The 62,716-nt window shown below is 38.2% G+C and overlaps 1 protein-coding gene and 1 long non-coding RNA gene across 5 annotated transcripts; both read left to right on the plus strand.

Moving 5' to 3' along the window:
- The first annotated feature begins 8,646 nt into the window (after positions 1–8,646).
- LOC126778982 (GTP-binding protein 2-like) lies at positions 8,647–34,580 on the plus strand. 3 transcript variants are annotated; one of them, XM_050502730.1, is made up of 9 exons: positions 16,130–16,169; positions 16,954–17,285; positions 17,996–18,099; positions 25,331–25,450; positions 32,287–32,451; positions 32,929–33,090; positions 33,412–33,521; positions 33,868–34,168; positions 34,233–34,580. In XM_050502730.1, the coding sequence occupies exons 4-8, from the start codon at positions 25,409–25,411 to the stop codon at positions 34,025–34,027; spliced, it is 639 nt and encodes a 212-aa protein (XP_050358687.1). In that variant the 5' UTR covers positions 16,130–16,169; positions 16,954–17,285; positions 17,996–18,099; positions 25,331–25,408; the 3' UTR covers positions 34,028–34,168; positions 34,233–34,580. The 3 variants fall into 3 exon arrangements, with proteins under 3 accessions (XP_050358685.1, XP_050358687.1, XP_050358686.1); XM_050502729.1 differs by lacking the exon at positions 17,996–18,099 and adding an exon at positions 25,054–25,158; XM_050502728.1 differs by lacking the exons at positions 16,130–16,169; positions 16,954–17,285; positions 17,996–18,099; positions 25,331–25,450 and adding an exon at positions 8,647–8,758.
- A 44-nt stretch (positions 34,581–34,624) lies between these two features.
- LOC126778999 (uncharacterized) lies at positions 34,625–50,139 on the plus strand. Of its 2 annotated transcripts, none has more exons than XR_007670264.1 (4): positions 34,625–34,678; positions 35,386–35,481; positions 35,923–36,050; positions 50,080–50,139. It is a non-coding gene; the product is annotated as an uncharacterized LOC126778999 (long non-coding RNA). The 2 variants fall into 2 exon arrangements; XR_007670263.1 differs by lacking the exon at positions 50,080–50,139 and adding an exon at positions 36,568–36,722.
- The last annotated feature ends 12,577 nt before the right edge of the window (positions 50,140–62,716 follow it).

A 62,716-nucleotide genomic window follows, 5' to 3' on the forward strand; every position in this document is an offset into this window, starting at 1 on the left:
ATGTTTGACCTCATCACTGACATTCGAATTGTCTATTCGACCCCGGACTCTCAATAATCCATCTTCATCTACAAATGGGGTAAGTGAATATAGTTTACTCTTTTTAGGCATTACTTTCATTTTATTAAAATATAAAATATCTTCGGCAAATTCCTGTCGTTGACATTGTTTTATACATGTTATTAATGCAACTTTTAATTCTTCACACGTTAGCAAATAAGTAAACTGAGGTCGAGGTTCCTTAGATTTCTTGAAATGTAAGAAGCGCCTACAATACGCAATTACTCGAATCATTCTTTTTAATCGCGAAAATCTTTCACAAAGTGATCGAAACGTTTCATTTATATTAATACAATAAGCTTTAATTTTCCTTTCTTCTAAATTAGTACCGACATCTGGTTTGTCATAATGTACAATATCATTACAAAGCCAACTGGGTCCGTTCATCCATAAAATATTGTTTTGTAAGTCACTAGGAGTCATCCCACGTGACGCGATGTCTGCTGGGTTTTCACCAGACTTAACATGTGACCATTGATTACTTTCAAGTGTTGTCAATATATCTGATACTCTATTCGCTACAAAAGTTTTCCATCGACTAGAGTGGCCACGCAGCCATGCCGGCACTATTGTCGAATCGGTCCACGCATGTATATTGGATGGTTCTACGTGTAGCATTGTTGCGACTTCTTTTAATAATTTTGTAAGTAACGTTGCACCACACAGCTCTAATCGAGGTATTGATATTTGCTTTATTGGTGCTACTTTTGTTTTGGACGTGAACAAGTTTACATGAATTCGTGCGTCTTTATGGAGCACTCTTGCATAAACAACAGCAGCATAGGCTGCATTTGATGCGTCACTAAATCCATGCAATTCTAATTTTGAATTAGTTGATTGGAGTCCAATCCAACGCTTTATTTCGACTTCAGACAATTTTTTTAAACTCTTGCGATACTCTTCCCATTCCTATTTCAACGAAGATGGTAACTCCTCGTCCCACGAGATACCTGACATCCACAATTTTTGGATTAAAATTTTTGCTGGTATAATACACGGCGAAATCCATCCAAGTAGATCATAAAGCTTAGATATATCCGAAATCACACGTCGTTTAGTAACTGGAATAATTTGTTCTTCTAGATGTACTGAATATACGAATTTATCTGTTGATCTATTCCAAGTCAGCCCTAAAACCTTTGTTATATGGTCGGTTATCATTTCCATAGATTCTTTCCTTTTTTCATTTTTGCTCAAAATTTTCATAACTAATTTGCTATTACTTGACCATTTTTGTAGCTTAAAGCCGCCTCTCATCATCAAATTATTTAATTCCTTGTACAGAAATATTGCTTCATTAGACGTGTCACAAGTGGTCATAAGGTCATCGACGTAAAAATCCTCCAAAACTCTTTTAGCAGCAAAAGGAAATTGTGTACCTTCATCCAAAGCCAATTGCTGTAATGTTTTGACTGCTAGATAGGGAGCTGCGGATGTGCCAAAGGTAACGCGAAGAAGTCTGTAATCTTTTAAGTCATCCTCTGGATTTCTGTGCCAAACGAGTCTTTGATAGTCCACATCCTGTTGAGCTACTTTAACCATTCTGTACATCTTCACAATATCCGCGACAAGGCAAATTGGACCTAGGCGAAATTTCATAATTAAATGTCGTAGATCTGGTTGTAGACGTGGTCCTATCATGAGATCGTCATTAAGAGAAATGCCATTCTCACCCTTACATGATGCATCAAAGACTACTCTCACTTTTGTTGTAGCCTTATCTTCACGAATCACTGCATGATGTGGCAAGTAAACAGCTTCTGTATTTTTATTAAATTTGATTTGTTCCATATGACCTAATTGCAAGTATTCTTCAATAGTGTCATCATATTGTTTTTTCAAATCTCTATTTCTGATTAATCCTTTTTCTTGTCCATAAAACCTGCGCACAGCTATTTCTCTTAAATTTCCATATTTTGATGCTGGGGTTTCTTTTGTAAAAGGCAATCTTACTATATATCGTCCTTTACAGTCTCTTTTTGTTGTGGTCGCAAACAAATCTTCACATTTTTGTTCCTCTGGTGTTAAGCGTTGATTTATTTTATCGGTAGGTTCTGCTTCTAGTTCCCAAAACTTCTTGAGAAGTTCATCATCGCTCATTTGTGTATGTAAATTCACAAATATACTGTGAGTGGTAGGTGAAATAACTTGACCTGACAGTACCCAACCCAAATTAGTCTTCTGTGCTATGGTGGTGCCATAAGGGCTACGAAGGAGACCTTCCTCTATTATTTTTCCATAGACATCACTCCCCAATAAAATATCGATTTTACCAGGAGTGTGGTAATTTGGATCTGCAAACTTCAACTTTTTAAGTTCAGGCCAGTTATTCATGACTATTGGTTTGATTTGTAAAAACGATGTTAATCTGCTCAAAACATGAGCACCCAATTCAATTACAGTTTCAGTGTCATGGATTGATGATATAGCTATATTGACTACAGCCTTTGAGGTCAACACACTAACATTACCACCCAATCCACACACCGAACTCTTTACAAAAGTTTTCTTGACTCCAAGTAACTGTACTGCTGATTCTGTTATAAATGAGGCCTGTGACCCCTGGTCGAGCAAAGCTCTCAGCAGTTGGTAGCTTCCATTTTTAGTTTGGACCCTGACTAATGCAGTAGCTAATAATACCTGAGTATATTTATCCTTGCTAGAATAACAATTAGTAACCATATTCAATGGTTGATCAGTCTGCGGTTGATCATCACTAAAATGAATTGACTCAACAGCATGGTTAACAGGTACCGCAGACGCGATCGATCGATTTGGTTTTTGAGGATGAAGTAGTGTATGGTGTTTACGGTTACAGATCCGACATGAGGTACGTAAGAAACAAGATTTTACACTATGGTTAGACCCAAAACAATTAAAACAAAGCTTTTGCTTTTGCACAAAATCTATACGAGTCTTATAATCAGCATGATGAAATTTTTTACATTGAAACATTTTATGATTTTCCGAGCAAAACGGACATACGGTAGATGAAGCAGAAGAGACGTGATGTGCCTTAGGTTGATTATAATTATTTGATTTAAATCTACTTGTAGTAGGTTCCAAGAATTCCAATGCTCTAAAACGACTTATTAAAAATTCTTCGAATTGAGAAAAGGTAGGTAAATCATCGGTTAACTCATTTGATTTTATTTCCCATTGTTTGCGGGTATCACAATCTAACTTTTGACAAACTAAATAAATAAGTAACACATCCCATGAATCGGTACAGATACCAATATTAGACAATGCATTTAAACTATCTTTCGTTGTGTCTAAAAGGTTCTTTATACCATTGGCCGATTGCATGGTTAAATTATTTTGCGAAAATAAACGTTTAAAAATACAATTAGCTAAGAATCTTTTATTATTATATCGCTCTTGTAATTGTGACCAACACGTAATATAATTAGTATCAGTAATAGAAATATGTCGTAACAGCTGTTCGGCTTCTCCCGATAAATTAGTTTTTAAATAATGCAATTTTTGAACATTATCTAATTGCTTATTATTATGAATAACTGATACAAATAAATCCCTAAACGTCGGCCATTCCGTGTACTTACCAGAAAAAACGGGTAGTTTAATATCCGGTAATTTTATAGGAATAGGATAACTGCCATTTTTAGCTATAGTCGATGATTCCGATTTTTCTGATAAGTTAACACTTTTAACTTTTAATAAATAATCTTTAAGTTCACATTTATATGCAGTATACTCTTCTTCAATTAACTCATACATATTCATACTAAAATAATCACAATTAAACTTAGATTCCTGGGTAGCTATGTCAATTATTTGCTTATGAGTGACCTTAACCTCACTCCAAATATCATTTAATATTTCAAGTCTAGTTTCTATATAGGATTGCGTAATTCTAGACTTTGGTGACTTTTTAAAGTTTGCCAAATTTCTTTGTATTTGACCCCGATGATCTTCTTGGTACTTAATAAATTTTTCCATATTTATTGTGTATAATAATTAAATTTTCCAATTAATTATTAAATTGTACTATTCAAATAAATTATTATACTAAATAATTGTTGATTAACTTATAACTTAGTTCACTGAATGTTTTTATAAAACCGTTACGATTTTTTATAAAGTTCAAATTATCATTTATTTTCCACGTTATTTCACGTTCACTTTTATATAAATAAACTCAGTACCTCGGTTTATAAACTTTCCTCATCTGGAAATGCTCGCAGCCAGCAGTAGCTTCTTGAACTAGCAAAGCTTGGTTTTCAATGACGACTAACGGCACCCGGCACCCGAAACCCAGCACCCAGCTTCGGACACCCAGCACCTGGCATACAGCAAGCAGCACCAACGACCCGGCCTCAGCAGTCTTGACTTTGTTTCTATTTCAACTTTGTCAGGTCTTGGCTCCTGAACAACTTTTGGTTGGTCACACAGGAACTACTCACGTATTAATAGCCGTTTTGCTTATATCTGTATGTTATTTCCTTTATATTCTCTTCATTTTTTCATTATTTGATTAATTTATTTTCAACTAATTTGTTATTTATCCGGCTCGAAGGACCATGAATAAAACTCATGTGTTTCGTACAACGGTTTATTGCAGACAAAAAAAAAAACAAAAAATACATCGTCACTACGATACGGTGACCCGCGTAAAAACCCAATCCAACGGGCGTCAACACAGATAATTGTTAAGCTCCCTTTTTTCTCAGTTATAATAATTTTATCACCATACTTTAATCTTCTTTTCATTGTTTTATTATCTATAGTTGGATTTTTGCCAATGTCTTAATTCTTGCAATGAAAATTGACAATCATCATTATTTTCAATGTATTGAAATATTTCCTCCATCGCCAAGTTCACTGAATAATCTTCAGGACGACCGACTTTATATCCCGTAGTAGGCCTCAGAAAGATATTAAAACAGTTATTGTAGTACTTAGCTTCAGCAGCAACTAAGTCAAATTCATACCCAATGAGGGCAATAACAGCTTTTGCTACATCATCAGAACGAGTCCGAGCTACCGTTAAAATGGAATATTTAAATTCAAGTGTAGATACATTATATATTTTACGACGAACATTCCTGCGCTTTCTTCTTTTCAGCTTCTTTACTTGCTTTATCGCCGCAAAATAAACAATATCTTCTAAAGTTAAAATCGGTTCACTTACTCGTGCTCTAGTATGAGGTGGACTTATCATGGATGTACTACGTTGTTCGGTCTCGCACTGTCTTTTAGTTGCAATAATACTACTCTTTCGAGTGTACATTTTACGACACTGCACGTGGACTTTCACAGATTGCTCGTGTTTCAAGTATTCAAAAAACTTATCATTTCTTTCAACACTTGCATCAATCAAAGTCTTCATTCCACGATCGACAACAACAACTTTACTTTCTCTCAAAGGCTTATCACAAATGAAACAAACTTCTGACATTTTGTTAAAATTATTTAACAGCACAAATTAAAATTGAAAATATTACCAATAAGCACGTCTGATCACTGCAAAGGAATTTTCAAACTAACAGTATATACTGAGTTATTTCATTTTCTTCCTTCAAAAATAGGCAGGTATGCGACACTTGAACAATGACGTAGTTATTACATGTTACTCAAGGTTACTGACGAAAGGAATTAGGGACTGTCAGTACAGTCTTATTTTAAAATACTCATTCAATTTATACAAGTTTTATTGTGTGTGTACCAAAAACCAATAGTTTCTTATTTTCATTTATATTGAACGTCCGATGACGTGTACAGGCTGCATTTTAGTGCATATTATGTAATATATATATAATATGAATTTTCTAATAATTAAAACCCCAATATCTCACCGAATGGTGAGTCGTAAGAAAAAAAGTGACTGAACTATTTTTGTAGAGAATTGTATGATGTACAACTTTTGTCTTACTTATTTTCACGATAAAACTAACCGTTTTCAAGAAAAATCGAAAAAACCTTAATTTTGTACGTTTGACCTTGAATAAATTTTTTTTGCAGATGTAGAATTCACGAGGATTTCTGACATTTTATTTATAATGATGTATTTAACGTCTCTGCCAATTTTCAGCTCTATGCGGACTTTGGCTAAGTTATGACTTATTTTTGTCTATTTTGACTGGACTACAATGAATAAAACTCATTCACCAAACAACATGACGTCACAGCCGTATCGCAATCCTACACAGACGCAATCAGGCCACATCGTTAAACTGCCGGTACATTTCACTTGAGGGGGACTCCTGTAGCAGTACGCATAGCAACAAGAATACACACGCCACGCATGCCTCATAATATGACGTCATCTTTTAAAACAACGAATAGCTCTGAAAAGAATTGTTTATTTGAAACAAGAAGCAGCATGCAATGACGTAGTATGATGTAATGTCAAGCTCTTAAAAGAGCTGTTTTTATATTTATTATCTTTCTATAAAGCTGACTTCTCGAAACACGTCTCCACTCCACGCGCCGCTCGAACTGACTGAACGCGACGCCGCGGTAAAACGAGTATTTGTAGAATCAGCCGCTCATCGTCGATAGTGGGGAATTAATCGCGGAAGTAAGTAATGTAGACGCGCACATTTGATATTAATTTTTCATTTTTACAATTTATATTTTTCTTGTATTCTCATTGGTTAATTTTTACTTCACTTTTTGTATTACTCGTACCATTTTTTAATAAAGCATTCCACCATATTCACCGTTTCTACTGTTCTACAATAAGAAGTTTTATTTTACCGCTACAACGTCCACCTCCTAAATATTCTTGTAATGGGAAGGTTTGTCTGTTTTACTAGACGAGAAAAGGGTATTTGATATTCTTCTACCCATGACAGAATAGTTCTATCACACGTGTCATCAATCACGTCAAGTCACCAATGTCTGCGAAAGTAAGAAAGCCTACCCGCATTTTTTACCGTATCTAATGGCGGTTGCGATGCTGTGCTGGACGCGACGACTGCTTCGTTGATTTGTCGGGGCGATCCTTGTTGGCAGGCTCCTTCGTCCTCTGAATGCCTCTCAGCCTGTCGTTCTGGGGAGGAACACGCTAGTTTAAATGTTTATACTGTTTAGTTTTTACAGTATGTTGCTTAGAAGGAGATAGTTTCATGTCTGCTCCGGATCTTGAGGTAGCCTTAGTTGCTTTTAGAGTTTCAGCTAGGTTTTCGCTAAAAACAATATGTCGATTTTTGTCGCTTGCAATTAATTTTTAGGCTCCTTTCTCAAGGTATTAAGAATGAAGCTTCTTCTTATTGTTGAATCAGTGTACTGTCTATCACACATAAGCTTAATAGCGTCTATCAATGTTTGAATAACGTCAGTATTTTTTGTTTCTGATGTCATAAGGGATGTAAGAGCTTCGGCTACGTATGACACTGCGGAAAATCGCTGTTTTCGTCTGAACTCAATGCCTTTACCTCTTTTATGAACAGCTTCTGGAATGGCAGCTACCACCTCCGGGTTGAGGGTGGGTGCTTCAATTAAGATACAGTTTACTAGATGTAAATGTTTGTCTACGAGCTCCTTACGGATATCTTTTGGTAAACCTGTCGTAGCTATATGTTGTAGGCGTTTAGCAAGATCTGGCTGAATTTCACCTTCACAAAAAAATTAATCGGAGTTCATCATTAAGAGCCCTGTCTGTTCAGTAGGGGGCGGTTGAAGATTGTTTTTTTTGTATTGGTCATGGGTTCTGATGAACCTAGGGGAAAGTCAAAGGTACCTGAAGGTAGCTCAGAAGTGGAAGATAATGAGGCGGAGGCCGTGGCGCTGTTGACAATGAAGGCGGCGGTAGTGGCGCTTGTTGATAGTATTGACGCACTTGGAGTAATGAAATCCTACTTAAAATATAGGTAGTATATATAGTAATAGTCCCAAAGACTGACCGCATTCCCAAATTAATACTTTTATATTAAATAAATTTATTGGTGATGTAAGCGATGGTTAACATTTCTTACAATGCCAATGTCTATGGGCGTTGGTGACCATTTACCATCAGGTGGCCCATATGCTCGTCCGCCTTCCTATTCAACAACGGTTATTAATTGATACAAAAGAAACACTTTATTAGGAAAACATTTTCCTTGTTCGAAATATTTTATTAAATCACGAAGGTTTTAAAAATATGCTAATTTTGACTTTTAACGCTGATAAAATCAAGGTTGGTGGCGCATTGGCGATGTAATCGCTTACATCGCTTTCAACATTTCTTGCAATGCCAATGTTTCCTATTCTATAAAAAAATATATTTATAAGGCTTCGTATCCAGAAGTTTTTGATTCGATTATCATGTAGAGATCCTATACGTGTGTACTCGTAATAAGGAGATGACGCCTTATCCCAGCTGTGGGTAAAAATGCTGTTACATTTTTAAACAAGTTAAACGATACCTACTCAGTCGGGACAAAAACCGACTTTGTTAATATTATATTGTAATATCATTTATTTTATCCTCAGATAAATATTTTATGGTCAAAAAACTTAGTTGTAATTACAATGGCAGTATAAAATTTGATCTTGAAATTGTAATGACGTCATTGGTTGATGGTATGTTAGCTGTTTGTAGTGCGCAATACAATAGTTTCTCTTTTCTACAGGTGAACTCGATAACGGTAGAGGGAGCGCTCGCCTGAACATGTTCAGGCATTTGCACGAAGTGAAAAGTGGTAGGACGTCCTCGCTCAGCCACGAGATACTCGGCTTCGATGCTCAGGTGCGCTAATGATTATTTTGACGTTTATTTAAATTAAGAACAATGCCCCACCCACTTGCAAAGCCCGGGCAAACACCACTGCACTTTGATGTGCTTAATTAATGGGCACATTGTCAGGAGATCTGCTTTTATGGGATGAAGTATTGCTATGTATATCCATCAACCCGCATTGAAGCTGCAAGTTAGAGCTCCAAATCACAAGTGGAGGGGAGGCCTTAGCCCAGCAGAGGTTTTATTTTTTTTATAATAAGTAAATAGAAAAAAAAAGTAAAAGTAAGTTGTACACTAGAAGTGAGATTTGGAAGCGTGTAAAGACATTGTTTGCGCCTGAACTCTCTAATTTTCACCCTGGGATTATGTAAATGTCTGTGTCCCACTGCTGGGCTAATCCCTCTTCTCCCTTTGATGAGGAGCTTATTCCAATACGCTGTTCCAATTTAGTGGTGCTAATTTGGGTTTTTACACGCTATCATTGGTAACGATTTACACATTCTATTCACTACCATCTCGGTTCTCAATAGGATTAAGAGTGTGTGAGAATAGAGACTGTCTGTGCTTGCACGCACACACAAGTACCATTATTAGTCCCGTGCAGTTGTCTAAACCGTTCGTATCCGTAACAGCCTGTGAATGTCCCACTGCTGGGCTAAAGGCGGGTTGGTGGAATACACATGTGGCAGAATTTCAGTGAAATTAGACACATGCAGGTTTCCTCACGATGTTTTCCTTCACCGTCAAGCAGAGATGAATTATAATCACAAATTAAGCACATGAAAATTTCCGTGGTGCTTGTCCGGGTTTGAACTCACGATCATTGGTTAAGATTCAGGCGTTCTTACCACTGGGCCATCTCGGCTACAAGTTGTCTAAACATCTTTATCTAGTTTTCATACTCATTTTTCAATTATATTAATCTTTGTAAAAGCTTCCGTTATTCTATTATCCAGTTGTATGATGGCGTATGTTACACCCCGTTAACGATAGATGGCGCTCATTCGAAATGTCACATTCCTGAATCGCGCTGTCTAGATATTCGCTACGGAGTATATATAGTGTAGAAGTGATTGTTCTTGTAATCGAATAAATTGTAGTTTCATTTACCTAATCCCAGGTAACAGTGTTGCAGAACTATCGATAGTTTGACCTCGAAAACTATTATCGACAGTACTTCCGAAAGTATCGTCTTGTGTCAATATTGTCGATATTATCGATAGTTACTATAGCTCTCTGTTCACAATACTATTGATATATTAGGAGATAAATTTTGTCAGTGAACCTGTGCCCACCACCAGTGGCGTAAAAAAACGTAAAAAATGGAGTATGGAAATGAATAAGTTCATCCTACGTACCTACCTATATCTTACAAATTTAGAATCAGACACAAATTCATATCTTTCTTCATTACATATAAAATTTATAGATAAATATCCACATATGGAAGTAAGCAGACAGAGAATTGGTGACCAACGTAGAGCTATTATACAAAAGAAATTATTATCACAAGAAACCATTGATCAGATTTACGATGAAGTTAAAACAGAATTGCAAGTAATCCAAACTCAGATACAACAAAACGCCACAAATCTTAAAACATCCCTTAACACACTAACAGGACTAAACGTATGAAATGGACAAATGAATGCAATGAAGCAATTATTAGGATTTATTTCAAAATAACACAATTAGAGACTAATAAGACCGCTTATAGAAAACGTTTGTATGAAGAGTTTATAAACTTATACCCAGAGTTTACACACATTACAGAGCAAAGATTAGCGGATCAACGAAGGGCAATAATAAATAATAAATATATTAAACAAGATAGATTAACACTGATTAAACAACAAGTAGCAGATGAATTACATTATACACACACACTAACGGAAGACACAGATAATGAACATTTACAAACAACAGAACAAAGTAATATTACACACTACGATGCATTCAAATCTAATTCAGAAACAAACTCACAAGCTAGGAAAATGCAAAACACTACAGTTACATGCACTGATTCCGTTACATCAACCCCTATCGATGAACAAAACGTAGAAAGTATCACCCACGATCATGATGTGACCTTAGAAGTAAACACTGAAATAGAGAACACATTCGTTCATGCTCTAGAACATTTTTGTGATACTGAACCAACTAGCAGACCATACATTCCTAAACAAAGAACTTCTAAAAAGTTTTCATTAATAATGAAATACATAGATACAATGATACTGACAAAATTTGTAAACACTGATACTGATTTTATCACTCTACAGACAATAATTTACTGTGCAGCATGGACAGCAGCTAAATGTAATGGGGCAAGAATGACATTCTTAACACAAAACAACCATCAAAACAAATCATACAGAAAACCTAGCTGGCAAAGAAGATTAGAAAATATAATAATGAAGTTGCGAGTCAATATAGGCAGGTTAACACAATTTATTAAAGGAAATAGAAACCGAAAAGTAGTAGCTGCAGTAGAACTCATAAAGACACAATATCAATCACACGCACAATATGAAAATACAAACACGCATATAGAACACTTCTTAGATACCTTAAAACAGAAACTCAATGCAGCAGCTAGTAGACTTAAGATATATTTGACGTGTACTGCCCGTAAAATAGAAAACAAAACATTTGCTAACAATGAAAAATTCTTCTATAGAATTTATTATCTAACTGCAAAGATAATGAGCAAAATCTAGAAATACCTCCCCCTGAAATATTTCGACAATTCTGGGCTAAGACATGGGAAAACCCCATAGAACATAATGAACATGCAGACTGGGTTAACGAAATAACTACACATATTCCAGAGATGGAGTTCAACTTCATACCAATAGAAACATGTATAGATGTCATCAAACGAATGCACAATTGGAAATCCCCAGGCTCAGACAATATTCACAACTATTGGTACAAGAAATTTAGTAGCATACACTCATACATACAATCAATCAATCAATCAATCAACAGCCAATCGTTGTCCACTGCTGAACATAGGCCTCTCCCAAGGTGCGCCAAAGCTCCTTGTCCTCCGCCTTCCGCATCCAGTTGGTGCCCGCCACCTTCTTAAGGTCGTCGGTCCACCTGGCTGGAGGGCGCCCTACGCTGCGCTTGCCGATTCGCGGTCTCCACTCTAGGACTCGTCTGCTCCAACGGCCATCGGTCCTACGACATACGTGACGAGCCCACTGCCACTTCAGCCTGCTAATTTTGCAAGCTATGTCGGTGACTCCGGTTCTTTTCCGGATAATCTCATTTCTGATCTTATCCTTCAAAGATACTCCGAGCATAGCTCGCTCCATAGCACGCTGAGCGACTTTGAATTTGTGGACTAGTCCCGCAGTTAGTGTCCACGTTTCGGCACCGTATGTCACGGCAGGTAAGACGCATTGGTTGAAGACTTTCGTCTTCAAACATTGCGGTATAGACGACTTGAGGACTTGACGAAGGTTGCCAAATGCTGCCCATCCCAAGCGAATTCTTCGATCGGCTTCCTTCTCAAAGTTGTTCCTACCGACTTGTATTATCTGTCCTAGGTAGGTATATTCACTAACAACTTCGAGAGGTTTCCCCTCGACGTATATCGGTCCCGGTACGACATGCCTATTGAACATGACCTTGGTCTTGTCCAAGTTCATACCGAGACCGACACGCCGGGAAGACTCGCCTAGGCTACGCAGCATTTCGGTGAGTTGTTCCAGCGACTCTGCTATGATGACGATATCGTCGGCAAATCGAAGGTGTGAGATGTACTCGCCGTTTACATTGACTCCATACCTAGTCCAATCCAGCGTTTTGAAAACGTCTTCCAGCGCGTTGGTGAACAGTTTCGGGGATATTACATCCCCCTGTCTCACCCCTCTGCGCAGTTGGATCGCCTTCGTCTTACAGTCCTGGATGTGGATAGTCATTGTAGCGGCGTTGTACAGACATCTCAGTACCTCGATATATCTCCAATCGATATGACATCTCTGCAATGAGTCGAGCACTGCCCAGGTTTCGATGGAGTCGAAGGCTTTCTCGTAGTCCACAAATGCCATACACAGCGGCTGATTGTACTCTTCGGTCTTCTGCACAATCTGCCGAACAGTATGGATGTGGTCCACGGTGCTGTAGCCTGATCGAAAGCCGGCTTGCTCTGGGGGCTGGAACTCGTCAAGTCGTCTGGCGAGACGGTTCGTGACGACTCTTGAGAACAGCTTATACACGTGACTCAGGAGGGAGATTGGTCTGTAGTTTTTCAAGAGGGTTTTATCACCTTTCTTGAAAAACAGTACCACCTCACTCCCGCTCCACGTTTCCGGGGTCTTGCCATGTTGGATGACGGAATTAAAGAGGCTTGCTAGCTCTTTCAGGACCGGAGTCCCGCCTGCCTTAAGCAACTCTGTTGTGATTCCGTCATCTCCCGGAGTTTTTGTTGTTTTTAAGCTGTTCTAGAGTCGCCCTAATCTCTCCTTGGTCAACGACCGGGAGCTCCTCGGAGTAATGGCGCATAAGAGGGTTGCCCCCTGTGATTTCTGCAGCCCAAGCCGTAAGGTCCGACTTTCGATTCACCGCTATCTTGTACTCCCACTTTAGCATTAAAGTCCCCCATAACAACATTGTAGTGGGCCTTCGAGGTGTCGTTGAGGGCCTTTGCGATGTCCTCGTACATCGCTTCGACCACATCATCAGAGTATGTCGAAGTTGGCGCATATACCTGTACGACCTTCAGGGAGTACCTGTCGGAAAATTTTAGGACAAGGTACGCTACCCGGTTCGACACACTACTGATTTCCACAATGCTGCTAATGAGATCCTTTTTGACTAGAAAACCGACACCACCCTGGGAGAGGTTATCACCTTCGCGGAAGTAGAGTAAGTTACCGGACTCTAGAGTTATCGTGTCCTCCCCCTGTCTTCGGACTTCAGATAACCCCAGTATATGCCAGTTTATATGACTTAACTCTACTTCTAATTCGGCGAGGTGATGGTCCAGCCTCATCGAGCGTCCATTATACGTTGCCATGTTCAGTCGTTTTATACGGTAGCCTGCCGTGAACCGGTGATTCTTAGCACCCCCTGCCCTGCCGATACCGCGACCGCTACCTTGGTCGGGCCTAGCGGGCTTGCCGGTAACTGGGGGCCTTTTTTTGGGCGCATCTGCCATTAATGGAGGGGTTTGCCCATACTCGCCGCGCTGGGCAGGCGTGTTGGCGAGCGCAGTAGGGGGGTAAGATGTTTATGGGAGGGGGGACGCTGCTGCCCATCCCCCCTTTTCCCCGTCCCTCAGTCGCCTCTTACGATACCCACGGGATAAGATTGAGTACTATTCTAAGCCGGTACTCCACGGCATACTCCACTCATACATACATAAGTACTTAAATACATTCATTCAATCACCACATTTACTACCGAAATATATAACACATGGAATCACATACTTAGTACCTAAAGATAAACACGATACCACAAATCCAGATAAATACCGACCAATAACTTGCTTACAAACCATATATAAAATTTTATCAGCTTGCATAAGTAAAGAAATATACAAACATTTAACTAAACATAATATATTAGCCGAACAGCAAAAGGGGTGTAGAAAAAATAGCCAAGGTTGTAAGGAGCAGCTTACTTTTGATGCAATCATTTTAAGTAGTGCGGTAAAATCAAAATCAGATATCCATACTATGTTTATTGATTATCAAAAAGCCTTTGATTTAGTCCCGCATAGCTGGTTATTGTATGTCTTAAAATTGTATAAAATAAACCCAACCCTCATATCATTTCTTCAAAATTCTATGCAAAACTGGCAAACTGTATTAAAAATAAAACAATCGTCCATGAAATCTGAATGAAACTACTGAACCAATTTGTATCCAACGAGGAGTTTTTCAAGGAGACGCTCTGAGCCCCCTCTGGTTTTGCTTGGCCTTAAATCCTCTTTCACTCTTGTTAAATAAAACCAATACAGGATTCACACTTTACGGTAATAACACCCAATATAACTTATCACACCTCATGTACATGGACGATATAAAACTTTACTCCACTGACAAAAACACGCTGCTTGAGTTAGCAAGCATTACGGAACAGTTCTCAAAAGATATTCATATGAAATTCGGAGTTGACAAGTGCAAAATTCTGTCAATCTCGAAAGGAAAAATCCATAATAATAGCTACACACTCGAAACTGGTGAACAAATTGAACCAATGGATGAACTAAGCACATATAAATACCTTGGTTTTAAACAATCTAGGCAAATACTACAAACTACGACAAAACAAGAACTGCTTACAAAATTCTCGTATTAAAGACACACCTATTAAATCTCGTATTAAAGACACACCTTAACTCTAAAAACACAATAAAAGCTATTAACACATTTGCCATACCCTTACTTACGTACTCTTTCGGAATAATACAATGGTCAAAAAGTGACATAAAAAAATTGCAGCGTACTATAAACACGCACTTCACTAAATATAGGAAACTAGAAAACTAGAAAATTTTGGATGACAAAATCTTGTATTCAAAAGCTCACACTACCACGCAAAGAAGGAGGAAGGGGATTAACAGACATACACAATTTACACAATAAGCAGATACTCTCACTCAGACCATACTTCCATGATAAATCCGAACACTCACCTCTACATAGACACGCAACAGAAATAGACAAAAAGCTTACACCATTAAACCTACATGACAAAAACACTCAAGTAAACGAACATATCATAAGTAAACAACAACAAATGTTGGCATGGGCTGAAAAAACACTGCATGGGAGGCACCGAGCCTATTTGAAACAACCCCACGTCGACAAAGAGAAGTCGAACGAATGGCTCAAACGAGGTGAACTGTTCCCTGAGACCGAAGGTTTTATGCTCGCCATTCAAGACCAAATAATAGCAACTCGTAACTATAGGAAGTACATAATGAAGGATAATAATCAACCTACTGACTTATGTAGACAATGTAATGCAGCCTCTGAAACTATTCAGCACATAACGGGGGCTTGCAAATCTCTCGCACAGACCGATTATCAGCATCGATATGATCAAGTGGCTGCAATCATACACCAACATTTAGCATACAAATATAAACTTATAACAGAAATGAATCCATATTACAAATATAAACCGGAAAGTGTATTAGACACTAGAAACCACAAAATCTACTGGGATAGAACAATAATAACTGACAAAACTATCTGTTATAATAGACCAGATATTACCGTTCATGATAAAATCAATAGAATCGTTTATCTTATCGATATAGCCGTTCCTAATTCACATAACATACAAACCACAATATCTGAAAAGTTAAGTAAATATCAAGATCTCGCCATAGAAATTAAAACGCAATGGAAAGCACAAACAGTACACAAAGTCCCAATAGTCCTATCATCCACAGGTATCGTGCCAAAATCCTTGACACAAAGTCTGAACACCTTACAAATGCCAGCGTATATAGATAGATAGATAGATAGATAGATAAAGTCTTTATTTGGATCACACCACATGAGTAAATAAGAAGATAAAAAAGAAATGACAAAAGTAACACAGAGTTTAAGTTAATTTATGTCGTAGAAAAAAAAAAAAAAAAATTAACTAACTTACAAAAATATTTACAAAAATATTTTGCATCCAATTTTATTTAATCTATATCTATTAAATATAATTGGATGTAAAATGGGAATTGCATTATTATGGAAACACAAAGAAAAGAGAAAAAAAAAATTAATAAAAATTAACAAAAATTAACTGTAAAGTGGTGTGGCATCCAAAATGGACAACCTCTCAGTTGAAGCTGGCATAATATTAACCCAGCACTGATTTTCATGCCTGATACATTCAATCAAATTTAATTCATGACCGCATTACATATTATATTGCACAGTCTGTGCTAATATTGCTAGCATATAAAAAAACAGCCGAGATGATCCAGGCACCACTGAATTTTCATGTACTTAATTTGTGTTTATAATTCATCTCGTGCTTAACGGTGAAGGAAAACATCGTGAGGAAACCTGCATGTGTCTAATTTCATTGAAATTCTACCACACGTGTATTCTACCAACCCGCATTGGAGCAGCGTGGTGGAATAAGCTCCAAACCTTCTCCTCAAAAGGGAGAGGAGGCCTTAGCCCAGCAGTGGGACATTAACAGGCTGTTACTGTTACTGTACTGATTTTCAGAGGCCTCCATGTGACAGTGACGGACGGCCATGTAAACGTGACAAAGAGTAATATCAAATATTAAAGTGGTAGATTGTTACGTATAAACAAGTTATTAAATTACAAGTTAATAAAACTTAAAACTAAAGTCGTTATCTGAAATACATATACGATTATAAAAAAATAGGAGATTAAATCCGATATACAAATTAAAAAAGTTGACATTTAGGCGGTATTTTTGAAAATTAATATGACTCCGACTCAAACTCAGCGATCAACGCCATGGGAAGTAATGGCGGCCAATGCTATTAAGAAACAACACGGCGAATGAGCATTCTGAGAAGCGAGAATAGGTAAGTACTTAAGACCTAATCTTTGTTTTTGCTTTACATAAATATATTACGTTATTTGTGTTTACAGATTAACCATGTAATTTACATAGATAATATCAATCTATACATATAAATAAAATTGGAGTGTCTGTTTTTAATATCGAAATAACCGCTTTTTACTACATGCATATGAATATATATACGGTACATACACCGAAATAACATTTTTTACAATTTTTGTCTGTCTGTCTGTCTGTTTGTCTGTTTGTTCCGGCTAATCTCTGAAATGGCTGGACCTATTTTGATGGGACTTTTATTGGCAGGTAGCTGATCTAATAAGGAGTAACTTAGGCTACTTTTATTTTAGAAAAAAAATGATAATCTATACATATAAATAAAATTGGAGTGTCTGTTTTTAATATCGAAATAACCGCTTTTTACTACATGCATATGAATATATATACGGTACATACACCGAAATATTTTTTTTTACAATTTTTGTCTGTCTGTTTGTCTGTTTGTTGGCTATTGGCTGGCCTAATGGCTGGACCGATTTTGACGGGACTTTTATTGGCAGGTAGCTGATGTAATAAGGAATAACTAAGGCTGCTTTTATTTTAGAAAAAAATGATAATAAAAATGATTAACTTTTTTGTTAAATTCTACGCGGACGAAGTCGCGGGTACAGCTAGTAATAAAATATATTTATGCCCAAATTTCTGTTGTTTTAGAGACGGCGATAATGGTATTCCTAAAACCTACAGTGGAGGCAGACACTCCGCAACCAATATGACATGAACAATCTGCATGAAACAAATTGGCCATGCAATTATAGGTTCATTTTTAATTAAATAATTATATCGTCAAACATGTTTCTTTCAATTTTGTATACTATGAATTATTTATTATCAATATACACGAATATGCGAATGAGAAAATTAAAGTTCAGTCTGTAGGTTAAATAAATATAACTTATATCTTAGTCTAAACGTATGCAATGATTTTAGGTTACGAAGTGGGGGCGGCAGATTGTTTCAACATTTGGTCGCGGCGTATTTGAAGCTTCCACGAAAGGCTGCAGTACGATGTGGGTGCACAAGCAGCAAATAGGAATTCGCCCTGGTGGAGTGAGTTGTATTTACGGCCGATGACCACAAAAGCTTATCATAGAGATATCCTGGTGATTTGGATTTTATGACTCCGAATAAAAGTAAAGCGAAATGCAATTGTCCGCGGTAGTCAGTCCTTAAAGATTTGGCTTCATTAATGTAAGGCGTTACATGAGCACGTGGCGGAATTTTAAAACAATAACGAGCGCAGGTATTCTGTACTTTTTGAATGGCCGTTTTTGAGCGAGCAAGCATTCGTGGCCCTATCACTGTATCGGCATAATTTAATTTTGACAGCACCAGTGACTCACACAGTGTAAGACGTAATTCGTTTGATAGAGACTCTCGTACACGGTACAGTAATTTTAAACGGTAAAAACAGTTACGAACGGTATTATTTACTTGTTTTTCAAAACGCAAGTTTTCGTCCATAATGACGCCTAGATTTTTAGCTTCGGTGACTCTTTCAATAATTTCATCGTTTATAGATATAATACGGCTATAACTAGATAATTGTTTAATTTGTTTGTTTGTGCCAAATATCATATATTTAGTCTTCTTCGCATTTAAAACTAGGGTGTGGGATTGTGACCATGCAAATATTCTATTTAAATCATCATTTAAGTTTTTAACGGCAGCCTCTAGGTTCGACAAGTGAAATGATGTATAAACTTGTAAATCGTCCGCATAAACATGACAATCACTATTTATAATACAACTCGTTACGTCCGCTGTATATAATATAAACAATAAAGGCCCTAAGATTGAGCCTTGGGGCAAGCCTCGTGTTACTGGACGACACGGAGAACATGCTATAGTGCCATCTTCACCTATTAATTCCACTGATTGTCTTCTATAAGTTAAATAACTTGCAAACCAATCTATAGCGGTTTTATCAAAACCATAGTACGCCAGTTTTGCAACAAGTAAAGAGATATTTATAGTTTCAAACGCTCGAGAGTAATCTAACAAAACCAGCAGGGTAACTTTACCGGAGTCCTGGGCACTAAGTATGTCATCTACAACCGTGGTGAGTGCGGTAGTAGTACTACGATGCTTTCTAAAGCCAGATTGAACATCAGGTAGGATATTATTGTTTTCTAGAAATTCAGATAGTTGGATGTAGACTACTTTTTCCAGTACTTTAGATAAACATGGGAGTATGCTGATAGGACGCAAATCAGACAATGAAACTGGATTATTCAATTTTGGTATAGGTTTAATAAGAGCCTCCCTCCATAGGTCAGGAAAGTTGCTAGACTGAATAGATTTACTGATAATTTTTGTTATAGCAGGGAGGGAGGAAGAAAGTGTCATCAAAATCATATCCAAAGAGATTCCGTCCTTACCGATGGCGTTCGATTTGAGCTTATGGATAATTTTTGACACAGTATCTTCATTAACGGTTTTTAGGTGGAAGGTTTCTGTACAGAATTTTGATGAAGAATACTTTTGAATAATTTGCGGGGAGACATAATCATTACCAGGAATATTTAGAAAATGATTGTTTATAACCTGAGGATCGTTAAGATGACTACGTAAGATTAGATCCGACTTAGGTTTTACCTCAAGGTGGTTTTTAAAATGTTTCCACATGACTTTAGAGTTTTTTAAATTACAATTAATGTATGAGTTAAAGTAGGCATTTCTTTCATTTGCAATTGCATCATCTACAATTTTTTTCATTTTTTTATAATTTTCTCTATTGGCCCCGCTCTCATCTATACGCAATTTGCAATGAGCTTCATCGCGACATTTCATCATACGTTTAATAGCAAAAGTAATCCAAGGGTAATGATTATGTCTTATATATATGGTTTTAAGGGGAGCTAAGGTGTCAAAAATATGCATTATGTTAGTTGTAAAATGAGAAACGAGAAAATCTATACAATAATCGGGATTAGAATATGTATGCCAGTCAATGCATTCCAACAGGACCTTAAGCTGGTCTATGTTTATATCTCTAATAGGTCTTAATAGCTTTTTCCTCGGGCGAATTTTTTCTTTCACAATATTAAGCTCAAATGAAAGGAAAGAATGACTACTCAGACTATTTACATAATCGACATTAACCTTAATATGGTTTATATTTGAACAGACAAGGTCAATCAACGTTTCGCTATGGCTAGTAAAATGTGTCGGCTCGGAAACGTGTTGTATTAAGCTAAAATAATCCAAAAAGTTGTTAAAAAGGATTGAGTGATTGTCTTGTTTATTCAGGAGATTAATGTTGAAATCACCCAATAAAATAATATAATCATAAAGGGGCAAAGACGCAATCGATTCGATTAAAGCATCTAGGAATTCTTGCACGTTTAACCATGGTGGTCTATAAGCTGTACCAATTATAATAGTTTTATTACTATGCCGAGTCCTAAGCCACATCTGTTCAACCCTAGATTCAATTGGATATTTGAGAATCTGTGTAGACAGCCCTCGTCTGATATAAAATCCTACACCGCCGCCACGCGAACGCATTGTTTCCGGTCTGGGTATATGACACAGACGGTAACCCGCGACCTTCGGTGCGCGCCCCTCCTCTCCACCCCGAAGCCATGTCTCGTTAAGAGCCAAAATGTCAACGTTGTGTCGTTCTAAGGCAACTAATAATTCTTCGTGGTGTGTACTAAGTGAACCAGGGTTTAAAAATCCAATTTTAATATTTTTTACGCCCCCCATTTATAGTGTACTATAACAGTAAATGCATTGGAAGATAAGTACCATTGAAAACACCCATATATGCTTATAAAATTAGGCTTACACATATATAAACATGATGTATACGTGATTGTTCTCGTATATGCACATATACTTATATATAAAGTTCCTAATATTAAAGATTTTAAAATTATTAGAAAAACGTAATTGGATGGCTTTAAAGATATGTTAAAATAATTTATTTCAATGTATATCACATGGGAGCTTTTGAATGTCACACCACTTTTTGTAATAAAACTATAATAATGCAAATTGCCATAAATATTTAAAATTACAAAAGGTAAAATGTTTTTCATCATATCATTACTAGATTTAAAAATAATTAAATATAATAATTTACAATAATACAGTAATAAAAACTTTTCATTAGAGTATCGATACAGAGCTTTGAAACAAACAACATAGTATCTATAATAAAAATAACTTAGAATAAAGAAACTCTTAAAATTCAAATTTAGCTGTCTCCAAAAATTTTTTTGATGTCACCCTCTCCTCGTACTCGGTGCACTGGGGCATCAAAGGTACGTCTAACATAAATGCGCTCGCCCTTCGTCCAAATGTATTTCCAACCTTTATTCCGGCCTTCTTCTTTGGCTTTGAAAAATATGAATTTATTTAATTTCGTAAGGCGCTCATTGAAACGGTAGAAACGGCGCGGCTCTCCGTCTATAACGCTCGAGGAGTCGGCGCCTCGTCGTACACGCGCCGCTCGTAACATATCATCGCGCAATGCGCGCCGCGTCAACCGTACAGTGATAGGACGCGGGCGCGGCTACTCGCCGCTACTCAAAGTATCGCGACGCGGACCCGATCGCTGCGCGCTCACAATGTGACAATTTGAATCACATTTTCTCCGGACTTTTCTGCCAAGCCTGATATCTCCAGATCATTAGAGAAGCATTCTTGCTTCCGGTCATTAAGCTCAGAACGAAGTTGAGCAACTACTTCATGAGAGATATCGTCCCGGTTCAGGCTGCTACCTGCTTTCTGCTGCTCCATTGAAGATAAACGCTCCTCAATAATGTCCACGCGATTATTAAATTCTGTGATACAGGAATTTAATTTGGCTAGCTCGAGTCTAAAAGATGTCATCTCTCCAGAGACCATGGCTAATTCGGCTCTTAACAATTTTATTTTTCGGACCAGAGAGGATTCATCGGACGAATTTGCGTTAAGTTCCTCATCATTTCTTTCAGCGTTAGCAAGGGAGGAAGAAGCCGACAAACATTTAATGGAACCATTGTTTTTGCAACTACGACACATCCATTTTTGGGGGATACGAGATTCCGGGCTGAGATTTACGCAAGCCCTATGGAACATTGATGGACATTTCGTACACTTAGCGCCATCTGACGCAGACAGGAATTTACCACAATGATGACATTTATTTGCCAGAATGTCGTATTGATTACATATAATAGTTCTCGAGATGACTACTAGGTGGCACTATAAATTAAGTCTCTTGTGTCTTAATAATTATATTTTGTACAACTATTGTGTAATTTATTTATTTTCACTAAATATGAATATTAATAAAAATGAAACCTGTATATAAAAGTTGTGTATCCAGATTATAACACACACACTGTTTCACTATTTTTATAGTTCAATTATTTATATTTAGTTATTGCTTTATTAGGAGGGTAAACACAAACGAACAGCTGATTGTGATACAGAGTTTTTGCTTTAAAACACTACTTCACTGTAATTTATCACTTTAAATTTATTTGAATATCTCACCCGGTGGAATATCAGGTTGTGGTTCAGGCTCCTCTTGGCTCTTCGGATCACAGCCTTATTTCTACCAGAGTGCCACAGGCCAAGCTGCCGCCACTAGCGGTATGCAAACGTCGCGTTTGGCACTATAAGTCGGCGGATTGGGACGGTATGCGCGATTACTATGCGTCGGTCCCTTGGAAGGAACGTTGCTTCAGTGGGAATGACCCGACAGCTAGTGACGCCGCTGTTGCTGGCGAGATCATGCTGGGAATGGAATACTACATTCCTAGCTCAGATCTCGTCAGTAGGAGTACGCGTAACCGTTGGTTCACTCGTGAATGTGCCGATGCTGTATCATCTAAGCAGGCGGCATATCGCAAGTGGATCAACGGCTGTATTAGCGGGGCATCTAACATTGACTCACTGAAAGCAAACTATAATAAAAATTCCAAGTCCTGTAGAAAGGCATACACGAGAGCGGATGCACAGCGCATTGTACAGATTGGTCATGGCTCCCGTAGCTTCTGGCGTCTGATCAAGTCTGTGCAAAACAATTTCTGCCAACCTTCGCTGCCACCTCTCAGAAATCCGGACGGATCGCTAGCTCACAGTCCGCAAGAGCAAGCTGATCTCCTGGCTAAACTCTTTGCCGACAATTCCGTCATCGACGATTGTAGTGCACTGCCACCTACAATACCTGCATGTGGCCATACGATGCCTGACATTAAAATCAGGAACGTGATGTGCGTGCAGAGCTGCAATCACTTGATGTACGGAAAGCTAGCGGTCCCGATGGAATACCAGCCATAGTGCTGAAGAAGTGCGCAGCGGAGCTGTCTCCTGTGTTAACGCGCCTGTTAGATAGATAGATAGATAGATAGATAGATAGATAGATAGCCTTTATTTGGATCACACCACACGTAGAAAAAAATAAATAAAAAATTAACTAACTTGCAAAAATTTTTACAAAAATATTTACAAAAATATTTTTTAAACACAAAGAAAAGAGAAAAATTATTTTAAACACAAAGAAAAGAGAAAAAATAAGTAAATAAAAATTAACAAAAATTAACTGTAAAGTGGTGTGGCATCCAAAATGGACAACCTCTCAGTTGAAGCTGGCATAATATTAACCCAGCACTGATTTTCAGAGGCCTCCATGTGACAGTGACGGACGGCCATGTAAACGTGACAAAGAGTAATATCAAATATTAAAGTGGTAGAATGTTACGTATAAACAAGTTATTAAATTACAAGTTAATAAAACTTAAAACTAAAGTCGTTATCTGAAATACATATACGATTATAAAAAAATAGGAGATTAAATCCGATATACAAATTAAAAAAAGTTGACATTTAGGCGGTATTTTTGAAAATTAATATGACTCCGACTCAAACTCGGCGATCAACGCCATGGGAAGTAATGGCGGCCAATGCTATTAAGAAACAACACGGCAAAATGAGCATTCTGAGAAGCGAGAATAGGTAAGTACTTAAGACCTAATCTTTGTTTTTGCTTTACATAAATATATTACGTTATTTGTGTTTACAGATTAACCATGTAATTTACATAGATGATATCAATCTATACATATAAATAAAATTGGAGTGTCTGTTTTTAATATCGAAATAACCGCTTTTTACTACATGCATATGAATATATATACGGTACATACACCGAAATAACATTTTTTACAATTTTTGTCTGTCTGTCTGTCTGTCTGTCTGTCTGTCTGTCTGTCTGTCTGTCTGTCTGTCTGTTTGTTCCGTCTAATCTCTGAAATGGCTGGACCGATTTTGATGGGACTTTCACTGGCAGATAGCTGATGTTATAAGGAGTAACTTAGGCTACTTTTATTTTAGAAAAAAAAAAATGATAATCTATACATATAAATAAAATTGGAGTGTCTGTTTTTATTATCGAAATAGCCGCTTTTTACTACATGCATATGAATATATATACGGTACATACACCGAAATATTTTTTTTTTACAATTTTTGTCTGTCTGTTTGTCTGTCTGTCTGTCTGTTTGTTGGCTATTGGCTGGCCTAATGGCTGGACCGATTTTGACGGGACTTTTATTGGCAGGTAGCTGATGTAATAAGGAATAACTAAGGCTGCTTTTATTTTAGAAAAAAAATGATAATAAAAATGATTAACTTTTTTGTTAAATTCTACGCGGACGAAGTCGCGGGTACAGCTAGTAATAAAATATATTTATGCCCAAATTTCTGTTGTTTAGAGACGGCGATAATGGTATTCCTAAAAACCTACAGTGGAGGAAGACACTCCGCAACCAATATGACATGAACAATCTGCATGAAACAAATTGGCCATGCAATTATAGGTACATTTTTAATTAAATAATTATATCGTCAAACATGTTTCTTTCAATTTTGTATACTATGAATTATTTATTATCAATATACACGAATATGTGAATAAGAAAGTTAAAGTTCAGTCTGTAGGTTAAATAAATATAACTTATATCTTAGTCTAAACGTATGCAATGATTTTAGGTTACGAAGTGGGGGCGGCAGATTGTTCCAACATTTGGTCGCGGCGTATTTGAAGCTTCCACGAAAGGCTGCAGTACGATGTGGGTGCACAAGCAGCAAATAGGAATTCGCCCTGGTAGAGTGAGTTGAATTTACGGCCGATGACCACAAAAGCTTATCATAGAGATATCCTGGTGATTTGGATTTTATGACTCCGAATAGAAGTAAAGCGAAATGCAATTGTCCGCGGTAGTCAGTCCTTAAAGATTTGGCTTCATTAATGTAAGGCGTTACATGAGCACGTGGCGGAATGTTAAAACAATAACGAGCGCAGGCATTCTGTACTTTTTGAATGGCCGTTTTTGAGCGAGCAAGCATTCGTGGCCCAATCACTGTATCGGCATAATTTAATTTTGACAGCACCAGCGACTCACACAGTGTAAGACGTAATTCGTTTGATAGAGACTCTCGTACACGGTACAGTAATTTTAAACGGTAAAAACAGTTACGAACGGTATTATTTACTTGTTTTTCAAAACGCAAGTTTTCGTCCATAATGACGCCTAGATTTTTAGCTTCGGTGACTCTTTCAATAATTTCATCGTTTATAGATATAATAGGGCTATAATTAGATAATTGTTTAATTTGTTTGTTTGTGCCAAATATCATATATTTAGTCTTCCTCGCATTTAAAACTAGGGTGTGGGATTGTGACCATGCAAATATTCTATTTAAATCATCATTTAAGTTTTTAACGGCAGCCTCTAGGTTCGACAAGTGAAATGATGTATAAACTTGTAAATCGTCCGCATAAACATGACAATCACTATTTATAATACAACTCGTTACGTCCGCTGTATATAATATAAATAATAAAGGCCCCAAGATTGAGCCTTGGGGCAAGCCTCGTGTTACTGGACGACACGGAGAACACGCTATAGTGCCATCTTCACCTATTAATTCCACTGATTGTCTTCTATAAGTTAAATAACTTGCAAACCAATCTATAGCGGTTTTATCAAAACCATAGTACGCCAGTTTTGCAACAAGTAAAGAGATATTTATAGTTTCAAACGCTCGATAGTAATCTAACAAAACCAGCAGGGTAACTTTACCGGAGTCCTGGGCACTAAGTATGTCATCTACAACCGTGGTGAGTGCGGTAGTAGTACTACGATGCTTTCTAAAGCCAGATTGAACATCAGGTAGGATATTATTGTTTTCTAGAAATTCAGATAGTTGGATGTAGACTACTTTTTCCAGTACTTTAGATAAACATGGGAGTATGCTGATAGGACGCAAATCAGACAACGAAACTGGATTATTCAATTTTGGTATAGGTTTAATAAGAGCCTCCCTCCATAGGACAGGAAAGTTGCTAGACTGAATAGATTTATTGATAATTTTTGTTATAGCAGGGAGGGAGGAAGAAAGTGTCATCAAAATCATGTCCAAAGAGATTCCGTCCTTACCGATGGCGTTCGATTTGAGCTTATGGATAATTTTTGACACAGTATCTTCATTAACGGTTTTTAGGTGGAAGGTTTCTGTACAGAATTTTGATGAAGAATACTTTTGAATAATTTGCGGGGAGACATAATCATTACCAGGAATATTTAGAAAATGATTGTTTATAACCTGAGGATCGTTAAGATGACTAGGTAAGATTAGATCCGACTTAGGTTTTACCTCAAGGTGGTTTTTAAAATGTTTCCACATGACTTTAGAGTTTTTTAAATTACAATTAATGTATGAGTTAAAGTAGGCATTTCTTTCATTTGCAATTGCATCATCTACAAATTTTTTCATTTTTTTATAATTTTCTCTATTGGCCTCACTCTCATCTATACGCAATTTGCAATGAGCTTCATCGCGACATTTCATCATACGTTTAATAGCAAAAGTAATCCAAGGGTAATGATTATGTCTTATATATATGGTTTTAAGGGGAGCTAAGGTGTCAAAAATATGCATTATGTTAGTTGTAAAATGAGAAACGAGAAAATCTATACAATAATCGGGATTAGAATATGTATGCCAGTCAATGCATTCCAACAGGACCTTAAGCTGGTCTATGTTTATATCTCTAATAGGTCTTAATAGCTTTTTTCTCGGGCGAATTTTTACTTTCACAATATTAAGCTCAAATGAAAGGAAAGAATGACTACTCAGACTATTTACATAATCGACATTAACCTTAATATGGTTTATATTTGAACAGACAAGGTCAATCAACGTTTCGCTATGGCTAGTAAAATGTGTCGGCTCGGAAACGTGTTGTATTAAGCTAAAATAATCCAAAAAGTTGTTAAAAAGGATTGAGTGATTGTCTTGTTTATTCAGGAGATTAATGTTGAAATCACCCAATAAAATAATATAATCATAAAGGGGCAAAGACGCAATCGATTCGATTAAAGCATCTAGGAATTCTTGCACGTTTAACCATGGTGGTCTATAAGCTGTACCAATTATAATAGTTTTATTACTATGCCGAGTCCTAAGCCACATCTGTTCAACCCTAGATTCAATTGGATATTTGAGAATCTGTGTAGACAGCCCTCGTCTGATATAAAATCCTACACCGCCGCCACGCGAACGCATTGTTTCCGGTCTGGGTATATGACACAGACGGTAACCCGCGACCTTCGGTGCGCGCCCCTCCTCTCCACCCCGAAGCCATGTCTCGTTAAGAGCCAAAATGTCAACGTTGTGTCGTTCTAAGGCAACTAATAATTCTTCGTGGTGTGTACTAAGTGAACCAGGGTTTAAAAATCCAATTTTAATATTTTTTACGCCCCCCATTTATAGTGTACTATAACAGTAAATGCATTGGAAGATAAGTACCATTGAAAACACCCATATATGCTTATAAAATTAGGCTTACACATATATAAACATGATGTATACGTGATTGTTCTCGTATATGCACATATACTTATATATAAAGTTCCTAATATTAAAGATTTTAAAATTATTAGAAAAACGTAATTGGATGGCTTTAAAGATATGTTAAAATAATTTATTTCAATGTATATCACATGGGAGCTTTTGAATGTCACACCACTTTTTGTAATAAAACTATAATAATGCAAATTGCCATAAATATTTAAAATTACAAAAGGTAAAATGTTTTTCATCATATCATTACTAGATTTAAAAATAATTAAATATAATAATTTACAATAATACAGTAATAAAAACTTTTCATTAGAGTATCGATACAGAGCTTTGAAACAAACAACATAGTATCTATAATAAAAATAACTTAGAATAAAGAAACTCTTAAAATTCAAATTTAGCTGTCTCCAAAAATTTTTTTGATGTCACCCTCTCCTCGTACTCGGTGCACTGGGGCATCAAAGGTACGTCTAACATAAATGCGCCCGCCCTTCGTCCAAATGTATTTCCAACCTTTATTCCGGCCTTCTTCTTTGGCTTTGAAAAATATGAATTTATTTAATTTCGTAAGGCGCTCATTGAAACGGTAGAAACGGCGCGGCTCTCCGTCTATAACGCTCGAGGAGTCGGCGCCTCGTCGTACACGCGCCGCTCGTAACATATCATCGCGCAATGCGCGCCGCGTCAACCGTACAGTGATAGGACGCGGGCGCGGCTACTCGCCGCTACTCAAAGTATCGCGACGCGGACCCGATCGCTGCGCGCTCACAATGTGACAATTTGAATCACATTTTCTCCGGACTTTTCTGCCAAGCCTGATATCTCCAGATCATTAGAGAAGCATTCTTGCTCCCGGTCATTAAGCTCAGAACGAAGTTGAGCAACTACTTCATGAGAGATACCGTCCCGGATCAGGCTGCTACCTGCTTTCTGCTGCTCCAATGAAGATAAACGCTCCTCAATAATGTCCACGCGATTATTAAATTCTGTGATACAGGAATTTAATTTGGCTAGCTCGAGTCTAAAAGATGTCATCTCTCCAGAGACCATGGCTAATTCGGCTCTTAACAATTTTATTTCTCGGACCAGAGAGGATTCATCGGACGAATTTGCGTTAAGTTCCTCATCATTTCTTTCAGCGTTAGCAAGGGAGGAAGAAGCCGACAAACATTTAATGGAACCATTGTTTTTGCAACTACGACACATCCATTTTTGGGGGATACGAGATTCCGGGCTGAGATTTACGCAAGCCCTATGGAACATTGATGGACATTTCGTACACTTAGCGCCATCTGACGCAGACAGGAATTTACCACAATGATGACATTTATTTGCCATAATGTCGTATTGATTACATATAATAGTTCTCGAGATGACTACTAGGTGGCACTATAGATTAAGTCTCTTGTGTCTTAATAATTATATTTTGTACAACTATTGTGTAATTTGTTTATTTTCACTATATATGAATATTAATAAAAATGAAACCTGTATATAAAAGTTGTGTATCCAGATTATAACACACACACTGTTTCACTATTTTTATAGTTCAATTACTTATATTTAGTTATTGCTTTATTAGGAGGGTAAACACAAACGAACAGCTGATTGTGATACAGAGTTTTTGCTTCAAAACACTACTTCACTGTAATTTATCACTTTAAATTTATTTGAATACTATAAACTGATACTGAAGTAATCTATTAATACGGATTGATTATACCGGAAACTACTAAAATATTTTATTATCAACAAAAAAACTAGGAGTCGAATCAGCTGACACCGCCGTTCGTGAAAAACCAACTGTTCCAACTTTCTCTCTCTTCGGGAAGTGTGCCGGAGGCTTGGAGAAGAGCTAATGTGCAAGCGGTTCCCAAAAAAGGGGATCGGTCTGACCCGGCAAATTATCGGCCAATAGCTATCACCTCAGTACTTTGTAAGGTGATGGAACGGATTTTAAACAACCAACTGATCCATTACCTAGAAGATCACTGTCTAATTAATGATCGTCAGTACGGGTTTCGACCAAAACGGTCCACAGGTGATCTTCTAGCGTACGTAACACACCTCTGGGGTGAAGCTATCGACAAGCATGGAGAATCGTTGGCTGTCAGCCTCGATATCTCCAAGGCTTTCGACAGGGTCTGGCACAGAAGTCTTCTCTCCAAGCTACCGGCATATGGTCTGCCTGCTCAGCTATGCACCTGGATTGCCAGCTTCCTACACAAGCGTAGCCTTCGTGTTTTAGTAGATGGTAGCGCTTCACAATTCTATGTAGTGAATGCTGGGGTCCCCCAGGGATCTGTGCTATCTCCCACACTCTTTCTTTTGCATATCAATGATATGCTCTCCCTTGGGAACATACATTGCTATGCAGATGATAGTACAGTGCATGGTGGATACCACGGACGCGCAGTGGCTGGGCGGGCGGAAACTGAGGAGAGGCGGGAGAATCTTGTCATTGAACTCGATAGGACGTTAGAGCTCATCGCCAAATGGGGCTCTGATAATCTTGTTGAGTTTAATGCCAAGAAAACACAGGTATGCGCTCTCACGGCGAAAAAGTCAACATTTTCCCCTCTTCCCTCCCTCTGTGGTACTCCGCTGGTGATGCAAAGCAAAATCGCCATGCTGGGGATTGACGTTCGCTGCGACCTTAGTCCAAGGGATTACATCGAGGCTATTATAAAAACAGCTTCACGGAAACTCGGAGTTCTGAACAAGATGCGGCGCTTTTTCACGCCACAACAACTGTGCCTGCTGTAGAAAACACAGGTACGGTCTTGCGTGGAATATTGCTTGCACCTTTGGGATGGCTCCGCTAAGTACCTACTTGAGGCCTTGGACCGGTTGCAGCGACGTGCCGCACGCATTATTGGCGACGTAAAGGTCACAAACACCCTTGAACCTTTACAATTGCGTCGTGAGATAGCAGCACTGAGCGCTTTCTATCGACTGTATCACGGCGAGTGCTCTGAGGAATTATTCTCTCTAATCCCTGCTTCCCCCTTCCTTCTTAAGTCCACGCGAGCTGGTTCTCGATGTCACCGCCTAACTGTGACATCAATTCCATCGCGTACAAAGAAATTTGGCAACTCCTTTCTTTGTCGCACTTCCAAAAAATGGAATTCCTTACCAGCTCACGTGTTCCCCTCCTCTTACAACCCGGGTTCCTTCAAACGAGGCGTGAAGAGGCATCTTGCGGGCCGGCAAGGCGAAGGCGGCTAGTGCAGAACGTTTTTCCCGTCTGTACTGGCCGTCGTCGCGTTTGGACTCTACTACCACTTACCATCAGGTGGAGTAGAGTCATTTGCCCTCCCGGCGAATATAAAAAAAAAAAAAAAGAATACTATAAACTGATACTGAAGTAATCTAGTAATACGGATTGATTATATCGGAAACTACTAAAATATTTTATTATCAACAAAAAAACTAGGAGTCGAATCAGCTGACACCGCCGTTCGTGACGTCACTGATCCTCCATATACTTCAAAAAGCCATAATCCTTAACACCTGCCGTATCACCCGAAAGTTTATATCATCATCCACTTTATCATCAACGTTTTTAATATAAGCAACACTCCTTAACGCTTGGCTGCAGCCCGCGTTTTCGGTTTAAGCTCTTCGAAAGAAGAGAAACTTTAAAAGTTAAATAGAAATAATAATAATAATAATATTGGACATTATTCACACACGGTCATCTGATCCCAAATTAAGCAGAGCTTGTGTTATGGAAACCAGACAACTGATATACTACATATACTACTTTTCTTTTGTAAATACATACTTATATAGATAATTACACCCAGACTCAGGACAAACAGACATGTTCATGCACACAAATGTCTGTCCTGGGTGGGAATCGAACCCACGACCTTTGGCATGAAAGGCAAGTAACTACCAACCACGCCAACCGGCTCGCCAAAAAATCAATACGTCAATACTATCGAAAAATCATTGATTATCGATAGTCCAAAACTATCGATTTTATCGATAATGGACTATCGACATGCAACACTACCCGGTATTACTTATACCTAAAATGAAAGTCATATAATGTATTACATTCATATAATCAGGGTAATGTCGTCAACTACGGTTGTTCCGAGCTGATGACAGCGGAGCGCATCGGAGAGAGGAGCGCCAAGCTGGTGTCTTTCCTGAACCTGGCGGGCCACAGCAAGTACCAACGCACCACGCTCCACGGGCTCACGGGTTACTCCCCGCACTACGCCATGCTCGTTGTAAGTATGTTTATTTATTACTAGTTCCCATACGTGTTCCCATACATTTTTACAAACAGCTCAAAATCAAAATAATTTATTCAGGTAATAATATATAAACCTAACACCGGCTCAAACTGTAGATCCTACTAAAAATAATCGGCAAAAAACTAAACTCTTTTGCTACAATTAAACTATGTAAGAGTTTAAACACAATTTTTTATCATATTTATAAACCCTTATCGAGCAATACGTCTTATTAATGAAAGTTTTTTTAAGAGAGAGAGAGTTGGTTCCTCCTAACTGGCCTAGGCCAGTCTGGGTACGGGCCGCGGGGTTGCCCCCTAACCTGTCGTGTCTTTAATTTTTGGCCCGAGGGGCCAGGGTCACAGCGACCCAGTGGCTGTAAGTTTTTTAATTCAGCTACAAGATAATATTATAGATGGCACTGTAGTCATATTATCAACTTGTACTATAAAGTTTTTTTTTTATTTCTAGATTTCGGCAACAGCCGGTATAACTCGCATCACAGAAGAACACATCGGTCTTCTGCTGGCTTTGGACATGCCGTTCTTCGCAGTCATCAACAAATGTGAACTGGTTAGCAACATCAATGCTGTTGTAGCGAGGCTGACTCAATTGTTGGAACCCGCTAATAAGGTCAGTGATTTTATTTTAAAAAGCATCTATAAAGACTAGCTTATAAACTAGGTTATTATTTCTTACATCAATGCTTTTGGGTGATGGTGACCACTTACCATCAGGTGGCCCAATTGCACACATTTAACATAAAGAGAAGTCGGGGGGGTGGGGGGGGGGAATTTACTTTCCCATTTATAATATTTGTATATATTGTAATTGGAAATATGCAGATTTCCTCGCGATGTTCTTCAAGGAGCACGAGATGATAAATCAGGGATGCTGTATAATTTATAGATTTATTTAAATTTAAAGTAATGGTATATATTGGTATTATTACAGAAACCGCTGTTAATAACTGACGAGAATATGGCAAGGAACTGCGTTGCGCCGCAAAAGTCGATACTGGACAACATAGACAATCTAGACGAGGAAATCAAAAAGGATGAGGAGTGAGTAGCTTCACAGGCCTTTATTTAACCCGAAGTGTTTCTGGGTGAACTCTTATGTATGACCTTAAAACGAGTTCCATACTATTGGTAATGGTAATAGTATTGTCTATAGCTACGCCAACCACCCTTGCTAGATACTTGCCTTTCACGCCAAAGGTTGTGAGTTCGGTTCCCACTCAGGACAGACAATTGTGTGCATTAACATGTCTGTTTTTCCTGAGTCTGTGTGTAATTGTCTATACAATAGTATATCAGTTGTCTGGTTGCCATAGTACAAGCTCTGCTTAGTTTCGGATCAGATATATATGTATAGTTGAACGCAAATCACAGTAGTGTCGGCCGGCAGGGTGGCCGTGTTCCCGGTAAGCTGCGTGCGCGGCGCCGGCCTCAACGCGCTGCACGCGTGCCTGCTGGCGCTGGCTCCGCGCCGCGACCTGCACCGCCCCGAGGACTTGAGTGAACCATATGTTGCGCAGTTGACTAGTATCCTTTTTATTAAATTATAAATGTTATAATTTATGTCACTTTACAGGAGGCGTGCGAGTTTCAAATAGACGAAATTTTCCACGTAGGGTACTCGACGGGGCCCGTCGTGGGGGGACTGCTCGCGCGAGGGCGACTCTACGAGGGCGACGAAATTATCATAGGTGCGTTGCGTTCTGTTAGTTGTGAGATGAATAGAGCGACGTATATTTAACACCCCTCCCCCAGGACCTCTGGAGTCCGGCGAGTTCGCGGAGATATCCGTGCGCACGATATACCGCAACCGCGTCCCGTGCGGCAGCGTGCGCGCGGGACAGTCGGCGTCGCTGGGCCTGGGGCGCTTTCCGCCGGGACTGCGGCAGGGCATGTTGCTGCTAGCGCGGCCGGGGGGCTACGCCGCGGGACTATCAGAACTAGTCCACTCGTCGCAAGCTTCGGAGAAGAATCAAAAGAACGCGAGGAGACAGAACAAGAATATCCTCCAGGACATCGCCAACGTGAAGAACAGCCTCACGAAGACTTCGGACACGAAGTGCACGAACGTGTACGTGTCGGACGACGGGAGCAAGTACAGCGACGCGCACGTGTCGAGCGACACGCAGGACAAGTGTGTGTGTGACGACCTGGTGTTCCTCGAAGACCCAAACGACCCTAGACGCTGTATATACTTTCAGGTGAGCAGAAAACTCTACTCGTTTTTAAAAGATTAGCAAACCTTAGATATGCGATTCCACGCGATTCGCTACCAGCTCTGCTGTATTGTACACCACAAACACTTCTCGATCAATATATCTCTATATATAACACGACACTGTTACACTTAACTACTTATATAGACTTTAGTTTTACTTACAAAGTTCCGATAACAACTTCACAGATAACCAAAACGCTAAATTTTTCGCGAATCCATAGTCAATACCACAGAATATTAAGATTTCGACCAAATTTCAAGGTCAAAGTGGCTTATATACTCTACTTGCTATTGGAATCGACTATAGACTTGTATATGTTTGCACAGCACATTGTGTGTGTGTGTGTTTTTTATCCGTAACAGCACGTGAATGTCCTACTGCTGGGCTAAAGGCCTCCTCTCCCTTTTTTGAGGAGAAGGTTTGGAGCTTATTCCACCACGCTGCTCCAGTGCGGTTTGGTAAATACACATGTGGCAGAATTTCAGTGAAATTAGACACATGCAGGTTTCCTCACGATGTTTTCCTTCATCGTAAAGTACGAGATGACTTATAATCACAAATTAAGTACATGAAAATTCAGTGGTGCCTGGATCATCTCGGCTGTTTTTTTATATGCTAGCAATATTAGCACAGACTGTGCAATATAATATGTAATGCGGTCATGAATTAAATTTGATTGAATGTAACAGGCATCCGTGCATGTCCTGAGACACTCCACGGCCATCTACCCAGGGTTCCAGTCCTCTGTGCATGTCGGGAACGTGCGTCAGACGGCCATTATCGAGGTAACGAATACATACATCAAACTCACTTGGCGGAATGGAATTAAATAGTTTAATTTTGGTATAATTTGTGGTGTTGCGTAAAATACTTAAGTATGATAATGATATTTATTTTTTTATGTTATATTCCTGTTTAGCGGTAAAATATCTGATAAGTGGGTGGTACCTACCCAGGCGGGTTTGCACAATGCCCTTACCACCAGTTACCACACACACCTATAATATATTCTGCCACCAAACAGCAATAGCATTGTTGTTGGTGAGTAAAACAGTGTAACTACAGGCACGAGGGACATAACATCTTAGTTCCCAAGGTTGGTGACGCATTGGTGATGTAAGCGATGGTTAATATTTATTGCGGTGTCAATGTCTATGGGCGGTGGTGACCACTTACCATCGGGTTGCTCATCTCATCGCTGACCACGGATATATTTTTCGCTTTAGGGTATAATGTCTCCGAACAACGTGCTGAGGGCGGGCGAGGGGGCCTCCGTGCTGTTCAGGTTCGCCCGCTGTCCGGAGTACCTCGTGCGGGGCCGCCGGCTGCTGTTCACGGCGGGGCTGGGGACCAGGTACCTCTCAACGAACCCAACGATAACTTCTAATTACAGTTGAATTGTTGAGCCAATAAAGTATATCGTCAGCTCAGTGTTGGTATCCGAGATTGCTAGCTCCACTGACTTTCACACATTTAATTTATAAGTGTTCGGTGAAGGAAATCCATGCATCGAAGCAGGTTGTGGAATAAGCTCAAACCTTCTCCTGAGAAGGAGAGGTTTTAGCCCAGCTGTGGGACATTTATATACTGTAACTGTTTTGAATCATGTTGGAATAAGTTTTGTTCTTAAGAAGAGATATCTTCGACCAACAGACACTTTTGTACTTTACTAGCAAAACCCGGAAGGTGGCTGTTAATGTGGTACAGCGCCATCTAGCGGCGTTACAACGAAGTGGATATTATAAAATCATCCATGAGACATTCATCTAAATTTCAACTATAATGGTGATTCAAACGGTCCGAACTCTATTAATCACAAACAGATACACAAACAGCCATTTTTATATATTAACGAAATTGTTTTGTTACAGAGCCATCGGCCGGGTCACGCAAACCTTCCCGTACATACCATGAATTCTATAGAACACGGCTCCAATGTAAAATTCGAGATCTCTCTAGAATATTCTAGATAAATTAAATATATTAATTGTATCTGTAACCAGTTTTCTTGTCGTGTTCACTTCATGATTGCGTGGGGGGCGTTTCGCCTTGCGGATTAAATTACAAAAAACGACAAACGATGATAGTATTTTTATGTTACATAAAAACAGTGTTGCCAACCTCTTAGAAGCATCCTCCTGACGGATGAATTGAAATAAATACAAAATACATTTATAATATGATGTTAAAAAAAAGCAAATCAAGTACTGCAAGTAGCATTAGTAAACTTGAAATATACTCAATTAAATGAAGCTGAAGAGTTAATCCCCGGAGAAAATTTCTTTAAAAAATGTTCCTCCTAAAAAATGTCTAACCTGAAAATATCCTATTTGATTTCATCTGACATAGCCTTATTTAGGGGGAAAACCCCCAAGTTGGCAACACTGTATAAAAAAAATGTGGACCATCCATATAAACTTTCATATATTTAACACTAGCGGACAAATTTTTAATAAAGCATCATACGTGATCGAGCAAATTTTCACTCATAACTCATTTTTATTCAGTCAGTTAATTAATCAGTGTCAGAGTTTTTATTACGTATATAACATACATGCAAAACGTCTATGCTTATGTATAAATAATATTGCAATATATAAAGGCTTATATATATATGACAATATAATACATCCAATTTCTAGTTAATATTAAACAATTATATAACTAGGTTTATGAAATAACGTACATACACAATGGATATTACATCTTGGTTCCCAATGTTGGTGGCACATTGACAATATAAATGATGGTTAATATTTCTTAAAACGCCAATGACGCGGTGGAGAATTACCACCAAAATTACATTAGCCTTCCTATTCGAAATTAAAAAAGAGAAACAGAAATCGCAACAGTAAAAGGTTATAAATCTTTATAATTGAAAATATAGTATTTATTTTAATATAGTATATTCCAATCGTAGGAGTAAATATAAACTAACTTTATATTTCCATATCCCGTGATAGTCGCTAACAGCTCAGTTTAACTACTTTCTCGAATAAAACGCAATTTTTTCGCAAATCCATAATGAATATCACAGATAACTCAAAATCTCGACCAATGATATCGCGCCAATTCAATGTCGGTTGTTAATTTGCCTTTGTCTACTCTTGTGGCTTTAATACACTAGTTATTTTCTATTTAAATGAAATAACATATTTATATGCATACATATATAACGTACCTGTTTTTAAAATGATAATCACGCCCCAAGGAACAAATCTTTAGGTTTGTATATTTTTTTTTTTTTGTTAATGGTAGCTCTTACAATGCCGATGTTACTTTTGCATTAAGCCGCGCTGATATGTAAGACTCCAATAACAATTGATTAAAAATTTAAAACAATAATGTTGTACGGTAAAATAATTTTTGTATTTATTAAAAAAAAAAAAAAAACATGCTTAGCATTTTAAAAACACAAACGTCATGACGCCATTTTGAATTACAATTTTGGCGCCATTAATATAATCACTACCTCAAGAGGTAAACCAAAATTAGCTTTCATATTTTTGTATTTAAACTTTGTACATTAAATGATATATCCAGTTCCTGTTTATAAATTGCAATTTTAAGTTAATGATACATATTTATATAACATTACGATATCTAACTATCAATGATCGGATTATTTAATGCCGATTTTACTTTAGACGATATGACATTGAATTTTTATGATTTGTATTAATTAAAAAAATTTTATAGCTATCTGTGGTATCGATATTAATTAAACTACAATAATATTAAACATAATTTGTGTGTCAGAAAATTCTGAGTAGCAGCCCGGAGTCTGGAAGTTGGAAATAAGTACACTCCCGTGCTTCGGAAAGCACATAAAGCTGATGGTCCTGCGCCTAAACTCTTTCCGGTGGTATCGGATTGCCGTCCCATCGGATTATGAGAGTTAGGGAATAGGGAGTGCACCTGTGTTTGCGCACACACTTGTGCACTATAATATCTCCTGCGTATTTGGCTAATCAATCTTGAGATTGGCCGCCGTAGCCGAAATCGGTCTGGAGGACATTATTATTATAATTCAATTATAGATTAAAAGAGTCAATTAGTTTCAGTTAGGATTACAGTGTTAATGTACCAGGAGATCATAAACAGTGTGTCGGTCTTACCGAACAGTTAGATTAAAACTGTAAAACTCCTGGTACATTAACACTGTAATCATAACTGAAACTAATTGACTCTTTTAATCTAATCGTTCGGTGAAACCGTCTCACTGTTTATGATCTCCTGGTACATTAACACTGTAATCCTTACTGAAACTAATTGACTCTTTTAATCTAATCGTTCGGTGAGACCGACTCACTGTTTATGATCTCCTGGTACATTAACACTGTAATCCTAACTGAAACTAATTGACTCTTTTAATCTAATCGTTCGGTGAAACCGTCTCACTGTTTATGTTCTCCTGGTACATTAACAACGTAATCCTAATTCTAAATCTTTGAAACTAATAATAATAATATCCTGGGACATTTTTCACACACGGCCATCTGATCCCAGATTAAGCTCGTACAAAACTCGTGCTATGGAAACCAGACAACTGATATACTACATATACTACTTTTCTTTTGTAAATACATACTTATACAGAAAATTACACTTAGACTCAGGACAAACAGACATGTTCATGCACACAAATGTCTGTCCTGGGTGGGAATCGAACCCACAACCTTCGGCGTGAAAAGGCAAGTATCTACCAACCGCGCCAAACGTCTCGTCAAAATTAACTCTTTTAATCTAATCGTTCGGTGAGACCGACTCACTGTTTATGATCTCCTGGTACATTAACACTGTAATCCTAACTGGAACTAATTGACTCTTTTAATCTAATCGTTCGGTGAGACCGACTCACTGTTTATGATCTCCTGCTACATTAACACTGTAATCCTAACTGAAACTAATTGACTCTTTTAATCTAATCGTTCGGTGAGACCGTCTCACTGTTTATGTTCTCCTGGTACATTAACAACGTAATCCTAATTCTAAATCTTTGAAACTAATAATAATAATGTCCTGGGACATTTTTCACACACGGCCATCTGATCCCAGATTAAGCTCGTACAAAACTCGTGCTATGGAAACCTGACAACTGATATACTACATATACTACTTTTCTTTTGTAAATACATACTTATACAGAAAATTACACTTAGACTCAGGACAAACAGACATGTTCATGCACAGAAATGTCTGTCCTGGGTGGGAATCGAAACCACAACCATCGGCGTGAAAAGGCAAGTATCTATTAACCGCGCCAAACGTCTAGTCAAAATTAACTCTTTTAATCTAATCGTTCGGTAAGACAGACTCATTGTTTATGATCTCCTAGTACATTAATACTGTAATCCTATCTGAAACTAATTGACTCTTTTAATCTAATCGTTCGGTGAGACCGACACACTGTTTATGATCTCCTGGTACATTAACACTGTAATCCTAACTGAAACTAATTGACTCTTTTAATCTAATCGTTCGGTGAGACCGTCTCACTGTTTATGATCTCCTGGTACATTAACACTGTAATCCTAACTGAAACTAATTGACTCTTTTAATCTAATCGTTCGGTGAAACCGTCTCACTGTTTATGTTCTCCTGGTACATTAACAACGTAATCCTAATTCTAAATCTTTGAAACTAATAATAATAATATCCTGGGACATTTTTCACACACGGCCATCTGATCCCAGATTAAGCTCGTACAAAACTCGTGCTATGGAAACCTGACAACTGATATACTACATATACTACTTTTCTTTTGTAAATACATACTTATACAGAAAATTACACTTAGACTCAGGACAAACAGACATGTTCATGCACAGAAATGTCTGTCCTGGGTGGGAATCGAAACCACAACCATCGGCGTGAAAAGGCAAGTATCTACTAACCGCGCCAAACGTCTAGTCAAAATTAACTCTTTTAATCTAATCGTTCGGTAAGACAGACTCATTGTTTATGATCTCCTAGTACATTAATACTGTAATCCTATCTGAAACTAATTGACTCTTTTAATCTAATCGTTCGGTGAGACCGACACACTGTTTATGATCTCCTGGTACATTAACACTGTAATCCTAACTGAAACTAATTGACTCTTTTAATCTAATCGTTCGGTGAGACCGTCTCACTGTTTATGATCTCCTGGTACATTAACACTGTAATCCTAACTGAAACTAATTGACTCTTTTAATGTAATCGTTCGGTGAGACTGACTCACTGTTTATGATCGATCTCCTGGTACATTAACACTGTAATCCTAACTGAAAGTAATTGACTCTTTTAATCTAATCGTTCGGTGAGACCGACGCACTGTTTATGATCTCCTGCTACATTAACACTGTAATCCTAACTGAAACTAATTGACTCTTTTAATCTAATCGTTCGGTGAGACTGACACACTGTTTATGTTCTCCTGGTACATTAACACTGTAAGCCTAACTGAAATTAATTGACTCCTTTAATGGCCCACTGGTAAGAACGCGTGAATCTTAACCGATGATCGTGGGTTCAAACCCGGGCAAGTACCACTGAATTTTCATGTGCTTAATTTGTGATTATAATTCATCTCGTGCTTTACGGTGAAGGAAAACATCGTGAGGAAACCTGCATGTGTCTAATTTCACTGAAATTCTGCCACATGTGAATTCTACCAACCCGCATTGGAGCAGCGTGGTGGAATAAGCTCCAAACCTTCTCATCAAAAAGAGGAGAGGAGGCCTTTAGCCCAGCAGTGGGACATTCACAGGCTGTTACGGTTACGGTACTTCCGAAAGTATCGTCTTGTGTCAATATTGTCGATATTATCGATAGTTACTATAGCTCTCTGTTCACAATACTATTGATAACTCGTTTGCCTGCCTCGTTGGTCTAGTGGCTTGATATAAGACCGCAGACCCCGGAGGTCCTGGGTTCAATTCCCAGATCGGGCCAATAAAAAGTTATTGGGTTTTTCTGTTAGAAAATTCTCAGTAGCAGCCCGGAGTCCGGAAGTTGGAAGTGTGTACACTCCCGTGCCTCGGAAAGCACGTAAAGCCGTTGGTCCTGCGCTTGAACTCTTTCCGGTCGTGTCGGGTCGCCGTCCCATCGGATTATGAGAGTTAAGGAATAGGGAGTGCACCTGTGTTTGCGCACACACTTGTGCACTATAATATCTCCTGCGTAGTTGGCTAATCTCTCTTGAGAATGGCCACCGTGGCCGAAATCGGTCTGGAGGACATTATTATTATTATTAATAATATTGATAACAGCAATCCATAGGTATTCATTCGATAGTAACGATTTAATAAAACTTCATTAATAATAGTGTTGTTACTGGGCCTACTACATTACTTATCTTGAGAAAGCAATAATAATATAATAATAATAATAATAATAATACCCCACCGACGTATCTTTACGTTGCCGACGTGGTGGGGCTTGTTTTTTTTTTATATGTCCGGGAAGCGCACAACTGTGCGCTTCAATGATTCTTAGGGCTATGCCAATAGAGCTACTCATGTTGGATTGGCCTAAGATGAGAAGACAGACCAAGAGAGATACAACCCAAGCCAAGGTGGAACAGCGTACGCCGAGGGCTCCATGGCTAAGGGGGTGCTTAGTCGTTAGTATGCGAACTTTAGAGACAAGGGGACCTCTAATTTAATTTACCCTTATCACAGTGAATGCAGGGCTCTGCTGTGATTGACTTTTATGTCCCTAGCTACTCGTGGGAATAATATGATAACTAGGTCTAAAACTAAAAAATATATACAGGCAAACGAGCCATCGTTAGAAGAAGAGTCCACGCAGACTTCTAATTCATCCTCCAAATCTTTATTCCCATCAATACCCTCTTCATCACCAATTTTGTATGCATCTTCACCAAATTCATCATCAACCGGTGCTCAACTGGCGGATGTTGCACAGGAGACAAATTTTGTCAGTGAACCTGTGCCCACCACCAGTGGCGTAAAAAATGGAGTATGGAAATGAATAAGTTCATCCTACGTACCTACCTATATCTTACAAATTTAGAATCAGACACAAATTCATATCTTTCTTCATTACGTATAAAATTTATAGATAAATATCCACATATGGAAGTAAGCAGACAGAGAATTGGTGACCAACGTTACCAAGAGCTATTATACAAAAGAAATTATTATCACAAGAAACCATTGATCAGATTTACGATGAAGTTAGAACAGAATTGCAAGTAATCCAAACTCAGATACAACAAAACGCCACAAATCTTAAAACATCCCTTAACACACTAACACGAAAACGTATGAAATGGACAAATGAATGCAATGAAGCAATTATTAGGATTTATTTCAAAATAACACAATTAGAGACTAATAGGACCGCTTATAGAAAACATTTGTATGAAGAGTTTATAATCTTATACCCAGAGTTTACACACATTACAGAGCAAAGATTAGCGGATCGACGAAGGGCAATAATAAATAATAAATATATTAAACAAGATAGATTAACACTGATTAAACAACAAGTAGCAGATGATTTACATTATACACACACACTAACCGAAGACACAGATAATGAACATTTACAAACAACAGAACAAAGTAATATTACACACTACGATGCATTCAAATCTAATTCAGCAATGCATTAAACCAAACTCACAAGCTAGGAAAATGCAAAACACTACAGTTACATGCACTGATTCCGTTACATCAACCCTTATCGATGAACAAAACATAGAAAGTATCACCCACGATCATGATGTGACCTTAGAAGTAAACACTGAAATAGAAAACACATTCGTTCATGCTCTAGAACATTTTTGTGATACTGAACCAACTAGCAGACCATACATTCCAAAACAAAGAACTTCTAAAAAGTTTTCATTAATAATGAAATACATAGATACGATGATACTGACAAAATTTGTAAACACTGATACTGATTTTATCACTCTACAGACAATAATTTACTGTGCAGCATGGACAGCAGCTAAATGTAATGGGGCAAGAATGACATTCTTAACACAAAACAACCATCAAAACAAATCATACAGAAAACCTAGCTGGCAAAGAAGATTAAATCTCGTATTAAAGACATACCTTAACTCTAAAAACATAATAAAAGCTATTAACACATTTGCCATACCCTTACTTACGTACTCTTTCGGAATAATACAATGGTCAAAAAGTGACATAAAAAAATTGCAGCGAACTATAAGCACTCACTTCACTAAATATAGGAAACATCATCCAAAATCTTGTATTCAAAGGCTCACACTACCACGCAAAGAAGGAGGAAGGGGATTAATAGACATACACAATTTACACAATAAGCAGATACTCTCACTCAGACCATACTTCCATGATAAATCCGAACACTCACCTCTACATAGACACGCAACAGAAATAGACAAAAAGCTTACACCATTAAACCTACATGACAAAAACACTCAAGTAAACGAACATATCATAAGTAAACAACAACAAATGTTGGCATGGGCTGAAAAAACACTGCATGGGAGGCACCGAGCCTATTTGAACCAACCCCACGTCGACAAAGAGAAGTCGAACGAATGGCTCAAACGAGGTGAACTGTTCCCTGACACCGAAGGTTTTATGCTCGCCATTCAAGACCAAATAATAGAAACTCGTAACTATAGGAAGTACATAATGAAGGATAATAATCAACCTACTGACTTATGTAGACAATGTAACGCAGCCTCTGAAACTATTCAGCACATAATGGGGGCTTGCAAATCTCTCGCATAGACCGATTATAAGCATCGACATGATCAAGTGGCTGCAATCATACACCAACATTTAGCATACAAATATAAACTTATAACAGAAATGAATCTATATTACAAATATAAACCGGAAAGTGTATTAGACACTAGAAACCACAAAATCTACTGGGATAGAACAATAATAACTGACAAAACTATCTGTTATAATAGACCAGATATTACCGTTCATGATAAAATCAATAGAATCGTTTATCTTATCGATATAGCCGTTCTTATTCACATAACATACAAACCACAATATCTGAAAAGTTAAGTAAATATCAAGATATCGCCATAGAAATTAAAACGCAATGGAAAGCACAAACAGTACACATAGTCCCAATAGTCCTATCATCCACAGGTATCGTGCCAAAATCCTTGACACAAAGTCTGAACACCTTACAAATGCCAGCGTATATCCTCCATATACTTCAAAAAGTCATAATCCTTAACACCTGCCGTATCACCCAAAAGTTTATATCATCATCCACTTTATCATCAACGTTTTTAATATAATCAACACTCCTTAACGCTTGGCTGCAGCCCGCGTTTTCGGTTTAAACTCTTCGAAAGAAGAGAAACTTTAAAAGTTAAATAGAAATAATAATAATATTGGACATTATTCACACGCGGTCATCTGATCCCAAATTAAGCAGAGCTTGTGTTATGGAAACCAGACAACTGATATACTACATATACTACTTTTCTTTTGTAAATACATACTTATATAGATAATTACACCCAGACTCAGGACAAACAGACATGTTCATGCGCACAAATGTCTGTCCTGGGTGGGAATCGAACCCACGACCTTTGGCATGAAAGGCAAGTAACTACCAACCACGCCAACCGGCTCGTCAAAAAATCAATACGTCAATACTATCGAAAAATCATTGATTATCGATAGTCCAAAACTATCGATTTTATCGATAATGGACTATCGACATGCAACACTACCCGGTATTACTTATACCTAAAATGAAAGTCATATAATGTATTACATTCATATAATCAGGGTAATGTCGTCAACTACGGTTGTTCCGAGCTGATGACAGCGGAGCGCATCGGAGAGAGGAGCGCCAAGCTGGTGTCTTTCCTGGACCTGGCGGGCCACAGCAAGTTACAACGCACCACGCTCCACGGGCTCACGGGTTACTCCCCTCACTACGCCATGCTCGTTGTAAGTATGTTTATTTATTACTAAACCCCATAAGTGTGGGGGTGGCTCAGATTTTAGGTATCCTAAGTCTTTTTCTATAGCCCTGATAACGTGTTTTCAAATTATTATTAGGTAAGGATTTTTTTGGAGTCCCATATCAAACCAAAAGTTAATTTTCATTTTATTGAATAAATATCTTATCTTATTAATACATTTTTACAAACAGCTCAAAATCAACATAATTTATTCAGGTAATAATATATAAACCTAACACTGGCTCAAACTGTAGATCCTACTAAAAATAATCGGCAAAAAACTAAACTCTTTTGCTACAATTAAACTATGTAAGAGTTTAAACACAATGAAAGTTTTTTAAGAGAGAGAGTTGGTTCCTCCTAACTGGACTAGGCCAGTCTGGGTACGGGCTGCGGGGTTGCCCCCTAACCTGTCGTGTCTTTAATTTTTGGCCCGAGGGGCCAGGGTCACAGCGACCCAGTGGCTGTAAGTTTTTTAATTCAGCTACAAGATAATATTATAGATGGCACCGTAGTCATATTATCAACTTATACTATAAAGTTTTTTTTTATTTCTAGATTTCGGCAACAGCCGGTATAACTCGCATCACAGAAGAACACATCGGTCTTCTGCTTGCTTTGGACATGCCGTTCTTCGCAGTCATCAACAAGTGTGAACTGGTTAGCAACATCAACGCTGTTGTAGCGAGGCTGGCTCAATTGTTGGAACCCGCTAATAAGGTCAGTGATTTTATTTTAAATAGCATCTATAAAGACTAGCTTATAAACTAGGTTATTATTTCTTACATCAATGCTTATGGGTGATGGTGACCACTTACCATCAGGTGGCCCAATTGCACACATATAACATAAAGAGAAGCCAGGGGGGGGGGGAAAGTTTAAAAGACAAACAGATATATTTACTTTCCCATTTATAATATTAGTATATATTGTAATTGGAAACATGCAGGTTTGCTCGCGATGTTCTTCAAGGAGCACGAGATGATAAATCAGGGATGCTGTATAATTTATAGATTTATTTAAATTTAAAGTAATGGTATATATTAGTATTATTACAGAAACCGCTGTTAATAACTGACGAGAATATGGCAAGGAACTGCGTTGCGCCGCAAAAGTCGATACTGGACACCATAGACAATCTAGACGAGGAAATCAAAAAGGATGAGGAGTGAGTAGCTTCACAGGCCTTTATTTAACCCGAAGTGTTTCTGGGTGAACTCTTATGTATGACCTTAAAACGAGTTCCATACTATTGGTAATGGTAATAGTATTGTCTATAGCTACGCCAACCACCCTTGCTAGATACTTGCCTTTCACGCCAAAGGTTGTGGGTTCGGTTCCCACTCAGGACAGACAATTGTGTGCATTAACATGTCTGTTTTTCCTGAGTCTGTGTGTAATTGTCTATACAATAGTATATCAGTTTTCTGGTTGCCATAGTACAAGCTCTGCTTAGTTTCGGATCAGATATATATATATATAGTTGAACGCAAATCACAGTAGTGTCGGCCGGCAGGGTGGCCGTGTTCCCGGTAAGCTGCGTGCGCGGCGCCGGCCTCAACGCGCTGCACGCGTGCCTGCTGGCGCTGGCTCCGCGCCGCGACCTGCAACGCCCCGAGGACGTGAGTGAACCATATTTTGCCCAGTTGACTAGTATCCTTTTTATTAAATTATAAATGTTATAATTTATGTCAATTTACAGGAGGCGTGCGAGTTTCAAATAGACGAAATTTTCCACGTAGGGTACTCGACGGGGCCCGTCGTGGGGGGACTGCTCGTGCGAGGGCGACTCTACGAGGGCGACGAAATTATCATAGGTGCGTTGCGTTCTGTTAGTTGTGAGATGAATAGAGCGACGTATATTTAACACCCCCCCCCAGGACCCGCATTGGAGCAGCGTGGTGGAATAAGCTCCAAATCTTCTCCTCAAAAAGGGAGAGGAGGCCTTAGCCCAGCAGTGGGACATTTACAGGCTGTTACTGTACTGAAACGATTTAAAAATGCTTTTTTAAATAACGTGTCTACCGCCAAATGGCATTACTTAATATTATTGTGTGCTAGTTTGAAAGATGAGTTAGACAGTGTAACTATAGGCACAAGAGACGTAATATCTTAATCCCCAAGTTTGATGACGCATTACGATGTTAGGGGTGATTAAAAGACTGTGACAAAGTCTATGGGTAGTGACGACCACTTACCATAAGGTGGTCATTTGCCAGCGTACCTATACGAAATTAAAAAAGTGATATATTTTTTTATTTTCAAAATTCATCGTTACAGATATCAGAACTAGTCCAATCGTCGCAAGCTTCGGAGAAGAATCGAAAGAACGCGAGGAGACAGAACAAGAATATCCTCCAGGACATCGCCAACGTGAAGAACAGCCTCACGAAGACATCGGACACGAAGTGCACGAACGTGTACGTGTCGGACGACGGGAGCAAGTACAGCGACGCGCACGTGTCGAGCGACACGCAGGACAAGTGTGTGTGTGACGACCTGGTGTTCCTCGAAGACCCAAACGACCCTAGAGGCTGTATATACTTTCAGGTGAGCAGAAAACTCTACTCGTTTTTAAAAGATTAGCAAACCTTAGATATGCGATTCCATGCGATTCGCTACCAGCTCTGCTGTATTGTACACTACAAACACTTCTCGATCAATATATCTCTATATACAACACGACACTGTTACACTTAAGTTTTACTTACAAAGTTCCGATAACAACTTCACAGATAACCAAAACGCTAAATTTTTCGCGAATCCATAGTCAATACCACAGAATATTAAGATTTCGACCAAATTTCATGGTCAAAGTTGCTTATATCCTCTACTTCCTATTGGAATCGACTATAGACTTATATATGTTTGCACAGCACATTGTGTGTGTGTGTGTGTTTTTTTATCCGTAACAGCACGTGAATGTCCTACTGCTGGGCTAAAGACCTCCTCTCCCTTTTTTGAGGAGAAGGTTTGGAGCTTATTCCACCACGCTGCTCCAGTGCGGTTTGGTAAATACACATGTGGCAGAATTTCAGTGAAATTAGACACATGCAGGTTTCCTCACGATGTTTTCCTTCATCGTAAAGTACGAGATGAATTATAATCACAAATTAAGTACATGAAAATTCAGTGGCGCCTGAACCATCTTGGCTGTTTTTTTTATATGCTAGCAATATTAGCACAGACTGTGCAATATAATATGTAATGCGGTCATGAATTAAATTTGATTGAATGTAACAGGCATCCCGTGCATGTCCTGAGACACTCCACGGCCATCTACCCAGGGTTCCAGTTCTCTGTGCATGTCGGGAACGTGCGTCAGACGGCCATTATCGAGGTAACGAATACATACATCAAACTCACTTTGCGGAATGGAATTAAATAGTTTAATTTTGGTATAATTTGTGGTGTTGCGTAAAATACTTAAGTATGATAATGATATTTATTTTTTTATGTTATATTCCTGTTTAGCGGTAGAATATCTGATGAGTGGGTGGTACCTACCCAGGTGGGTTTGCACAATGCCCTTACCACCAGTTACCACACACACTTATAATATATTCTGCCGCCAAACAGCAATAGCATTGTTGTTGGTGACTAAAACAGTGTAACTGCAGGCACGAGGGACATAACATCTTAGTTCCCAAGGTTGGTGACGCATTGGTGATGTAAGCGATGGTTAATATTTATTGCGGTGTCAATGTCTATGGGCGGTGGTGACCACTTACCATCGGGTTGCTCATCTCATCGCTGACCACGGGTATATTTTTCGCTTTAGGGTATAATGTCTCCGAACAACGTGCTGAGGGCGGGCGACGGGGCCTCCGTGCTGTTCAGGTTCGCCCGCTGTCCGGAGTACCTCGTGCGAGGCCACCGGCTGCTGTTCACGGCGGGACTGGGGACCAGGTACCGCTCAACGAACCCAACGATAACTTCTAATTACAGTTGAATTGTTGAGCCAATAAAGTATATCGTCAGCTCAGTGTTGGTATCCGAGATTGCTAGCTCCACTGACTTTCACACATTTAATTTATAAGTGTTCGGTGAAGGAAATCCATGCATCGAAGCAGGTTGTGGAATAAGCTCAAACCTTATCCTGAGAAGGAGAGGTTTTAGCCCAGCTGTCGGACATTTATATACTGTAACTGTTTTGAATCATGTTGGAATAAGTTTTGTTCTTAAGAAGAGATATCTTCGACCAACAGACACTTTTGTACTTTACTAGCAACACCCGGAAGGTGGCTGTTAATGTGGTACAGCGCCATCTAGTGGCGTTACAACGAAGTGGATATTATAAAATCATCCATGAGACATACATCTAAATTTCAACTATAATGGTGATTCAAACGGTCCGAACTCTATTAATCACAAACAGATACACAAACAGCCATTTTTATATATTAACGAAATTGTTTTGTTACAGAGCCATCGGCCGGGTCACGCAAACCTTCCCGTACATACCATGAATTCTATAGAACACGGCTCCAATGTAAAATTCGAGATCTCTCTAGTATATTCTAGATAAATTAAATATATTAATTGTATCTGTAACCAGTTTTCTTGTCGTGTTCACTTCATGATTGCGTGGGAGGCGTTTCGCCTTGCGGATAAAATTACAAAAAACGACAAACGATGATGGTATTTTTATGTTACATAAAACAGTGTTGCCAACACTTGTTGTTAACACTCCTTTACCCATTGTCGACAGTCTTTGCGGATACCAGGCCAAATGTAGCGCTCTGTAACTAACTTGACCGTAGGCTTGGCTCCTGGATGGCTTAAATTGTGGAGCGAATCGAATACCTGCTTGCGATATGAAGGTGTGATGAATGGTCGAGGATTACTTTGAGAGACATCGCAGTATACCAGAAGAGCTGGCTCTGACTCTAATCGTATTTTCTTCAACCTAAGCGCAGACCCATTTTTCAGCAGGTCCTGTAGCTCGCTGTCCGCCTCTTGTGCTTTGACCACGGAGTGGTAATCTAAGGGTATAGAAACCGCCTCGATACGCGAAAGGGCATCTGCAACAATATTGTCTTTACCAGCTACATATCTGAAGTCTGTGGTGAATTGGCTTATAAAGTCCAAGTAGCGAAACTGGCGTGGCGAACTGTTCTCTCGGTGATTGGCAAAGACAAACGTAAGTGGTTTATGGTCCGTGATGATACAAAATGTCCGAGCTTCCACCATAAATCTGAAATGTCTAATTGCGTCATACACTGCCAATAACTCTCGGTCATATGGGCTGTACTTTTTCTGTGATGGACTTAGCTTCCTTGAAAAGAATGCTAAGGGTTGCCATTCATTGTTCTTGAACTGTTGCAGCACAGCGCCTATTGCGGTATCTGAAGCGTCCGTCTGTATGGACAGTTCTGCTTGAGGATCTGGGTGGACCAAAAGCGTGGCTTCTGAAAGTTGCTTTTTAGACAGTTCGAAAGACTCTAATAGGGCAGGCGTCATGTTAATAGGCTGCGATCCCTTCGTTTTAGGCCCAACGAGGAGTTGGTTGAGCGGTGCCTGAACTTTTGCAGCATTAGGTATAAAACGGTGATAAAAATTGATCATACCTAAAAATCTTCGTAATTCTTTTAGCGTCTTGGGTACCGGGAAGTTCTGAATGGCTTCAACCTTCGATTCTAACGGCTGTATTCCTGCTGCTGACACGTTGTGGCCCAGGAACTGGACTTGCGTTTTGCCGAAAGTACATTTGTTGGTATTTATTAGAACTCCATATTCTGCTAGTCTTTGGAACAACAACTTGAGATGCTCCTGATGAAGGGTACTGCTGCTGCTGAAGACTAGAATGTCATCCAGGTACCCGTAACAAAAATCTAAGCCCCGCAGTACCTCGTCCATGAATCTTTGAAAGGTCTGTGCGGCGTTACGAAGACCGAACGTCATGAACGGGAATTCGTAAAGCCCGAAAGGAGTGGCGATAGCGGTTTTCGGAATGTCGTCTTCGTATACTGGTATCTGATGATAAGCTTTAACCAGGTCTATGGTTGAAAAGACCGTACTGCCTGTCAACTGGCACGTAAAATCATGCAAGTGCCTGATAGGGTACTTATCAGGAATTGTACGGGCGTTTAGGGCTCTGTAATCGCCGCACGGTCGCCACCCGTCGTTTTTCTTCTTAGTTAAATGTAACGGTGATGACCATGGGCTGTCAGATCTTCTTGCTGTGCCACTCTGTAACATCTCTTCGAACTCTTGCTTAGCAATTTTTAGTCTTTCCGGGTCTAACCGTCGCGGGCGGCTAGATACCGGTGGTCCATCGGTGGTACGGATATGGTGCAGCGTAGAGTGTTTGGTGATGTGCGGCTTTCCAGCAGGACGAGTGATTTCTGGGAATTCTCTAAGCAGGCGATGATAAGATGTATCCTCTAAAGTCGTACGGACTGAGGAAATTGTTTCCGTAGAACGTTGTTTCGGGAGTGCAACAGCAAGTGTGGTAACACCGTCAACAAGGCGTTGGTTGCGACAGTCGACTAGCAGGTTGTAGTAACTTAAAAAGTCGACGCCGATGATGGGCTTTGAGACGTCTGCTACGACGAAACGCCACGTGAAAGCGCGCCTAAGTCCTAGATCCAGCGTTAAGGGGAGGAAGCCATATGTGTAAATGATAGTCTTATTTGCAGCGAACAATTCGTATCCCGTTTTGTTTCTAGGTTCCCGAACAGCGGATCTTGGAAAGACACAGAGGTCTGAACCGGTGTCAACTAAATATTGCACTTTGGTCTTGCGATCCGTGATGAACAGGCGGCCCGAAATTGTAAGGCAGTCGTTTACCGCCACTACTGGCTGCCTTGAGCGTTTCCCATCTTCTTGTAGCTACACGGTTGAATACATTTGCGTGCGCGCTCGCCGAATCTATAATGGTACCAACAGTATGGGTAGTTATTTGTTTGTGAGCGGGAACGTGCGCGGGAATGTCGTCGCGATCTGTCTATGGCGAGGTGTTGAGGTGTCGGAGTGACAATACGATATATTTTTACTGGTGGGAGAGCTTTGTGCGAGCCCGTCCGGGTACGAGGGGGTGCCTCGTCAGACATTCTACCGCAGACCAGCGGTACTCGGTATTGTTGTGTTCCGGTTTGAAGGGTGAGTCCCTTCAAACCGGAACACAACAATACCAAGTACTGCTGTTTTGCGGTAGAATATCTGATGAGTGGGTGATACCTACCCAGTTAGCTACCTAAGTTATATATAATGTTATATATTTAATATTATTTATTATTCACTTGCGTCACCAGGTGCTGGAAGCGTCGCTCGCACGGCGAGACCAGCTGCGGTTTGTACTCGACGTTCCCGAAACGAGGCTCCGGGGGTAGACTCCCGTAGCACTCGTCGCCGGAATCGTCGGCGTCGGATGTTCTGAGGGCCAAATCGAATATATTTAACATTGATCTTATTTCGATTAATGCCATCCGTGTTCGGTGAGACCGACTCACTGTTTATGATCTCCTGGTACATTAACACTGTAATCCTAACTGAAACTAATTGACTCTTTTAATCTAATCGTTCGGTGAGACCGACTCACTGTTTATGATCTCCTGGTACATTAACACTGTAATCCTAACTGAAACTAATTGACTCTTTTAATCTAATCGTTCGGTGAGACCGACTCACTGTTTATGATCTCCTGGTACATTAACACTGTAATCCTAACTGAAACTAATTGACTCTTTTAATCTAATCGTTCGGTGAGACCGACTCACTGTTTATGATCTCCTGGTACATTAACACTGTAATCCTAACTGAAATTAATTGACTCTTTTAATCTAATCGTTCGGTGAGACCGACTCACTGTTTATGATCTCCTGGTACATTAACACTGTAATCCTAACTGAAACTAATTGACTCTTTTAATGTAATCGTTCGGTGAGACCGACTCACTGTTTATGATCTCCTGGTACATTAACACTGTAATCCTAATTCTACATCTCTGAAACTAATTGACTCTTTTAATCTAGATGTTAGTTAATGAGCTTAAATATAAAGCCTTTATTGAAATCCCGGGTGAAGCGAATAGATATGTTATTGTTTCTTGCTCTTCCATACCGTGGAAAGCAAGCAAAGCCTTAAGAAAAAACGTATAATTACCCAAAATTACAACACATAAGAGATGAGATTGTCTAGTGGTAAGAACGCGTGAATCTTGAACGATAATCGTGGGTTCAAGCCCGGGCAAGCACCACTGCATTGTCATGTGCTTAATTTGTCATTATAATTCATCTCGTGCTTTACGGTGAAGGAAAACATCGTGAGGAAACCTGCATGTGTCTAATTTCACTAAAATTTTGCCACATGTGTATTCCACCAACACGCATTGGAGAAGCGTGGTGGAACAAGCTCCATACCTTCTCTTCAAAAAGGGAGAGGAGATCTTAGCCCAGCAGTGGGACATACACAGGCTGTTACTTTACTTTACTACTTTACAACACATAAATTATAATACTTTTTTTTAATTAACAAAAAACATCACTTACGTATCATCGCAGAAGTCTTCCATATCATCAGACCTGTAGAAGAAGTCACTCTTCAAGTCCTCGGAATTGAAATCACCAGCTAAATACATATCGTCCTTTATCCTGACCTTCTCCAACTTATCGATGACATTGTACACTCTATCGGCAAACTTTGTCCCACTTCTCGTTGCATCCTCATCATCATTGGTCGGTTTCCTCTTCGTCTTCTTAAAATCGTCTTCCGATTTCAAATCGTTGACGTTCTTTCCGATTTTCTCGTCACAGACCTTTGGTATCGACGATTGATTATTCAACGGTTCCGGTACTTCTTGTGATGAACTCTGCCATGCTGTTGTTAGGACGTCCTTCGCTGGCGATACTTTGTTCTTCTTCCTTCTGTTCTTCCTGCCCGAGTTTCTTCTGCAGGGTTAAATTTTCAAAAATCCTTCCTAAGTGCTAACCTATTGCGTAAAAGGAACCCGTATGCAAATTTTCATGTCGCAGTAGTTTGGGCTGTGCGTTTATATGCCAGTATGTTATATATATGTAAATGAAGCTCTTTGGGCTCTTCATTAAATTTAAATTGCACGTGCATTAACTTCGACTTAATACGTCCAAGTATTATCTGTTGTGGCAACACTTTGCATTATGTCATGTGTCATTCTATAATTAGAGAAATTCACACTGGCTTAATATAATAAAAAGTTAACGACGTTTTTAAAAAAAAAGAAACAATTCAGATTGTAAAAAAATATTTGAAGCAATAGCTTATAATGTTGTTTCTTTTTACAGGTTAGTAAATAATTATAATTTGTACTCATACTTTGTTTGCAGAAGTAATTTGTGATATGATATAAAAAAGAATAAATTTCGCTTAACAGAGCAACGACTTTAGTTTTTATTTCAATAAATAAACTTATTACATATATACAAAGGTTTGTACATACCCTTGGGTGCGTCTGGGTTCTTCCTGCCGTTCTCTTGATCGTTTTTATGTTTTTTCTTATTATTCTGTCTGTTCTTATTGCCATCTGACGGATCGAAGAGGCTGAAGAACGAGTCCATTTTTGTCTGAAAAATTAGATTACCCATTATTGTTCGAATAATAATAATATCCTGGTACATTATTCACACACGGCCATCTGATCCCAAACTAAGCAGAGCTCGTACTACGGAAATCAGACAACTGATATACTACATATACTACTTTTCTTTTGTAAATACATACTTATATAGATAATTACACCCAGACTAGGGACAAACAGACATGTTCATGCACACGAATATCTGTCCTGGTGGGAATCGAACCAACAACCTTCGGCGTGAAAGGTAAGTGTCTACCAACCACGCCATACGGCCCGTCAATAATGAAATTTAAATATTCAACAAATGGAAGAAATATGTATAATCCGCGCGCGATTAGAATGGTATAAGACATTTTGGAACCAAGACTCGCGTGGATTTTTGCTTTTTATTTGTTATTTTATTGATTTATGGTTAGACAATTATTTTAGAATGTCTTACATATACTTTTAGATTTAGTTATGTTTATTAAGTTTATTTTTGTTTTGCTTTTAGAATACTAGTTAACACTCGCAGTTTCGCACGCGTGTTATAGGGGGGTGGTTAAGCCGTGAAAGCGTAACAGACATACAGTTACTTTCGCATTTATAATATTAAGTAATTTTCAAAAGAATAACCCAATAACTTTCTATCAGCCCCACCCGGGGATTGAACTGAGGACCTCGAGATCAGCGGCCTTATATATCGCTTCTAGACCAACAGGGTCAAAAGAATCCTTACTAATATTATGAATGTGAAAGTGTGTTTGTTTCTTTGTTACGCTTTTACGTTTTAACTTCTCGACCGATTATCATGACCGAAAAAATGTTGACATTGTAACAGAAAAGGACAAAGGACATACATCTGTCTCAGTCCCTTAAACATGGGTCAAGCTGCGGGCGAAAACTATTATTATATAAATAGATGTACTTCGCAGTGTCACCCTCTTTAAATTTAGACTCTTAACGTGACAATCGTGAATTTTCTTATTATAAATAAATTTAAATACAGTTCACTGACACGATAAAAATAAAATTAGCATGCTTTGAATCCGTAACAGCCTGTGAATGTCCCACTGCTTGGCTAAAGTTCTCCTCTCCTCTTTTTGAGGAGAAGGTTTGCAGCTTATTCCACAACGCTGCTCCGATGCCGGTTGGTGGAATACACATGTGGCAGAATTTCAGTGTAATCAGACACATGCAGATTTCCTCACGATGTTTTCCTTCACCGTGAAGCAAGAGGCCTGTGTTTAAGACTCTGTGGCAACATGAATGGAAAAAAATACCGCTAAGCTAAATAACAATAATTATTAAAAGAATAGCAGACCTAACATCAGAAATAGCATTTGAGTGATAACCATCCTCAAGAATATTAAAAAATGCTCTGTTATGTCATATTCTGTTATTTTGAAAAGACCCCATTTTCAAATTCGTATTGTGTTATTTAAATTTATTAAAATATTATATATTTTTAAACATAATCATGACGCCATTTTAAATTTAAATTTTGGCGCGATTCATATTATTGTATTGTTGTATACATATCTTTTGTCGAAGTATTTAAATTTTGTACATTAAATCTAAATGATTTTTCTAGTTCCTGTAAACTGATATAACTTGCTATTTTAAGTTAAATATACGTATTTATGTAACACAAACGTAAGACATTTTTAAGTGACACCATTTTGAAATTCAGAAATATTTATGGGAACAAAATTAATTAAATAATTGGCTGTTTCGTTTTTCATCTGTAAAAACAATTGTAAGTAAATATTTTAATTTATAATTTGTATGAACTAAAAATACCTAAAAAGTAATCCTACTAAAAAAATGTATATTTATAAGTGTATTTTTTACATTTACTCTATATTTATCATCAAATTTGTATTTTATATATATTCCACTAAGATTCATTTTAACTTTTATCTTCTTCTTAACGACTTTAAAATTTTCTTACATATCTTATTGTTTATACAATAATAGTCCTTATTGCATAAATTTTAAGTACGTATTTTATTAGATCTCTTTGCCTCAAAGTATCAATTAATCCGAATTAATTTAATTTGATAAAGTAATGGTAAGCGATGAAATGATGGTGTTAAATAATTAATTGTGTATTATCTGTGGCAGTTCGCTTAGAATATTAATTTGAAACGTGTGTTTCTTTAATTTTTTTATTTTGTCAGAGTAAACGGCCAGTTTTAATAAAAGTTAGCTTCGTGTCATCGATTTATGAAAATTTTAGGGTGTTAATAGACTAAATTAATCTTTTTATTTAATTATGCTTTGAATAAAACGTGTGATTGTGACTTAAAAAATAAAACAAAGTTTTTTACTGACTTAGAAAAATGTTATATATTAGCAAAGATTAAAAAAAAAATTTAAATCAGTCATTCAATATTAAAAAAAAATTAAAACATTTTTTAGCACATCATTAGACTATAATAAAAATAATTAAAGTATGTTGGATTTTTTATTTAAAATCTTTATAATTTAAGCTACACTTTGTAAAAAATAAATTGGCAATTATTGTGTCAACCCGCGTTCATAAGAAAGTTTCACGACAATGCGCGCTTGCTGAGTTGGTGATAATTAATCAAGTAGACTTATAAGTACATTAGAATTATTTCACAAAGGTTTAAAGCTACTAGTTGTGGATATATGCAGATTCTACCAAGAAGAACTGAACCGAAGAAAGAAACTCAATAGTAAATCTTGTAGCGTTAATCGAATTCCATACATTAGTATATAATCATAAATATCATTGTACCCATTTAGTCGATTATATGATTTAATTAATGATTAAACGAACTTACCATAATGTCTAGCATTATTTTACATGTAGTAGACACTAGATGTCGCCAGTCTGCACTGTTTTTGGATTTTTTATTATAGTAGCACAACTTGGTGCTGGTGCCGCTTTCTACTATCTTCATTATGTTCAGAGCATCTTCTTTGCAAATATTGATATTTGAGTATCAAGTAGATGGTTAATATTTGTCTCTGGTCAGACACTCTCTGTCCAATAAAAAATAATTTATTATAAGGGAAATGGTAAATGGGAAGGTTGAGATGCTAATCTATTCTCTTCAAAGTCCTCGTATAATTATGACTGCCTCGTTGGTCTAGTGGCTTGATGTAAGGCAGACCCCCTCCGGGTCAATTCCCAGGTCGGGCAAATAAAAAAAGCTATTGGGTTTGTCTGTCAGAAAATTCTGAGTAGCAGCCCGGAGTCTGGAAGTTGGAAATATGTACACTCCCGTGCCTCGGAAAGCACTTAAAGCTGATGGTCCTGCACCTGAACTCTTTCCGGTCGTATCGGATTGCCGTCCCATCGGATTATGAGAGTTAGGGAATAGGGAGTGCACCTGTGTTTGCGCACACACTTGTGCACTATAATATCTCCTGCGTATTTGGCTAATCAATCTTGAGATTGGCCGCCGTAGCTGAAATTGGTCTGGAGGACATTATTATTATAATTCAATTATAAATTAAAAGAGTCAATTAGTTTCAGTTAGGATTACTTTGTTAATGTAACAGGAGATCATAAACAGTGTGTCGGTCTCACCGAACGGTTAGATTAAAACTGTAAAACTCCTGGTACATTAACACTGTAATCAGAACTGAAACTAATTGACTCTTTTAATCTAATCGTTCGGTGAAACCGTCTCACTGTTTATGATCTCCTGGTACTTTAACACTGTAATCCTAACTGGAACTAATTGACTCTTTTAATCTAATCGTTCGGTGAAACCGTCTCACTGTTTATGTTCTCCTGGTACGTTAACAACGTAATCCTAATTCTAAATCTTTGAAACTAATAATAATAATTACCTGGGACATTTTTCACACACGGCCATCTGATCCCAAATTAAGCTTGTACAAAACTCGTGCTATGGAAGACTGACAACTGATATACTACATATACTACTTTTCTTTTGTAAATACATACTTATACAGAAAATTACACTCAGACTCAGGACAAACAGACATGTTCATGCACACAAATATCTGTTCTGGGTGAGAAGAAACCACAACCTTCGGCGTGAAAAGGCAACCGCGCTAAACGTCTAGTCAAAATTAACTCTTTTAATCTAATCGTTCGGTAAGACCGACTCGCTGTTTATGATCTCCTAGTACATTAACACTGTAATCCTATCTGAAACTAATTGACTCTTTTAATCTAATCGTTCGGTGAGACCGACACACTGTTTATGATCTCCTGGTACATTAACACTGTAATCCTAACTGAAACTAATTGACTCTTTTAATCTAATCGTTCGGTGAGACCCACTCATCAGATATTCGACACCAATGCGTCACCAACCTTGGGAACTAAGATGTTATGTCCCTCGTGCCTGTAGTTACACTGTTTTACTCACCAACAACAATGCTATTGCTGTTTGGCGGCAGAATATATTATAAGTGTGTGTGGTAACTGGTGGTAAGGGCATTGTGCAAACCCACCTGGGTAGGTACCACCCACTCATCAGATATTCTACCGCTAAACAGGAATATAACATAAAAAAATAAATATCATTATCATACTTAAGTATTTTACGCAACACCACAAATTATACCAAAATTAAACTATTTAATTCCATTCCGCAAAGTGAGTTTGATGTATGTATTCGTTACCTCGATAATGGCCGACTGACGCACGTTCCCGACATGCACAGAGCACTGGAACCCTGGGTAGATGGCCGTGGAGTGTCTCAGGACATGCACGGATGCCTGTTACATTCAATCAAATTTAATTCATGACCACATTACATATTATATTGCACAGTCTGTGCTAATATTGCTAGCATATAAAAAAAACAGCCAAGATGGTTCAGGCACCACTGAATTTTCATGTACTTAATTTGTGATTATAATTCATCTCGTACTTTACGATGAAGGAAAACATCGTGAGGAAACCTGCATGTGTCTAATTTCACTGAAATTCTGCCACATGTGTATTTACCAAACCGCACTGGAGCAGCGTGGTGGAATAAGCTCCAAACCTTCTCCTCAAAAAAGGGAGAGGAGGCCTTTAGCCCAGCAGTACCGTGCTGTTACGGATAAAAAAAACACACACACACACAATGTGCTGTGCAAACATATACAAGTCTATAGTCGATTCCAATAGCAAGTAGAGTATATAAGCAACTTTGACCTTGAAATTTGGTCGAAATCTTAATATTCTGTGGTATTGACTATGGATTCGCGAAAAATTTAGCGTTTTGGTTATCTGTGAAGTTGTTATCGGAACTTTGTAAGTAAAACTAAAGTCTATATAAGTAGTTAAGTGTAACAGTGTCGTGTTATATATAGAGATATATTGATCGAGAAGTGTTTGTGGTGTACAATACAGCAGAGCTGGTAGCGAATCGCGTGGAATCGCATATCTAAGGTTTGCTAATCTTTTAAAAACGAGTAGAGTTTTCTGCTCACCTGAAAGTATATACAGCGTCTAGGGTCGTTTGGGTCTTCGAGGAACACCAGGTCGTCACACACGCACTTTTCCTGCGTGTCGCTCGACACGTGCGCGTCGCTGTACTTGCTCCCGTCGTCCGACACGTACACGTTCGTGCACTTCGTGTCCGATGTCTTCGTGAGGCTGTTCTTCACGTTGGCGATGTCCTGGAGGATATTCTTGTTCTGTCTCCTCGCGCTCTTTCGATTCTTCTCCGAAGCTTGCGACGAGTGGACTATTTATTTATTTATTTATTTATTTATTTAAGGAAAACAACAGCATATTATACAAAATACAAGCATTAAAAATAAAAAATAAAATACAAAAAATAGAGGCAATTACTGTTTTCCATTGAGTTATGCAAACTTAATATCAGTAAACAGAAGTAGCAACACACAGTTTTGGTAAAAAAAAAAATTTTTAAGTAACAAAATATTTATAAAAAAATACAAAATAAATAAAATAAAAAAAACGAATGAATATAAATTAGGCGACACAGACTATGTTGTGGATGGGTGTCGTAGTGCTAACTGCACTGTTGTTTTGTGTGTGTATAAGTCGGTAGGTAGGTAGTAGGGAAGGTTGTATTTATGTGTTTAAGTGTTTGTATGTATGTGTTTAGGTGTATGTAAATTTTGTATGAGTTTGAATGGTTAAGTAGAATTTTGAGCCGTGAGAATGTCTTTTTTAAATGATTTAATCGACCGATGAAAGATGTCGATGTGCGAGTATTTTTTATTATATAGTGTGAAAACGCGCGGCAATATAGAGTTTGCAGCGTAACGCGAATTGGATAAAGGGACGTGTAACAGATTCGAATATGCATAACGAGTTCGCTTGTTAGGTACATTAAGAAGAACGCGCGAGCGCAACTCAGGCGAGTCTAGCTTACCAGAGACCAAATCATGTAGAAATATCATATCTAAAGTTTCACGTCGATCTGTCAAGCTGGATATGCGATAAAGATTACAAGCATCCCTGTAGTTTGTGTTACTGTAAGTTTTAAAGTTCAGATATTTAATAAATTTCTTTTGTATGGCCTCAACTCCTTCGATATATTTAAAATATTGAGGATTCCAAACACAACTAGCATACTCTAATATGCTTCTCACATAAGAGAAATAGGCTATTTTTAGACAATTAATGTCGCGAAAAGGTTTGCATGTTCTATTTATAAAACCTAGTAGTTTATAGGCCTTATTAGTTATATAATCTATGTGATGATTAAATAGTAGTTTCGAGTCTAGGAGAACGCCTAAATCACGAACCAGGTTGGTTTTCTTTAAAGGAACGCCATTCATTGTGTAACCATAAGTATGTGTATTTATTTTTCGAGTAAAAGTAATTTGCGAACATTTATTTACGTTAATGGAGATCCTATTCATTGTATAATAATTACATAATCTATCCAAATCACTCTGAAGTAATAAACAATCTTCTATTTTGTTAATTTTTCTATATACTTTTTTATCATCGGCGAACATTAAAAAGTTTGAATATTTAAAGCAAGCACCAATATCAAACAAATAGGTATTATAGAGAAGAGGCCCTAAGTGTGACCCCTGAGGGACACCAGAAATAATATCAACGTAGTCAGAACAAGAGCCACCAATTCTTACAGCTTGTCTTCTGTTAGATATATAAGATTTAAACCAACGAAAGAGATCACCACGAATTCCTAATCCGTGTAATTTATGTAGAAGGATGACATGGTCTACACGATCGAACGCTTTTTCGAAGTCAGTGTAGACCACGTCAGTTTGAGCACCTGAGTCCATATTATTGTGAATATCACTAATGAAAATTGACAGATTAGATACTGTAGACTGATTTTTCATAAAACCATGCTGATTATACGGAATGGCTCTCGCGAGGAAAGGGTATAGTTTGTGATATACTAGCTTTTCTAATATTTTACTTGAAATATTCAAAATAGATATAGGTCGATAATTTTCTATCTCTGTCTTGGGGCCTTTCTTATGAATAGGAACTATAAGTGCCTCCTTCCATTTAGCGGGAAACACGCCCTCCCTCAACGACTTATTAAATATTAGAGTTAAAGGCAAAGATAAT

This window comes from Nymphalis io, chromosome 28 (genome assembly GCF_905147045.1).
Source record: "Nymphalis io chromosome 28, ilAglIoxx1.1, whole genome shotgun sequence".
NCBI lineage: Eukaryota > Metazoa > Arthropoda > Insecta > Lepidoptera > Nymphalidae > Nymphalis > Nymphalis io.

What these genes read in the sequence shown, in the direction of transcription:
- LOC126778982 (XM_050502728.1), top strand. Translation starts at nt 8,681, where the DNA reads ATGTTCAGGCATTTGCACGAAGTGAAAAGTGGTAGGACGTCCTCGCTC. An exon ending in TACTCGGCTTCGATGCTCAG is followed by an intron (nt 8,759 to 32,286) that starts GTGCGCTAATGA and finishes TCATATAATCAG; the next exon opens with GGTAATGTCGTCAACTACGG. An exon ending in GAAATCAAAAAGGATGAGGA is followed by an intron (nt 33,522 to 33,867) that starts GTGAGTAGCTTC and finishes GTCGGCCGGCAG; the next exon opens with GGTGGCCGTGTTCCCGGTAA.